Source organism: Gossypium arboreum, chromosome 10, assembly GCF_025698485.1.
Source record: "Gossypium arboreum isolate Shixiya-1 chromosome 10, ASM2569848v2, whole genome shotgun sequence".
In the NCBI taxonomy this organism is placed as follows: Eukaryota; Viridiplantae; Streptophyta; class Magnoliopsida; order Malvales; family Malvaceae; genus Gossypium; species Gossypium arboreum.
This window is the reverse complement of record NC_069079.1, coordinates 33,855,382-33,927,470: the sequence shown is the minus strand read 5'-3', so window position 1 is coordinate 33,927,470 and position 72,089 is coordinate 33,855,382. Positions and strand designations below refer to the sequence as shown.

At 33.8% G+C, this 72,089-nt stretch overlaps 1 protein-coding gene across 1 annotated transcript; it reads right to left on the bottom strand.

The window, feature by feature from the left end:
* Positions 1–37,957: 37,957 nt before the first annotated feature.
* Positions 37,958–39,423, bottom strand: LOC108487720 (uncharacterized). The gene is made up of 4 exons (XM_017792088.1): positions 39,264–39,423; positions 38,973–39,215; positions 38,361–38,472; positions 37,958–38,162 (listed from the first exon to the last, which is right to left on the bottom strand). The coding sequence occupies exons 1-4, from the start codon at positions 39,421–39,423 to the stop codon at positions 37,958–37,960; spliced, it is 720 nt and encodes a 239-aa protein (XP_017647577.1).
* Between the last annotated feature and the right edge of the window lie 32,666 nt (positions 39,424–72,089).

Genomic DNA, 72,089 nt, shown 5'->3' with positions numbered 1-72,089 from the left:
CATTACCTACATACTCACTTTAATGGCGAATATATATATATATATATATATATATATATATATATATGTACAATGTCAACTAACATCTTTTAATCACCTAATTTCATCTCATGAACATTTAATCAAATTTTCCCAATCTAGCATATATTTTCACATCCATTTGTAACATCATGTACAAACACATATACACATATATCAAAACACAAATTTTACCTATCATGCAACAAGCATAAATCGCACTTATGAGCATGCCATGGCGAATACATCCCACACCATCCCCTTTCAATTTTGGTCATGGTTAAACAAAGAAAACTCCATGTCTTACTCAAGAATGCTAAAAGAAATTTCAAGAGTAGTCAATCCATCATTACATGCATCATCAACAAGCTTCACATTTAGCATGCAATGGCTTTAACACAATATCAACCTTGGCCAAATACCATTTCCATGGCATAACAAGGATTTGAACCATGGGCTAACATGAACATCAAGTTAGCAACTAAAACATGCATGAATCTCATGACACAACCTCAAACATACCTTAATCTTGACACAAGTATGACCAAATCTCCTTCTAGTTCTCTTCTAAACCAAGCATGAAGCAAAAATCCTTCCTTTTCCCTTAGTATTTTCGGCCAAGATTTGAGAATGGATGAACAATTTTTTCCTTTCTTTTCCTCTACTCACGGCAACAAAAGGGGGGCATCCATGCTCATTTTTTTCATTTCTTTATTTTTTCTACATAATCCACTAACTAAACATGTTGGAAACATGTTCCCTTGCCTATATTCTTGTCATGGCCGGCCACTCTTCCCTTTTTTGGGCAAATTGACATGCAAAACCACTCTTTTGCATGCATGTACTATTAAAACATTGTAAGATTAGCCTATCACCTTTCAACAATGTTTCATACAAGTCCATTTTAATAAATTCACATAGAAATGATCAAATTAATGCATGAAACTTTCACACATGCATTTACTAACATCATAAACATAGAATATAACTTTTAATTACTTATAAGACTCGGTTTAGTGGTCCCGAAACCACTTTCCGACTAGGGTCAAATTAGGGATGTCACAACCTTGCTTATGTATTGAATATTAAAGTATTTAAGTTAAGGTTTAAATCAGTGGCAATAGTGCAAGAGAATTCTAATGTGTTTCCAGAAGAGTTGCCTGAACCACTGTTGATTGAAGAAGTTGAATGTGCTATAGATTTTGTAACTGAAATGATAGTGAAAAATATATTTGAAATCAGAGGTTTTCTAAAACTAGTCGGTTATTACAGAAAGATGTGGAATTGGAATGATCTAATAGACGTTAGCAAGGTTCTGATTAGTTGAAAGCTCAGTTAATTGAAGCACTAGTTCTGGTTCAGTCTGAAATCCGATAAAGAAACTTGTGATTTACAGGGATAGCAGTGTTTTGATGCAAAAAAGAAGAAGTGAAGTAATGGTTTATGTTATGAAATGTTAGAATCACATGGGAAGAATTATTTGATACCTGATTCGGAAGTGGTAGTTATTGTTCTTGCATTAAAAGATCAAGATATGATAATTAATTATCATCCGAAAAAGACAAATGAATGTATGTATATTCAAATTGAAAGCTTTGTTTTGTGTTATGAGCTATGAACATCTGATTGTTATCATTTGAAGATGGATCAATTTTGGTAGAGATAAAAAAAATTAAACCGACTTCTTTACAGCAGATCTGCGAAGCTCAGAAATGTAGTAATGAGTTATCGGTTAAATGGATATAGTATACAGATGATTTCTGATTAAACATTTCGGATTGGATATGATGGTTGTTTGCTATTTAGAAATAAAAGCTGAACAGAGGGATTCAGAACTTATATAGGAGAATTTGCATGAAATTATAGTAGTACTATATCTATGCATTCTGGAAGAATAAGATGTACAGTGATTTGAGACAGATGTATTGAAGGCTGGGAAAAGAAAAGCAATACTTTGAATTTGCATATAAATGTTTATATTAGGTACAGATATCTTCAGAACTGTTACAACCAGTGGTGATATCAAAATGGAAATGGGATATAATTTCTATGAGTTTGAATTGGAATTATCTCTATTTTTGAAAAAGAATATGCGGAGCTGTTTGATTCGTGAAATTGAAGAAAAGTGCAAGTAATTCAAAACAGATTGAAATCAACTTTTGATAGACAGAAATTGTATGTAGATTTAAAATGTCGGGATTTCGAGCATTCTGCCAGTGATGCAGTATTTCTTAAAGTTTCACATTGGAATAAAACTTTGAGATTGGGATGAAAAAGGGAAATTGAATTCTCGTTCTGTTGGGCCATGTAAAATTTCGAAAAAAAAAAGTTAGACTGGTAATATATTATTGGGTTTTACTTCCAAAATTACAAGAAATTTATGGGGATTATCAGGATTTGGTGCTCAAAAGATGTAAATCAGATCTTTTACATGTTATATCGACAAAGGATATTGAGATTTGACGCAATCTATTGTATGAGAAAGAGTCGGTTGAGATACTAGCCTGAGCGATAATGTCATAATATTGAGGAAGCAATACGGGAACTGAAAGAAACAGTGAGATCACTGAACCCCCACCTCTCTTTTAGGCAAATTTCGAGGACGAAATTTCTTAAGGGGGAGAGAATTGTAACGACCCGAATTTTACCGTTACCGAAAAAGTGTATTTTCGGGTCTCCATTTCTGAAAAACGGATTCGTAAATATTTATTAAAAATATTTACGAAGTAAAATGAGTGGTTAATTAGAGTTTAATTAAGTGAATTTAATTTAATTAAGAGTAATTAAGAAAAAGGACTAAATTGAATAAAGGATGAAAGTTAAATTGTAGATTAAAAGAAAATGAAGAGGACCAAAATGGCAATTATGCCATTTGTCCTAAGTGAGGCGGCATAAACATAAAAATTTGAGATTTTTATGTGTTAAAATATATATTAAATTATTATTAAAAGTAACGTAAATAAAAAGGAAATAAAGGAAAGAAACAAAAGAATAAAAAGAAGGAAGGAAACAGAATAGCAGGAAACGAAACAGAGAAGAAACAGGGGAGAAAGAAAGAAAGAAAAGAAAAAGGGAAAATAAGGTTTTAAAGGTTCCAAGTTAATTTGGTAAGTCAATTTAGCCCCTTTTCTTATGATTTTTGAGTTTTTTGGAATCCTAGAGATAAATAGTACTTGTTTTAAGTAGAAATTTTGAAAGTCATTGGATTTCTAAGTTTGGTTCATGTTGAATAAAATGATGGAATTGGGGGTTTATTTGATAGAAATTTTGATTGGAATTGAATAAAGGATTGAATCGTCAACTAAGCTATAAGTTTTGAGTTTTAGGATTAAATGGAAATAAATTTGAAATTATGAAAATATGCTGGAAATTTAATAGTTAAGTATGAGTTTGGACAAAATTTGAATAGAAATAAAGTATGAATTAAGATAGAAAAGTAAGAGAATTTAGTTAGGATTAAATTGAAATTAAAGTAAATCAACATTTTGCACTAAAACTGTTTTAGACAGCAGCAGTAGTCTAACTTTGAAAAATCATAAAAAATTATATAAATCGAATTAGAAGATGAATAAAATATGAAATTAAAGCTTATTGAGTCTAATTTCTTATAGAAGAAACTATATAAGCAATTGAATTTTAAATTATGAGATATAATGAATTTTGTGAGACAAGGTCAGAATGAATTCGGGTTCCCCTGTTCTGAATTTGGAAAATTACCAAAAATTGAAGAAAAATAATTAGAGGCTTAAAGTTATATTTTTAGAATTCCTAATGAGTCTATTTTCAGGAGAAATCAATGGGAATATTATACGAGTTCTGTACTGTGAGATAATTAATTTTTAGTGAAGAAGGGACGAAACTGTTAGACAGTAGAATAGGGGTGAATTTAAAGAATAAACTGTACTTAATGGCTAAACCAAAAATTCTAAAAATTTTATTGTAAGAAGATTTGTGAGTCTAGTTTCAGGAAAAATTAGTGGATCTTAATTTAGAATTCTGTAACTCAAGATATGAATTAGTAATGTATTAATAATTATGAATTGTATTAATTTCGTAGTCAATGTGGTACCGGAAATCTCGGCTAAGAAAGGACAAGACAAAGTCAACGGGAGTTAGCTCAAAAATTACGGTTTGTATTTCTATAATCCGAACTTAGTTATTATTTGTTATATTTATATACATATTGCAATTGTTAGTGTTAGAATTATGATGTTTTACAATTGGAATGGATTGATTTTGGTATGCGATGAATTTATTGAATTTATATTGATTGAAATTATTTTGATTGAATTTATATTGATTGAATTATATAATATATATGATTTATGTAGAAATTTGAATATTGAATGAATATTATATTGAAAAATATATTGATTAGAAATATGAGGAAATTGATATGAATATATGAGATTATGATATTTGAATATTTGATATTGAAAAGTGAATTGAATTGTATTGAATTATGAATTAATGTGAATAATTGAAATATATTGTTGAATTGAATGAAATTGTATGAATTGTGAAAATGGGTGAATATATGTGATTATTAGAAAGGTATATTGATGAAAGAATTATTAAATTGAGAAAGTGAATGAAATACCCTATTAACTAGTCGGGCTGAGTCGGATATAATTGGCATGCCATAGGATCTAGAAGTGTATGGGATTTGCGAGCTTTACTGATCAGGCACTTTATGTGTCGTATTTTAGGCACCTCGTGTGTCGTTTTAGGCACTTTATGTGTCGTATACTGATCAGGTACTATGTACCGTTTTAGGCACAATGTGCCGTACTAGTGTGTTTAGGTAGGAATCCGTGTATCCGTCAAAGTCCGGGTTTGTTAATAGGGGTAAATAAGTGAAAGATAAATCGAATAAATTTGATTGATCAAGCTATTGAAATGAAACGAGAAATTGAATTGAGAATTGAAAATTTATATGAAATTGAAAATATGAACCAAAGGTTCATGAAATAATTGGAGTTCGAATTGATGATATATGATGCCACTTGATGAATTGAAATGTGATTTGAGATATATGAATCGTATGTATATACTGAAAGCTATCTGGGATAGTAAGTTGATATGATATAAATGAAATTGACTGTTATTGAAATGAATTAAAATGGAATATGATTGATAAGTGTATAGTTGAATATAGTTTAATGATATTGAATTGTGAGTAAATTAAGGAAAGCTATACCGAATAGTAAGTGAAAGAACGGAGTAAATAGTAATGGATTTATTTAAAATTGAACAATTATGTTATTGTGTTTATTATATGAACTGTATAAAATTTATATGGTAAGTAGTTGAAATTTATCTATGAATAAATAATTGAATAATTGTAATTATTATTATGATATTAAGTATTTGTTATATTATTAATTGTTCGGATTATAGAAATACCATGAGTATACCATACTCATTGACGGCTTGTTTCGCATGCAGTTAAGTAAAGATAGTACGTTGAATCAGCATCCCAAGACGATCCCGAATTCATTAAGGTAAAATATGTTGAGTATTGATAATGGCATGTACCTAGGAGGTTTTATGACAGTCATTTAGGTTATAGAAGTATTGATGAAATGAGTAAATTATGGTTGGCAACGGTATGTAGTATGAATTTTGAAATTTACTAAGAATTAGTAGTGATTCTAAATTAGTCCCGAATTGAATTTATCGTTCATATTGGACCGCGAGGCCCATTAAAGGGACGGCATCTTAAAACTAGGATGTGTGTGAATATTTATTTTAATTAATGACCGAATTGGATCAGATCGATTGGTAATGTCTCGTAACCTGTTTGATGACGGTATAGGGTTAGGGGACGTTACAAATTTAGTGGTATCAGAGCTATTCAGGTTTAGCCGATTCTCGGACTAAATCGAGCTCGGAATTGAGTCTAGAGGTACATGCCATAATTGAGTCGAAATTGAGTCGGGATCGGATGTTGATATATTTGTTTGGTCTTGTTTATAGTGAAAATGTTAGAGGAAAATATCGATGGTCTTGATTATGAAATGTGTACTGAAGACGAATAGTCTCGTGAATTAGATGAAAACTGAATCAACAACACTGGGTATAAACTCAATGGGTAATTAATTACTGAATAATGACTGATGAAATAATAGAAAAAGAAATGATAAATAATTATTTAGAATTATAACTGATGTTCTTCAGTGAGTAGAAGAAATTGTATCTGCTACAGTATCTATCCCTCCTTTTCTTACTTCGGCCTCAAGTGCTTCAAGGTATAGAGCTTGTCTGAACGGGTAAGTTATCTGCTGTTAATGATCTGTACATGTATATATATATAGTGTGGATGAATTGAAAATTACAGTTGAGAATGATCTTGAAAGAACTGAAATCTGGTTAGAGAATATTATCGGGATTGTAAATGAATTGTTCTGTTCACCGATTAAATGTTAGAAGGGTATGATATTTCTGTTAAAAGATTTAGGTTATCAGTGGTAGAAAAATTGATTATGTTGTGATTAAGAAAGGGTTATTTGGAAATTTTTTGAAATGAGTTCTGAAAGAAATATATATATATATATATATATATATATATATATATATATCAGTCAGAGATTTCTTGATCAGAAACATACAGAATTCTTGAAGCTTAAACAGGATCATATAACTGCAACTATGTATGAAGGCAATTTGTTTGATTAAATAAATATATCAGAGGGTATATTCTGATAGAAACTGTATGATACAAATGGTTTGAAGATGGTTTAAATGAAGACAGAAGCTGAAGAATATAGAATAAGGAATGGAATATGTGTTAGACATGATTCTCCTGATTATTATCTTAGTGATTGCTTGAAGAAAATTGAAAAAAACATTATTCAGAGTTCAAGACCGAGTAATGTAGTTAACAGAGGTAGGTTACCCTGTAATCTCAGAAATACGAGTGAAAGCCGAAGTGTGACAAATGACTTCACTGTAAAATTTGGAGAATGAACATCAGCCAGGGTATATGTTAATGGTATATAAGAAGATATTTCTCTACTGGATGTCATTACAGGTACTTTCTTCTTTATCGACACTAATATGATTATTTTAAATTGATCTTGGTTTGACTATTCCTATGATTACATAAGTTCAGTATCTATTAAAGATTTTTCTGTTGAGTTTGCTGAAATTTTTGGATTGAAGCATTAAATTTTTCAGATTAGTATTTATGGGCTGATAAAATCTACAGGAACTGTTTGATAATGATACTACTGTTTTCTGATGGATTTGATGTTCTTACTGTTTGATATAATCTCAATAATGGAATGGTTAATTCTGCATGATATGGTGGTAAATTATAAGCAGAAGTATAATATGTTGCAAGATGAAGATGATGAAATGTTTTGTTGAATTAGAGAAGATTGAGCTAATTGTCTATTGTGATATTGAACATGCCAACACAGATATATGCCGGAAAGGGGTCATGGTATTTACCTTGTTTATGTATTGAATATTAAAGTATTTAAGTTAAGGTTTAAATCAGTGGCAATAGTGCAAGAGAATTTTAATGTGTTTCGTAAGAGTTGCGAACCAATCGTTGATTGAAGAAGTTGAATGTGCTATAGATTTTGTAACTGAAATGATAGTGAAAAATATATTTGAAATCAGAGGTTTTCTAAAACTAGTCGATTATTACAGAAAGATGTGGAATTGGAATGATCTAATAGACGTTAGCAAGGTTTTGATTAGTTGAAAGCTCGATTAAGCAAGCACTAGTTCGTTCGATCGAAATCCGATAAAGAAACTTGTGATTTGAGGGATAGCAGTGTTTTGATGCAAAAAGAAGAACTGAAGTAATGGTTTATGTTATGAAATGTTAGAATCACATGGGAAGAATTATTTGATACCGATTCGGAAGTGGTAGTTATTGTTCTTGCATTAAAAGATCAAGATATGATAATTAATTATCATCCAAAAAGACAAATGAATGTATGTATATTCAAATTGAAAGCTTTGTTTTGTGTTATGAGCTATGAACATCTGATTGTTATCATTTGAAGATGGATCAATTTTGGTAGAGATAAAAAAATTAAACCGACTTCTTTACAAACAGATCTGTGAAGCTCAGAAATGTAGTAATGAGTTATCGGTTAAATGGATATAGTATACAGATGATTTCTGATTAAACATTTCGGATTGGATATGATGGTTGTTTGCTATTTAGAAATAAAAGCTGAACAGAGGGATTCAGAACTTATACAGGAGAATTTGCATGAAATTATAGTAGTACTATGTCTATGCATTCTGGAAGAATAAGATGTACAATGATTTGAGACAGATGTATTAAAGACTGGGAAAAGAAAAGCAATACTTTGAATTTGCATATAAATGTTTATATTAGGTACAGATATCTTCAGAACTGTTACAACCAGTGGTGATATCAAAATGGAAATGGGATATAATTTCTATGAGTTTGAATTGGAATTATCTCTATTTTTGAAAAAGAATATGCGGAGCTGTTTGATTCGTGAAATTGAAGAAAAGTGCAAGTAATTCAAAACAGATTGAAATCAACTTTTGATAGACAGAAATTGTATGTAGATTTAAAATGTCGGGATTTCGAGCATTCTGCCAGTGATGCAGTATTTCTTAAAGTTTCACATTGGAAGAAAACTTTGAGATTGGGATGAAAAAGGGAAATTGAATTCTCGTTCTGTTGGGCCATGTAAAGTTTCGAAAAAAAAAAGTTAGACTGGTAATATATTATTGGGTTTTACTTCCAAAATTACAAGAAATTTATGGGGATTATCAGGATTTGGTGCTCAAAAGATGTAAATCAGATCTTTTACATGTTATATCGACAAAGGATATTGAGATTTGACGCAATCTATTGTATGAGAAAGAGCCGGTTGAGATACTAGCTCGAGCAATAATGTCATAATATTGAGGAAGCAATACGGAATCGAAAGAAACAAGTGAGATCATGAACCCCACCTCTCTTTTAGGCAAATTTCGAGGACGAAATTTCTTAAGGGGAGAGAATTGTAACGACCGAATTTTACCGCTATGAAAAAGTGTATTTTCGGTCTCCATTTTGAAAACGGATTCGTAAATATTTATTAAAAATATTTACGAAGTAAAATGAGTGGTTAATTAGAGTTTAATTAAGTGAATTTAATTTAATTAAGAGTAATTAAGAAAAGGACTAAATTGAATAAAGGATGAAAGTTAAATTGTAGATTAAAAGAAAATGAAGAGGACCAAAACGGCAATTATGCCATTTGTCCTAAGTGAGGCGGCATAAACATAAAAATCTGAGATTTTTATGTGTTAAAATATATATTAAATTATTATTAAAAGTAAAGTAAATAAAAAGGAAATAAAGGAAAGAAACAAAAGAATAAAAAGAAGGAAGGAAACAGAATAGCAGGAAACGAAACAGAGAAGAAACAGGGGAGAAAGAAAGAAAGAAAAGAAAAAGGGAAAATAAGGTTTAAAAGGTCCCAAGCTAATTTGGTAAGTCAATTTAGCCCCTTTTCTTATGATTTTTGAGTTTTTTGGAATCCTAGAGATAAATAGTACTTGTTTTAAGTAGAAATTTTGAAAGTCATTAGATTTCTAAGTTTGGTTCATGTTGAATAAAATGATGGAATTGGGGGTTTATTTGATAGAAATTTTGATTGGAATTGAATAAAGGATTGAATCGTCAACTAAGCTATAAGTTTTGAGTTTTAGGGATTAAATGGAAATAAATTTGAAATTATGAAAATATGCTGGAAATTTAATAGTTAAGTATGAGTTTGGACAAAATTTGAATAGAAATAAAGTATGAATTAAGATAGAAAAGTAAGAGAATTTAGTTAGGATTAAATTGAAATTAAAGTAAATCAACATTTTGCACTAAAACTGTTTTAGACAGCAGCAGTAGTCTAACTTTGAAAAATCATAAAAAATTATATAAATCGAATTAGAAGATGAATAAAATATGAAATTAAAGCTTATTGAGTCTAATTTCTTATAGAAGAAACTATATAAGCAATTGAATTTTAAATTATGAGATATAATGAATTTTGTGAGACAAGGTCAGAATGAATTCGGGTTCCCCTGTTCTGACTTTGGAAAATCACCAAAAATTGAAGAAAAATAATTAGAGGCTTAAAGTTATATTTTTAGAATTCCTAATGAGTCTATTTTCAGGAGAAATCAATGGGAATATTATACGAGTTCTGTACTGTGAGATAATTAATTTTAGTGAAGAAGGGACGAAACTGTCGACAGTAGAATAGGGTGAATTTAAAGAATAAACTGTACTTAATGGCTAAACCAAAATTCTAAAAATTTTATTGTAAGAAGATTTGTGAGTATAGTTTCAGGAAAAATTAGTGGATCTTAATTTAGAATTCTGTAACTCAAGATATGAATTAGTAATGTATTAATAATTATGAATTGTATTAATTTCAGTAGTCAATGTGGTACCGAAATCTCGCTAAGAAAGGACAAGACAAAGTCAACGGAGTTAGCTCGAAAATTACGGTTTGTATTTCTATAATCCGAACTTAGTTATTATTTGTTATATTTATATACATATTGCAATTGTTAGTGTTAGAATTATGATGTTTTACAATTGGAATGGATTGATTTTGGTATGCGATGAATTTATTGAATTTATATTGATTGAAATTATTTTGATTGAATTTATATTGATTGAATTATATAATATATATGATTTATGTAGAAATTTGAATATTGAATGAATATTATATTGAAAAATATATTGATTAGAAATATGAGGAAATTGATATGAATATATGAGATTATGATATTTGAATATTTGATATTGAAAAGTGAATTGAATTGTATTGAATTATGAATTAATGTGAATAATTGAAATATATTGTTGAATTGAATGAAATTGTATGAATTGTGAAAATGGGTGAATATATGTGATTATTAGAAAGGTATATTGATGAAAGAATTATTAAATTGAGAAAGTGAATGAAATACCCTATTAACTAGTCAATTTGAGTCGGATATAATTGGCATGCCATAGGATCTAGAAGTGTATGGGATTTGCCACTTTCTTGATCGGGCACTTTATGTGTCGTATTTCAGGCACCTCGTGTGTCGTATCAGGCACCTCGTGTGTCGTTTTAGGCACTTTATGTGTCGATATCGATCAGGTACTATGTATCGTTTTAGGCACAATGTGCCGTACTAGTGTGTTTAGGTTGAATCCGTGTATCCGCCAAAGTCCGGGTTTGTTAATAGGGGTAAATAAGTGAAAGATAAATCGAATAAATTTGATTGATCAAGCTATTGAAATGAAACGAGAAATTGAATTGAGAATTGAAAATTTATATGAAATTGAAAATATGAACCAAAGGTTCATGAAATGATTGAGTTCGAATTGATGATATATGATGCCACTTGATGAATTGAAATGTGATTTGAGATATATGAATCGTATGTATATCTTGAAAGCTATCTCGGGATAGTAAGTTGATATGATATAAATGAAATTGACTGTTATTGAAATGAATTAAAATGGAATATGATTGATAAGTGTATAGTTGAATATAGTTGAATGATATTGAATTGTGAGTAAATTAAGGAAAGCTATACCGAATAGTAAGTGAAAGAACGGAGTAAATAGTAATGGATTTATTTAAGAACCGAACAATTATGTTATTGTGTTTATTATATGAACTGTATAAAATTTATATGGTAAGTAGTTGAAATTTATCTATGAATAAATAATTGAATAATTGTAATTATTATTATGATATTAAGTATTTGTTATATTATTAATTGTTCAGATTATAGAAATGCCATTGAGTATACCATACTCTGCTGCACGGTTTGTTTCGCTTGCAGTTAAGTAAAGATAGTACGTTGAATCAGCATCCCAAGACGATCCCGAATTCATTAAGGTAAAGTATGTTGAGTATTGATAATGACATGTACCTAGGAGGTTTTATGAGAGTCATTTAGATTATAGAAGTATTGATGAAATGAGTAAATTATGGTTGGCAACGGTATGTAGTATGAATTTTGAAATTTACTAAGAATTCGTAGTGATTCTAAATTAGTCCCGAATTGAATTTACTGTTCATATTGGACCGCGAGGGCCCATTAAAGGGACGACATCTTAAAACTAGGATGTGTGTGAATATTTATTTTAATTAATGACTGGAATTGGACTGTACTGACTGGTAATGTCTCGTAACCCTGTTCCGGTGACTGTATAGGGTTAGGGGACGTTACATACATTGAAAGTAGAAGACGAAAATACTTACCCTCAATATTCTGACGACCTAACAACAGCACCGAATTGTTTCGAAATTCAAGAAAATCGAAGTATAAAAGAGCAAATAAAAAATAAAAAAAAAGAAAGAAAAATAATAAAAGTAATGTACAAGAAGAAAATAAAAACTTTCAGACTCTTAAAGCTTAACCACCCTCTTCCAGCAATAGCCAAAAATAATACCCTCTAACTTATACGATAGGATTCAAACTCGGTACGAGACAGAATACAAACAAATGCTTAACCAGTGAACCAGTAGGCTCATTCTTGTCACTAAAACACAACGAATTGAATTTAAGCGGCAAAGCTTGCTTATGGGTTGTTTGAAAACAATAAAACTTTGATAATGCGATTCGAGCCTTAGAATTTAAACTCAAAAGCAGAACACAGAACCATAGATACAGAAATTAATTAATACAGATTTTTCCAATTAAAACTTAAAATTTTGGGGCGTTACAACTCTCTCCCCCTAAAAGAAATTTCGGCCTAAAAAATTTACCTGAACCGAATAAATACGGATACTATTGTCGAACAGATTCTTTCGGTTCCCACGTGGCTTCCTCGGTACCATGGCTCTACCACAAGACTTTAACTAGAGGAATAACTTTCTTCCTCAACAACTTGACATCACAATCTAAAATTTGTACAGGTTCTTCTTCGAAGGTTAAATCAGGTCGCAGTTCAATCTCGTCGACAGTAACAAAATGCGACGGATCTGACCGATAACATCTCAATATTGAGACATGGAAACATTATGAATTCAATCCAACTCTAGCGGTAATTCTAGCTAATAGGCAACAGGTCCGACCCATTTTAGTATACGGTAAGGTCCAATGTATCTCGGACTTAACTTACCCTTATGTCCAAATCAGAGAACCTTCTTCCACGGTGACACCTTCAAGAAAACTTGTTCACCAAGAGAATACTCAATCTCTTTCCTTTTTAAATCTGCATAAGACTTTTGTCAATCAGAGACATCTTTCAATTGATCACGAATTATGTTGACAATATTCTCAATCTCAGACACCAATTCAGTACCTAATACTCGGTGTTTATTCAACTTCGTCTGACATGACGGGGTACAACACTTACGACCATATAAAGCTTCGTACGGTGCCATCGGTATACTGGCCTGGAAGCTATTGTTGTATGCAAATTCTACTAATGGTAAGTATTCTTCCTAGCTACCTTTGAAATCTATCACACAACCTCGAAGCATGTCTTCGAGAATATGAATAACACGCTCCGACTGACTGTCAGTCTGAGGATGATAAGCAATACTAAAATTGAGCTGGGTGCCTAGTGCTTCATGAAGTTTCTTCCAGAATCAGAAGGTAAACCTCAGATCTCTATTCAAAATAATTGATATCGAAATTTCTTGTAGTCTCATAATTTCGGCGATGTATAGTTTAGCCAATTTTTGTAAGGAGTAATCCGTCTGGACTTGAATGAAATGAATTGACTTTATCAATCGATCAATGATGACCCAAATTGAATTTTTATTAGTAGGGGTTAAAGGTAAACCCGTAACAAAATCCATAGTTATCCGCTCCCACTTCTACTATGGAATTTTAACTGGTTGTAGTAAACCAGAAGGTAATTGATGTTTGACTTTAACTTTTTGACACGTCAAACAGTGTAAAATGAAAGTGACCACCTATCGTTTTAGTCCAGGGCACTAATATAGTTTCCGCAGATCTTGATACATTTTATTCCCGCCTTGATGCATGACATAAGGAATACAATAAGCCTCTTACAAGATCGAGCGCCTCAATTCTTTATCATTAGGCATGCAAATCCGGCCTCTGAAACATAATACATTGTCACTGTTCAAACTATAATCAGAATTCTCGTTCGAGCCAACAAGTTGCATACGTTGAATTAAAAATTCATTGTTCAACTCTTTCGTCTGAATCTATTCTATCTAATCCAGTTTAAATTGAAGTTCAGCCAATAATACTCCATATTCCATTAAACTTAAATGAGAAAACTTCGCTCTCAGATCAACCATAGCTTTACGGCTAAAGGCTTCAGCTACCACATTAGCTTTTCCCGGGTGATACTCAATTGTGCAATCGTAATCCTTAAGTAATTCAACCCAGCGTCATTGCTGAAGATTTAGGTCCCTCTAAGTCAACAAATACTTGAGACTCTTATGATTGGTGTAAGTAATACACCTTTCACCGTATAAGTAGTGCCTCCATATCTTCAAAGCAAACACAACTGCGGCTAACTCAAGATCGTGCGTCGGGTAGTTAACTTCGTGCGTTTTTAGTTGTCGTGATGCATAAGAAATCACCTTTCCATCTTGCATTAGTATACAACCAAAACCAACATGTGAGGCATCATTGTATACCAAAAACTCTCAGCCCGATTCAGATTGCACTAATACCAGGGCCTGCGTCAGAACAGACTTCAATTTATCAAAATTAGATTGTTGAGCCTCAGACCACACAAATAGAATGTTCTTACGAAACAAATTTGTCAAAGGTGACGTAACCAGAGAAAATCTTTTGACAAACCTCCGATAATATCCAGCTAAGCCTAAAAAACTATGGAGTTTAGACACTTTTTTGGCTGTTTCCACTCGACAACCACTTTGATTTTCTTGGGGTCAACTCGGACCCCCTCAGCTGTCACCACATGACCCAAAAAGGTGACTTCCCGTAACAAAAATTCGCATTTACCAAACTTAGCGTATAACTATTTTTCTCGAAGTGTCTGAAGTATAATACAAAGATGATCATCATGCTCCGTTTTGGTCTTTGAGTAGATAAAGATGCCATCAATAAAGACTACTATAAACTGATCTAAATACGGTTGGAACACCCGATTCATCACATCCATAAATGCCACTGGGGCATTTGTTAGCCCAAAAGGCATAACCAAGAACTTGTAATGGCCATATCATGTTCTGAAAGCAGTTTTGTACACATCTATCTCTTTAACCTTAAGTTGATGATATCCGAAGTGTAAGTCAATCTTAGAAAAGACGGACGCTCCTCAAAACTGGTCAAATAGATCGTCAATTCTCGGTAACGGATCCTTGTTTTTGATTGTCAGTTTATTCAACTGTTTGTACTCAATACACATTCGCATCGACCTGTCCTTCTTCTTAACTAACAACACTGGTGCCCTCCATAGAGACACATTCGGTCGAATAAATCCTCGATCTAAAAGTTCTTGAATTTGGGCTTTTAATTCGGTCAACTCTTTTGGTGCCATGCGATAGGGCACAATAGACACAAAAGCCATACCAGGTAGTAGGTCAATTCCAAATTCCAGTTCTCTGACTGGAGGTACTCCAGGTAATTCCTTGGGAAATACGTCCAAGAACTCCTTAACCGTACATATATCTCTTACAGACAGCTTTTTGGGAGTAGAATTTGATATATAGGCAACAATGCTTTGTATTAGCTTCTTAGCTACAAGAGCAGAGACTACATTAGAAACGTAATCTCGTCGCTCACCTATCATGATCACCTATTTCGCCTCACACGCCATGTCTTGTACCCTTGTGAACCTGCACTATTTGACCGCACATGGCCTAGCCACACGTCCGTGTGCTAGCCCATGTGATCCTAATTCAACAAATGGTGAGTTACACGGCCGATTGCACTGCCTGTCACATGCTCGTGTGGCTCACACGGCCTGGCCACACGTCCGTGTGCCTGGCTGTATAGCGTTGACAACCACCATTTTTGGCGACCCGTAACTTGCGAAACTTGAGAATCTCATAACGCACCTGATTTCGCTTTGTCAAAAACTATTTCAGAGACTTTTCAGACGCTAATTAATCATTTCACACCAAATTTCACAATCAATTCGACATTTTCACCACACTAATCTAACATCAACTTGTCGAGAATTTCGATATTAACCTCTTCCAAATCAACCACTCACCTTGCTCGAGACGTAATATATCATACTAACACGGATGGTTAGCGTCTTTTGCGATATTATTGCCTAAACAAGACAATCAAATGATCAATTAACAACATTGCACCACTTGGTAAAACCTAGTTCGACTAAACCATTTCGACAACTTTTGTTGACGCCACAAACTTGCATTGAAAGTAGAAGACAAAAATACTTACCTTCAATATTCCGACGACCAAACAACAACACCGAATTGTTTCAAAATTTAAGAAAATCGAAGTACAAAAGAGCAAATAAAAAAAGAAAGAAAGAAAATAAAAGTAACGTACAAGAAGAAAATAAAAACTTTCAGACTCTTAAAGCTTAACCACCCTCTTCCGGCAATAGCCAAAAATAATACCGCCTAACTCATGCGATGGGATTCGAATTCGGTACCAGACATAATACAGACAGATGCTTAACCGGTGAACCAGCATGCTCATTCTTGTTACAAAAACACAACGAATTGAATTTAAGCGGCAAAGCTTACTTATGGGTTGTTTTAAAAACAATAAAACTTTGATAATGCGATTCGAACCTCAGACTTTAAACTCAGAAGTAGAACACAGAACCATAGATACAGAAATTAATTACTGCAGATTTTTCCAGTTAAAAAGTTAAAATTTTGGGGTATTACAGAAAATAAGAGATCTCGATAAGTTATGTCAATTCGAGAAAACGTGGAACCGAATAATAAAAGTGGTCGACAATGATTTTGCATGCAATATTATTATTGAAATAATAATAAAATGAGGATCTTGAATAGATCTATTGAGAAATATATATATGGAATAAATTGATCAAAATAGAAAGATGCAACTCAAGTACACTTAAATTCGTGGAGTTTTTAGACCAGTAGTCCAAATATCTAAAGGTATAAAGCCAATAAGGGTGCAAATGAAGTAGTTTTGCAAAAGCGGAATAAAAATATAAAGTTTTTTGCTAAGTACTTGTATTGATTATGAAAAGATATAATATTCTTTTGTAGCGGATCAATAACTTTTAGATATATTATTAAATTGACAATTCATAAAAAATTTAACTTGCATTTAATGGTTATATTACAACCTTTTTATGAACCATTATATAGTAAAGTTTATATTAAAATCCTCGAAGGATTTTGTAACGCCCCAATTTTCGGGAATCCTTTGACTGTTGGTATAGGTTTAATTATGTTAGTGGGCCTCTAGAAAGCCCAAGCTTAAGATAGAACCCGGCAATTTTAGTTAATTTTTGTTCCATAAGAAAAAGGGGGTGAAATTATGAAATAGAACCTATGTGAAAATATTTGAAAATGCTATAGGCTAAATTGAAGTGGCCAAATAAATAGGAGTGCAAAATAAGAGGATTTGCATGACAAACCTCCCATTTTACATGTAGTGGCTAATCATCATGTTGTTGTAGACAAAATGTACACTTGATATCCATAATTTATGGTACAAATTGATACAAATTGATAATGGGTTAGGTAAATGTTCCATGATAATGGATTAGGTAAATATTCCATGATAATGGGTTAGGTAAATGTTCCATGATAATGGTTTAGGTAAATGTTTCATGATAAGAAATTCATGTCTTTTGTATTAAAGAATTAAATGGATGAAATATGAAGTTTTATTAAAAGAAAAAGGGGTGAAAAGAACAAAGTTTTGTCCATCTTTGTTCATCCTAGCCTAAAGTTAGAGAAGAGAAAGGAGAGGAGAAAGCTCTTAAATGTTCGGTCACTTGGGGAAGAAAATTGAAGGTAAGTTCATGGTAGTTTGCTTCTATCTTGATGTTCATGAGTTCTTCTTGATTCTATCTTAACTCTTGAAGCATATTTTGATTTTTAGTTGTGTTGTGAGCATTTAGTCATGAATTAAAATGAAGGAAATGGTTGTTGTTTGATGTTCTTTTGATGAAAAATGGAAGATAGGTGAAGTTGAGCCAAACAAATGAGCATACATGTGCCTTAGATGCTAAAGGGAAAAATCGGCTAACATGTTGTGCTTTAAAATGATGAAATGGAGAGTATACTTAAGTAAAATCATAGATATGTGATGATTGATTGGTGATATACATGTTTAAATAACATGCATGCAAGATAGGTGTATGAAAGAGTGATTTGGTAATAAATCTGCTTGGGACAGCAGCAGTAACGTGACTTTGGAAAATCACCATAAATTGTGGGAGATGAATTAGAAGCTTAATAAATTATGTAATTAAAGCTTAATGAGTCTAGTTTCAAATGGAATAAACGAGAACATATTTTGAATTCTGTACAATGAGAAATTTGATTCGTAATGAAGAGTGGTCAGATTAGTCAAACAGTGAAACATGGGAAACTTTGAGAAAAATCTGGTATTGATTGGCTAAACCAAAAATTCTGAAAATTTTATGGATAGAAGATATATGAGTTTATTTTCAAGGAAAATTAACGGAACTTGATTTGGAGTTTCGTAGCTCCATTTATAAATGATTTAGTGACTGTTGCTCAGGAAGACAGCTTGCAGTGAAATTATGATTATGTGGTAAACATTGACAAAAATTTGTTAATGAGTTGCTTATTGTTTTCTTATAAGCTTACAACGATCTGTAGGTGTGGTTGGCCGAATATTGTAAGGGGTTAATACGTAGTTTGTATTTGAATAGTTAGATTAACGTGTTAGTAATCCAATTGTAGGCGGTTCGTGTGTGGATCTCATCAGCATATCGTCGCAAACAGGTGTGTAACTAACACCCTCTTTCTTAGTTTGGATCGGCAAAAGTCGAAAAGCCGAAATGCCGAAAACCGGTATTTTGTAGATTTGCGAGTGTGCGAATGCTCGTAAGGTAAATCGATTAATGTTTTTGGTAAGCTGCAAAATTTGGACTGCAAAGTGCATGATTTCTGTGCCCTCGATATTTTTGGGCTTAATGGGCCAAAATTGGAATGATGGGCCAACGGGCCCAATTCGGTAAGAACCCTCGGTACGTGAATCTGTTAGTACGTGAAAGGTAGGAATATGCATGAAAAACCCTAAAATAGATAAATTACTGAAATACCTTTAAAAGTGGAAAATTTACAGTTTTACCCTAGTAGATAAATTACCGAAATACCCCTAGGGTTAAATTGACCTAAATGCATGTTTGACTGTTGTTATTTATCGCATGCCATGTTCTTATTATCTAGTGCATGGATGGGATATTGACGGAGGAAGTACTGAAAGTGGCTTGTCCACGTCTTGGAGGCTTTGCCTCAATTTATCGATAATCGAGCAAAGGTCGCATCTGTGGAGTGTTGGTTGGGTGGGTTGAGCTATTCCCACATGGAGTGTATAGCTGGTACGGGTGGAGTGTAGTGGTTGGTGGGTTGAGTAGTCTCCCCAAATGGGCTTGCATATGTTTACTGATGTTGCATGTATTTTGAAATGGGCCTATGGGCCACACTGTTATCTGAATAAGGGGCTAAGGCCCAGTTTATTGTAATTTGAAAAGGGCTCTGTCCCAGTACCACTGTTGCCTGAATGGGCTTAGGCCCAATAGGCTTGAGCTGACTTGGGCTTTGAAGGGGTTTTCCTTACACACTGAGTTTCCCAAACTCACCCTTTTATTTTCATCCACGCAGAAATCCCCAACCATAGTGGGCTTGGAGTCTGTGAGGGAATTTGAGTGGCCACCCGCTCGAAAGTTTGATTTTCTTCCGTGAACTGGACATCCTTTTAATTACGTTTGAGGTTTTGGGCTTTTAAATGTAATAAGGCCGCTTATTTATTTTTGATGGTTTTAATATGTATTACTAAGATAGGTATTACTTATTTTAACTGTTGAAACCTGGATAGCTTTAGGCGCGTTTTCAAAAACAACAGTTGATTTCAAAATAACACGACAACAAGCAAAGCTTCCGCAATGAAAGTATTTTCCAAAATTAATCACTTTTCCTAAAAATGACTTAATCAAATCGGTTTCCTAGAAATATCCATGACGTTAAGGTGTGGCAATGGCGTATGCATGTCTAGGATTGGATCCGAAGGAGCTTGGTATTAAGCAATCCGATGGACTCACCACCTTTTTCCGCTTCCTACCGGTGCAGCTTCCATTCACTTTAACCCTTAATGAATTAATCTTTTGAACATTAAGTACGATTTTCTGGACTTAGAATGGATTTTTTTTTAACGTTTTTGATGTGGCATGCCGGATCCGTCCATAACTTCTGGGCCGGGTTTGGGGTGCTACAGATTTAGGATGCTAGAAGCATATTGAAATTCTCGAGAAATTGTTCATTTATATGAATTGAAATAATTTGAACATATATGGTAAATTTGAGTAGTTGAATAAGGATTATAAAATGATTCAAAATACCTATTTGTGTTTTTATATAAGAATCATGATTAAAGTTTGTTATGATTATTGTTGAATCTCCTGAAGAGATCAAAATATATTTCCCCAAATTTCCCCCACTCACGACTTTTAAAAGAATGGTAATATAAATGCTTAGCAAATACATTAAAATAATCATTTGAAAAACTAGTATTCAAGATTGAATACGTAGAATATGATAAAATATGTGATGTTTTCATGAAAGGGAGTATATACGAGTTGTACTCTTTTTCCCTTAACCGAGGTTTTGTCCCATTGGATTTTCCTTGTAAGGTTTTAATGACGCAGCATATTATGCGTATTATAGATTGTGCACTCTTTTTCCTTCATTAGGTTTTTATCCCACCGAGTTTTTCCTAATGAGGTTTTAATGAGGCACACTATCTACCAATAGATATCCAAGGGGGAGTGTTATGAATATCTTATTAAGTGGATGCCCATCATGATCAAGATAAAGTTTTTATGTACTTTAAATTCTAATAATTATTAGAATTAGATCTCTACTTCTTTTATACTTCTTATGCCTATAAATAGAGACTCTGATGAAGCATTGTAATCACCCCTTTTTGATCAATAAAGTACATTTTATATTGCTTTCATATTTTATTTGTTCTTTATTCTCCTCATCTCTTTATTTTTAACAATTCTTAATAAAAACAAAGAGAAAATCTTCTTGAAAATGCTAAATAATAAATTAATGTTTATTTAATATTTTACTTAACCTAATAATATTTTATAAGTAATATAATAAAATATATAAAAGAAAAGAAAAGATGAAGAGATTTTATCATTGTTCTTCTTCATATTGGTGCTTAGCAAGAAAAGAAGAAAAAAATTCTTTATCATTTTTCCTCCAAATTTGAAGTATAAGGTATGTCTTTCTTCAAACTTTTCATAGATTTTGAATATATGAAACTTGTTTTACATATATGTACCAATAATTTTTGTTTTATCAAGTATATTAAAAGTTGTCATTAAAGGATATTGATGGAACTTGGAAGCTTATAAAATTAAGTGAAATGTGTATGTTTTTTTGATGGAAAATGATTAAGAGATGGCTTCTAACTTGTTAGAAGTGAAAAAATAAAACAAAAATAGTTAGATAATGTTATAGTAAGTTTCGGCTAAAGTGAAGGGGAGGAAGAAAATATTGGTCACTTTGTTTAAAATTATGTCAAATGAGAGCTTGTGAAGCAGTGAGCATCTCTGTGAAAAACAGAATAAAAAATGGTTAACTGAGTCAAATGATGGCTATTTCATCTTAATTGTTCGAATACTGGTACTTTTGAATATATTTTTTTATATGTTTAAACCGATTATCATGTTAGAATACTGCTTCTTTTGAATAAATTTTTTATATGTTAAATCGACTAGGCCCCTCAAGATTAATATTCTGGCTCCGCCACTGTAAATAATAGTAAGTACAAATACAATTGATTTAAGTAATAAAGTATACATAATTTGATTAAAGTGTAAATATTATATTAAAATAAAATTTTAGTCCGTGGTAAAACTAATATGTTGGTTATGTAAAAACACAAGTTCAAACCCGACAATATGCAAATTTTTATTAGGTTTGTTAAAAATAAAAGATTAAAATATGTTGAAATAATATAATTTATTTTAATTACAAAAGGATATTTTGTAATTTTCCTAACCAAGTTGATGCCCAATCGATTATAACACCAACTCAATAAAGGGCTTAAATAATAAAATAATATAATATAAATTAAATATTTTATAATTAAAAGAGTAGATAAAACTTTTGAAACCAATTAAAGTAAAAATGAAAATAATGATAAATTTTGATTTCTTTTTTCTTTTTGATTGTTAGCTAGTAATTAAATGAAAAAATATATCTAATAAAAATTAAATGAAAAAATCTAAATATTGAATATTAATGCATCTATTTTTGTAGTGATAAATCGAATAATTAAAGCTAGAACGTGTATTTCAGCATAAACTAAAATTAACTTTAATAAAATATTTTTAATATTTAAGATTCAATAATAAAAATAAAAATATATTCAACTTGCTGTAAATACATTAAATGGATGTCTATAACCTTTAAACATTTATGAAAATAATGAGTTAAATCCTCCCAATTCATTATTAAAGATGCTTAATGTACGTGTTAATGAATCAGTTAAATAAGCTTCATTCATTTATGTTGCATTGAATATTAATGGTTTATATATAGCTCTTTTATAAATGAAAAGAGGAGACGAGAAAATTCTCTATTTACTTTAAGTGTTCTTTTATTTAATTATTTTATAACACGTTATCAGCACGAGCTTCTACGAGTTCATAGTGAAGTTCATGTTATTTCACTTTATATAATTTTCCCGTATAACTCCCGTTAAACTATATACGAATATGAATATTCAACAAAATTACGATGGACCCAAAATCAATGGAGACATGTGTCTTGCAGATAGTGCTACAACACACAAGATATTCATAGATAAAAAATATTTTTTTTCATTTGACAATGAGTAATGCCCATGTTAATACAATATCAGGTAGTTCAAAACTTATTGAAGGCTCTGGAAGAGCTATTATATTATTGCCTAAATATACAAAATTTATCATTGATAATGCTTTATATTCCACTAAGTCTCAAAGAAATTTAATGAGTTTTAAAGATATTCGTCTTAATGGATATCATATTGAGACTATGAATGAGAAAAATATTGAATATCTATATATTACAAATGTTGAACATGGAAAGAAATATGTTTTGGAAAGGCTACTTGTTTTTTCATCATGTTTATATTATACACATATTAGTGCAATTGAGTCACATGTTACTACAAACCAAAAGTTTGTAGAACCACATACTTTTAGTATTTGGCATAACCAATTAAGTCATCCCGAATCTATTATGATGCGAAGAATCATCGAGAATTCAATTGGACTCCAATTAAAGAACCAAAAGATTCTTAAATTCAAAAATTTATCTTGTGTTGCTTATTCTCAAGGAAAATTGATAATTAGACCATCACCAGCTAAAGTTGGGATTGAATCTCCTGCATTTCTAGAATGTATTCAAGGTGATATATTTGGGACCATTCATCCACCATGTAGGCCATTCAGATATTTTATGGTATTAATAGATACATCTAGTAGGTGGTCACATGTGTGTTTATTATCGACTCACAACTTGGCGTTTGTGAGACTACTTGCTCAGATAATTCGATTAAGAGCTCAATTTTCAAATTATGCAATCAAAACTATTCGTCTTGATAATGCTGGTGAGTTTACATCCCAAGCTTTTAATGATTATTGTATGTCAATTGGGATAAAAGTTGAACATCTTGTAGCTCATATTCATACACAAAACGGTTTAGCTGAATGGTTTATCAAACGCCTCCAACTAATAGCTCAGCCATTACTTATGAGAATAAAACTCCCTATTACAGCTATGGGATATGCTATTTTGCATGCAGCAGCACTTGTGCGCTTAAGACCAACAAATTATAATAAGTACTCCCTATTACAATTAGCTTTTGGTCAAGAGTCAAATATTTTCCATCTTGGAATTTTTAGATGTGAAGAATATGTTCCAATTGCTACGCACAAAGATGGGTTCTCAAAGGACGTTGGGAATATATTTTGGTTATGAATCTTCTTTTATAATTAAATATATTGAACCATTAACTGGAGATTTATTTACTGCACGATTTATTGATTGTCATTTTGATGAAAACATTCTTAACATTAGGGAGAGAAAATACAACTAGTAAAAGATAAAACAATCTTAATTTAATTAAGTAATTGTGTATTATTAGAAAGGTGTACCTATATAATGTTTAAAATATGGAGATAAGTGCAATTTTTTATTTTTCAATCTTAATTTTTAATATCTACAAAATTGATGTAAATAAATTAATTATGTTATCAATGTATTAAATAATAATGTTGCTTTCAGTAATAAAATAAATGTTTTATATTTGTTTGCCTCATAGTAACACCTCTTTTACCATATTTTGTTGTGTATGCCTCTTTTTGTGCTTTTATCGTCTAATAATAAAATTAATCACATTTTAAATAAAAATAATTTAAAATAATAAAATAATATTTATTGATTAAATTGAATAATTTAAATTATAATGAAAGCGTAATTGAAGATGAATTACTTTAACAAATTTAAATAAAGATAAAACAACAATTCTATATTGAAAATCTATGTAAATATCTTAAAATTAAATTCCCAAAAAAATAAAAAAATACTTTGATACTGATAATAGAGTTTGATTCAATTTGGATGTCAAACTAATAATAGAGAAAATTAATTATGATTTTAATGTATTAAAATTATTGAATTAATGTATTAAAATTATTGAATTAACTATTAAATATTAAATTTAATGATAAAACATTGAATTCAATTTTTAGTTTTAATATTAAAAACTATTTTAACCATTCATATTTAATATTTTTCTAATTTAAAACAAAATAAAAATTTATTAATTAAAAATAAATTCAAATTTTATCAAATATAACTAAATTAAAATTTATGAATCTTGTTCAACTTATTTAATTGAAATGAGATTATCATACAATTTTAATTTTATAATAGTTTATTTTAATAAGTGAAACAAATGCTGATATTATTAAATCATCTAGTTGTATTATAAAAAATGAAAAAAAACTTAAACTTCCTAAAAATAATTAAAATAAAAGTATATTTAGACAAATTAAAAAATTCAACTTCCCAAAAATTAAAATAAAATAAAATTTTAAAATAAATGCTAATAGGATTACAAATATATTTAAATCTTATTTTTTAATCTTCTTCATCAATCTATTGCTAGTGTCATCATTTTCGATCAACATTAGATTTATAATGTAATTAATTATTTTGTAATTACAAATTAACTAAACAATCCTAAAATTATGAAAATAAATAATAAAAAGATTATTGTTTTAAATCTAAAACTTTTATAAAATTATAATTATAAGTATAATAGTAATTAAAAATAACATAAAATAAAATTAAAATTCATAAGAATGTATAATTATAAAGTGAAACTTTCACATTAAACAACAGAGTGATAAGAGAAAGTGAATAATGGTAAGTTTAAAATAAACTTAGCGTAATATGTATTATAAACTAAATATGTGTGTGATGAAAGAATATCATAATTTTACCTCATCATCGATTAGAATGAACTTTCATCTTTCTCTAGTGACATTCTTATTCAAATATGACTTGAAATATCCTCTTCAAAAAATTATTACTTATGTTGATGAGTGGTAACTTGATATATGTTGTTAGCTTCGATGTCCCAAGATTTTGATATAACAACATTTAAGATAAATTTTATATATTACATTTTCTAGGTCATTTAATAAAAAAAATGGTTGAAAATTTTATCAAACATTTTCAAAACAATTTTAAGGCTTGAAAATTTTTTTTAAGGATTTTTAAAGTGTTTTTAGGCTAGGTACAACACCTTGGCCAATAGATATAGTACTTAGAAGCCAATGTGCAAAAAGGCACAAAGGTATAACACTTTTCCACCCAAGTATTGCTCCCTACTTAAGAGGTATTGCACCATTTTTCAAAATGTATCGGACCCTTCCAGCTGGGGTGCAATACCTATGGCTCAATGGTCAAATTTTGAAGAAAGGTATCGCACCTTAAAGACTAGGTACCGCACCCCAAAGCTCTACAAGTATTTTTAAGCACAAAATTAATACTTCCAATGGCTAGAATTCATCCCCACCGACCATAAATGTCCACAAACTCATTCCTTGGTATAAATACAAGTTAAAGACACATCAAGACATTAGAGATGAACATTCAATCATAGAAATCAAGAGAAAAATCTCCAATTCTTTATTTTTCTCATTTTCTCTTGTATACATCTCTCAGGTGCTTATTGTTTGATCTATTTATCAATCTCATTTGCTTTCTCTGAGAGAGAGCTAACACTTGTAAACACACATCTTTGAGAGCTTTCATTGTTTACATCCTTCATCTTTATTACAAAGATATATTTAAGGTTTTTGTGGTATAAAACCTTAGGTGAATTGTATAGGGTTTCTAGTTAAGCCATTATAGCGAGAGAGTTCTAGTTTAGTTATAAAAACTAGGGGGAAGGTTCTATCTTAGCCTTTGTAAAAGATAAAGATTGTAAAGGTCATAACTTTTCCTTGAAAGGTAAAAATTCTTATAATGAATTGTAAAACCCTTGCTTTAGGTATACCAAGGTAGTGGAGTTAGACAATTGAGCCCAAGTCATTATAAATCAAATTGTCCGAACTTTTCTTTCATTTTCTTATCATTTAAAAAAGTTTGCAAAGAATTTTAAAATACCAATTCACCCCTTCTTGGTATTTTTGGGCCTAACATATGTAAATATGATTCGTTCATGCTTACTTTAGTGTGTTTTCAAGTTAAATTGAGTCTTTTTAGGTACTCAATACTTTCTTGCATTAAATTTAGGTTTTGACATGTTTTTGTGTTTAATCTAATATTTTTAATGTTGTAATGCTTAATAAATGTTAAATGAGTATGCAAGTGAATCGAGAGGCCAAATTGAAATCAAGAGGTTGAATAGTGTGTCACGTTGTGATGATGAACTCTTTGTGGTCGCGACGTCGTGCAACATGACCATAGGAGAATAACTCGATAGCCAGTCACATTGCGTCATGGAAAGACTCAAATTTATGATGTTGGGTCACTAAGTCACCATGTGCTCATGATGAAGTTGCGATGTTGGAGAAAATCTTAGAAGAATTCATTCATCAACATCACAATGTCACAATAGTGGAGGTCGTGATTTCGACCCTGTAGATTCAGTTTTAAGACGGTTACTGACATGTCCCGATGAATCGACTTTAGCTCACATTCCTTTATTTCTCCAAACTGTCCTAGGCCTCAATGCCCAAATCACAACACAAGGGTGAGTACTTACAAATCCTATGGCATGCCAACTATATCCAATGGTTTCAAGAGATCATAAGGCCAAATTATCCACTAGTACACACATTTTCACCTATCATTTTAATGCATATCATCACCGCTCTTAATCCTGATGTACACAACACTAACACTTCCACATAGCATGCTTATCATGCTTCCCATTTGCACACTTACAAATGCTTACATAATGCTCGATAAGCTATATCCATATTAAATCACATATATATGCATAAAACCAAAAATTCCATATCACATACTAACAAAATCACACATTCTTGCTGCATTAACGCATCTTATTACTCAATAAAGAATGGGTCTCAACTTTTAAATCACCCAGAAATTTTTAGATTTATGGTTCTGGAAAATTTCGACATCCATGACTACTTTCAATGAAAAATCAATATAACCTTAAAATCCTTTAATGAAAGATTAAAATGAGTTTAGAAACCTTATAATCTCACTGAAACAAGTTGAAAAAAACCTAGAAACAATAGTTTCATTTAAGAATCTAAATTCTGCCATTAACGAGCCCAAATTTGGCTAACACCCAAAATTCTTGTTTCAACGGATTAAAACTTGATTTGAAAGGCTAGACTACATAAAAATATAATAGAAAAACAAAACCTTACCCTAATTGAAGAAAACAATGAATGGTTAATTGAAATTTGCAAAAAACTCACTCGGGAAGAATAATGAAATTGATGGTGTTCTTGATGTTCTTCTTTGATTTTGAAAAGAATTTGCTGTTTGAAAGACACAATGATTAAGCTTTTGGATATCAAAATTTATGAATGGTGTTTAGGGGTTTTCAATTAATGGTAATAGATGGGGAAAAGGGAAGTCGTGAGTCAAGTGTAAGGTGAAGGGAGAAAATAAGATGATTTGAAAACTTTGTCATATTTTCTTTTGAGCTACTCTCAACTTTAAACCTATTTACAAAACAATCCTATTTTAAAATTAAAAGCATTTTTTCATTTCTTTCATAAACCGATTTTATTTTCAAAAGCCTTTCAACGAAGATATTTTTCGGTTACCAAATTTTAATTTCCCAAACCAACTTATGGGCCATAATTTTTCGAAACTAAACCCGAGCCCAAATCGACAAATATCTTCGTTGAAAGGCTTTTGAGGATACGAGTGTATCGCCTTGCACCACACGGCTTCAGGCTATCACATGGCTTGGCCACACAGCCTTGTGACCCCTATTTTGCATTTATGCTTGTTAATTTATAAATGTTTCAGATTAGTCCCCATTTAGTTTTGATTTTGCTCAAAGGCTTTTGTAAGCCCGATTAAGACTTGGTTTTGATTGTAATGCATGTTTAACATGAAATTAGTTTGTCTTTATTGATTATTGAGTATTATTGAATAAATTGCTTGGGTTTACTATTGTAGCATCCTATAGCTTGGGTTCGACGACTAGACTGGGTATGGGCTGTTACAAGAACTCTTGGATCAAAACTGATTCTAAGAGAAAAAAAAAAGAGTTCAGAAAAGCTAAAAGAAACTAAATCTAATCCCACTCCTAAACTAGTAGGGTTTTTTATTGCATCTAAGATGACTTAGCTATATTAAATCCCTAAGGTCTTATTTATAGGAGTGTTGGCAACCCAAATTAGGTCTTTGGCACGTCCTAGGTCTTCATATAATGTTGATTGTGCAGATAAAAATAACCTTGATATACTTGGGTAGCAAGTCGACCTATGTCACCCCATAACCCTTACATGGCATGACACAACAGATGCTCCACACCTTGTGTAGTTTGTTTTATACTTTGATGGCTTGGGAAGCTTGTGCATCACTATTCTCTTACTTCTATGTTAATTAGGCTTATAAATCATCATTCAACACACTCAATTACACATATTAGAACTACCTAAGTCCAGTGTCAGCCTAATAGGTCACAACACTCATAAAATATGTTAAAAAAACACTTATTTTACTAATATTTAATCCTAACTACTAAATACTAAAAACATAATATTAAACATTAAGTTGCTTAGAAAATAAAATTATCGTTTTTAAGTTCAACGGGGTTGTATCGTGGCATGACCTTGGTACATTGTGACATGGCTTCGATTTGGCTCATTCAGGACTTGTAGAATGCCCTCATTTGCCCGTACTTGTATCCAACTACCATCTAGCTCCTTTGTTGTTCTCGAAAACCAGTTTCCTTCTAATACTAACATACAATAACAAATCTAATTCTTAATTCTAACAAATCAAAAAAAAATTACAAATTAATTGAAGTTTGATGATTTAAAATTTATGTCGCACTATTGGACTTTTTTGGCAATTCCTTAAACTTCACCATCGACCTCATTTATTGCTCTCGACCATCATTGGCCTTCTAATCAATTCTATTTTTGTCAGGATCTCACCATCTATTTTGTTCTCTTGTATTACAAGTACCTATACTTGCACAACTAGGAAAGTACATTTGATCAAGGACGTTAGGGATTAAATTGAATAGAACGTAGCCTTCCCCCCTAAGCAATCCCTCACTTTGGTAATCTTTACAATATTTGAACACTTCTATCTGGTCATAGATTTTTATAATAAGCTCGTTTCACTCGAGATCGATTGTCAATTTAGAAGTGGCTAGAAATGGCCTACCCAATAGAATAAGGATTTCTTGATCTTCCTCGAAGTATAGGACTATAGAATTAATGGGGATTATAAATCTTCATAGCTTGACCAATACATCCTTGAGTACACCTTTCAGGTGTACCAAAGATTTATTAGCTAGTTGTAGCATTATCGAGATATTTTTGAGATTCCTGAGTCTGAGTTTCCTATAGATTGATAGAGGCATCAAATTTATGCTGGCCCTTAAATTGCAAAGGGCCTTACTAAAGTGTTGATCCCTTATCTTTATTGGAATCATAAAGCTACTTGGATCTTTTAATTTCGGGGTTATCTTATTAGCTATTAAAGCGCTACACGAGGCATAAATGTCAATTCACTTGCCCTTTTTCATTTTGTTATGCCGTGCCATTATTTCTTGTAGGTACCTAACATATTTTGGAATTTTATCAACAAGTTCAAGGAGCAGTAAGTTAACATTGAGGGATTTGAATAGATTCAGAAAACTTACAAAATCAGTCTCGTCCATTTTTTTCTTGTCCTTTAGTTTTATTAAGAATGGTACTTTTTTTGTGCTTGGGTTTGATATTACCGGATCAGACACTAGTTCGACTACCTCTTTGATCGGTTCGTTGTGCTTGGCCCCTTCCTACATGGGTTCGCCGACCTCTTTGAGAATCTCCTCCTCTTCATGGATGGACATGTTTGACGGCTTCAATACTTTGCCCGATCACAATGCGATCGCCTTTATGTACTCCTTTCCATTTCTCTAAGGATTATTCTCTGTATTGCTGGGGAGACTTTGGCTATTTTATTTTGAAACATCGTCATTAACTAGCTCATTTGCTCGTAGAGGCTATCCATTCTAGATTTGAGTTGTCCATACGTAGCTTAGACTTGTTGAATATCTGTCTTCATTATTTGCATATTCCCTTTTAGTCGATCAAATCTCTAACCATATGTAGAATGGTCATTCCCCACAGTTCTTTGTTGTAATGGTGGAGGTTGATAGGAAGGATTTTGTCGGGTTTGATATTCATTTGTACCTCATTGGTTGGCTCCACATTTAAGATTTAGATGATCTATCCACTTAGGGTTCTAGGTATTTGAATAGGGATTTGCACCCCTAAAACTGATGTAGCTCACCTCCTACAGTTGGAATTTGTACACGAATTTATGGCCATGTTTTTTTATGATTTTATAAGCTCATTCATATGTATGGAACATGAGAGATCCTTCAGCCACTCTGTCTAGGCTGGATCTGATGTGTCTGTCAATACTATTATAGAAAATTTGAATTTTGAGCCACGCTTGCAATCCCATGGTGTAGGTATTTTTTTAATGTTATCTTGAAGCATTTCGATGGCTTGTACAGAGACTCACCTTCATATTGTTTGAAGTTGGCAATTTCTCGCCTAACCTAAATGGTTCTACTTATTAAGAAAAATTTATAGAGAAATTTTCCCACTAAACCATTCTATGTTGCAATGGAATTCTAATAAGTCTAACCAATCAGTCACATTGTCACACAATTAAGACAGGAATAACCTAAGACACATGACATCAATAGATACCTTGTTGTACTTGAACGTGTTGCAGAGTTGTAAAAACCACTTCAAGTGCTAGTTTGGGTCTTCCACCATGTTTCCCTTGAATTGCAGTGTATTTCAAATAATTTGAGGCTGTCTTTATCTCGGAATTATTGCCGTTAATTGTCGGCCTCTCAATGTTACTACGCACAACATCTAGTGTAGGTAAGGCATATTCACGTCTGTTGATCCATTGGGACTTCTTCCCGGTTATGTACTTATTAATGAATTTTCCCAGGGTAAATTAAATACCGTGGATGGATCGATATTCATTAATTGAGGAATGCGCCTAAGTAATTGCTCCGGATTTGGATATGGTTCAATTAAGGGGCTGGAGCTTTAAGTCATAAACAATTTGAAAAAAAATTAAAAAGAATGAAAACAAATAAAAATAAAAAAAATTGAAAATATTGTATATATAGGCTTTAATGTTGCTACTTATCTTATTGATTGTAAAAATATTTCTAGATTTAATGTCAAAATCTCCCTAGCAACAACGTCAACAACTTGACCGCCTATGAACAAGTAATCTTTTATAGTAAAATAGTACAAAAAATATATATATAATTAGAACGACGATGTTTGCAATCATACCGGTCAAATTGTAATATAGTATTGTGTACAATGGAACATAAGAAGTATTTCGAAGATCATATCCAAAGGAGGATGAAATAAATCTATCAAAATCTTTTTACAATAATAAATCTAAATAGTAATAATTAATTCCTATATTATGATAAACAATAAAATAGATTAATAAGAGAAATTAAATAACTAAAGTAAATAAACAAGAAAATAAACAAACGACTAAAATCATTAAACCAATTAGGAAGGTTAACTCGCTTTAGGGTTTGTAATTAACTTTGGATTAGGTTTTTAAGGTGGATTAACTATCGATTAACCAAGTATTACCTCCTAACCTTAAACTATTTAATCGATTGGTTGATACTCGATTATCTTTCAGTCTCACTTTCTTAACCAAGATAACTACTAACCGCCTTTGGACGTACCGATGTCTAGAGTGTGAATACTACAACTAAAGATATAGATTTGAGGCGGTGTTCGCAAGTATACGGGTCAGGTTGCAATATGGTTTGTTTACAACAAAACACTTGGTAAGGATTCTGAGGATCGTACCTAAGGGATTGCAGTTTAGGGAAAACTATTATCAAGCCAAATACGTGAAATAATTACTAATTTACTCGAATCACGAATTAGTAGTGTTAATCAAGAAGCAAGGTGAAAATAATAATAAGAAACTAAATAAATTTAACTAAACCTAACTCTACTCCTAGGTTCCTGTATCAACTTTTCTTATTCCTTATTTTGACTATGCGAGTTATTTTTAGCCTAGATCCAATTGTTTTACCTAATTAATTATTAATGTAGGGTTCCAATCAATCAACTAGTCGATACCCTAGCAGGATCTTATGATTTTTCACTAAAATAACAAGTCATCAAGGACAACTTATCCTCTGACCTCATAGTCTAGGCCAATTTAGGGTTAAGGTGTTAACGAATAACCCATACTAATTTTGGGTTAAATCCCACCTAAATGACTTCCTAGGGTTGTGGAGCCTAGGGTTTAAGTTCTTCCTCTCCCAAATAGTTGATTTTCTAAGAAACTCTATCATTCAATCAATTAATTAAGTTAAAGCAATTAAAACATATGTAGAAAGTTTAAATTAATTCTAATATTTACACAAACATTTATCTAACAACATTAAAGAAAGAAATATAAAGAAGAGAATAAGGAAAAGAGATGCTCATGGAATTTTCGATGAAAGCATGGTTTGAGAATAATCTCCAATTATGGAAGTCTCACTTCGAAATAGGATGTTCTAATTACAAGAACATAAAATAACCTAAGTGAAAACTAGGAATAAAAGAAAAACCTAAGAAGTAAAACCCTAAAAATTTTGTGTTTAATTTTATTACAATGGCCTTTATATAAGCTAAACTCGGAATATTAAAGTGCCTAAATTATCCTTGAAGTCCTTTGAGTTTGACTAAGACAAAGACACCTAATTTCCCTCCAAAACATAATTAAAACGTGCAAGAGTTTTTGGGCTGCGCAGGGGGTTGGTTGCAACACAAGCCTACAGTGTTAAAACATTAGAGTTTGATGTCGCGAGAATGAAGGTTGGTGTCGCGACATCGAAGGCAGTTTTGCTCCAAAACTTGTTTTTAGCTTTTGTCTTCGATGTTGAGACACAATATCTTGGTGTCGCAACATAACCATCAGTTTTGGCCTGAATAAGCATCTTTAGCTTCTGGCTTGACCTACAAGACCATGTAACCTTATTTAGATATATAAAATGTAATAAAAACTACTAGAAAGCATAAATTACTACTTTAAGTATGGCAACCTAAATATATACTAAAATGGTTTGATTTGCTATTAAACAAGCTATAATTATGTGTGAAAAAGGAATTTAAATAATAGTATGATTTATGGAAGATCAATTATGATTTACTTGGTTTGACTTATCTCTTGATCTTGTCTCACCTATGATTACTTCCTAAGGTTGTCAAGCCTATGGTTTAAGAACATGTAATCTATACCAACTAAACCTCTTGGGAAACCCTGAATCCTCCGTTAATCACATTCCCATCCACTTATTAATCTCCCTAAGGGATTTAGCCATTCATGTTATTCATAATCTTAATCTCAATTGAAATAAACATGTAAAGAACAAAAATAAATTGGTAGAGAAAAGATATTAGAATAATTCTAGATTGATGTCGAGTAGAGTACAAAGAAGTAAATCTCTCGATCGGAAAAATAAAATATGCCGCTTGCAAAGAAGAATCAAACTGAAATACTTTAATAATATAAAAGAACTCTTGGATTGAAACCGATTTCAAGAGGAAAAAAAAGGAGTTTAGAAAAGCCGAAAGAAACTAACTATAATCCTACTCCTAAACTAGTAGGGTTTTTTATTGCATCTAAGATGAGTTAGTTACATCAAACATCTAAGGTTTTATTTATAGGAGTGTTGGCAGCGCAAATTAGGTTTTCGATACGTCCTAGGTCTTCGTATAAAGTTGATTGTGATGATGAAAATAGCCCTGATATACTTGGGTAGCAAGTTGACCTATGTCGCACCATTGCCCTTGCATGGCATGACTCGACAGGTATTCCATGCCTTGTTTGGTTTGTTTTATGCTTTGATAGCTCGGGAGGCTTGTGTATCACTTGTCCCTTGCTTCTACATCAGTTGGGCCTATAAATCATCATCCTACACACTCAACTACAGATATTAGAACTACCTAAGGCCCATGTTGGCCTAATATGTCACAACACTCCTAAAATGTGTTAAAACTACTTATTTTACTTTACTAATATTTAATCCTAATTACTAATTACTAATTACTAATAACATAATATTAAATATTAAATTGCCTAGAAAACTAGCTCCTTAAGTGGGAAAATAGCTCAAATTAACTACTATATTTGACGGTAGATCAATAACATTGTAAATGAAGATCAAGCAAGCTTCATCCCTCAAATTGAATTCTTCTCCATAAATGAGCATTTCTAACTCTTTTTCTTATTCATCTTTTATTAGTTGAATGTTGGAATGGATGCTTTTACTTTGAACTTCATGTTGTTTTAAACTTTATTGATGGTTGATTGTGATGCTAATTGTTAATCTAGGTTTGATATACATGATCTTGATTATTTGCTTGTTCAATTGTATCAAATTGTTTAGTACACTTGAATATATTTTATATAATATTTTAAATACCAAATGTTTATTTTATGCTACAATAATTAAAAATTCAATTCAATTCACATAATTGTAGGTTTTATTATGAAATTAAAATCAAACCAAAATTTTTTAAGTATGGACTGAACTACAATGGAATCAAATTTAATTTATCTTAAATTCTTAATCGAATAAAAAAAAAACTATGATCTGAATTGGATTTAATTTTCTTAATTTTTGTTCTCAACCTTAAATGAGTTGGTCTTTTGATTTAGAGTTGAGAATTGAAAATAATCGTAAAATAAATAAATATTTTTAACTTTTTGATTTTTAGCAAAAAATAGACTTTTTGATTTTATTAATGACAGATTAAATGTCGAAAACATGTATAAAGAACATGATTTAACTATAAATAACAAAATACTACGTAACTATAAGGGGTCTAGTCGAAGTAATCTTGTGCTATTAAATTTGCCCAAGATTGAATCTGTAACACCCCAAACCCGACCTAGACGTTATGGTTGAATCTGAAGATGTCACAAAGAAGGGTTTTGAAAACAGAGTCATTTCGATAAATCATCCAAGTTTTATAAATCATATTCATTTATAATTAATACTGAAAACCTTTGTTTTAGTAAAAACCATGTTTTTAGCTAACCGTCGTATATATAGAGTTAAATCGAAAAGCCAAATCGAAAATCCAAATCCAAAATAAAACCAAACAGTCCGGAAGTCCCTTAATTACAAAACTCCCAAAAATAATATTTAATTAAATAAAAACCATTAATCAAAAACAGTTTACAAACTTGTGGTCACCGTGAGACTCCGCTGCACCGAACTGCCTAAGTCTGTGGATTACCTGAATAGAACAAACAAACAAAAGTGAGTTTTCATAAACTCAGTGTGTAATTCAAAAGAAATAGACATGCTATACATACAGAAATCACATATATAGTTGGATTCAGATTCAGACTTAAGTCCTTTATAGATACAGATAACAAAATTAGATAAGCAGAACAGATATACAGAATCCTACCCCTATCCTCTAATCACCAGCTCCGACTATCCCATCACACCATGTGGTGTTAAAAACACCTACCCATCCCTACAAACCATATAGTGTCGATACGACACATCGAAGATAATATGCAGTCGAGCTGCCAGTATATAGGCGAAAGGTCGCTGTACAGATCACTTCCTCCACATATACAATTCCCACCCTAAACATATATACAAAATACATATATAGATATATCATGCTTACATGCTCATATACAGATAACATATATATTTAACAAAATAGTCAAGCATGCATAATGGTGTCCTACTCAGAGCAAACTATCATAATATCAGATCACATAATTTAGGGTTTGGTTAACCCTTATCGACCCTACGATAGGCCCACAGTCGATCAGAACGACCCGTGTGATCCTAGAGAAAATTTTAGAATATTGGGCCTACATACTCGCGTGGCTTACTTATATTGGCCCATACGTCCAGATTGGCTTTACTCGTGTGGTATGCCTATGTGGGCCCACATGCCCGTGTGGCCTACATACCCAATATGGCCTAGCCTGTGTGGTCCACACGGCCACACTCACACCAGCACACATTCGTATCTCTCATACGGCCGCACCATAGTCAGACACATGACCGTGTGTCGCACACGGCCAACCACACTGCCAGGCACACTCGCATATGGCGTCGATAGAATACTTTTTCAGTTCTTGCCGAAACCCAATTTTCTATGTTTTGGGAACACACTTGATACGGTTTCGATGCAAAAACACTCCTGAGCCACGCAACACCTAAAATTGACCAATAAATCACCAAATTAGTCGTTTAAATCGATACTAAATCGAAACTACGTCGATACTAAACCAAAACTACGTCGAAACAGACTATAGCATTGGTTGGAAGCCTTCAACCCCTTGATCTTCTCGTAAGCAACAAAAACAAAACCCCATCAACCAAAGATTCACTAACAAAAAACAATAACCATACTTACCAAATCGAGAATTGGGTACCCAACACTGAAACACAATGAATTGCACTAAAACTTGATTACCAAATCAGTGAGGAAAAAGGAAGAAGACAGAACGTCAAACAGAAAAGTCTTTTAGGGGAAAAATAAAATAAAATAAAATCAAAATAAACTCCCCACTAAATCTTAAATTTCCACTAACAATTCAACCCCAGCTACCTCAGAATTTCAAGACCACTCAAACTCTCTCAGCCAACCGAAACAAAAATTAACACCATCGCTCCCACAGGGATTCGAACACAGGACCTCTAGCACAACTACCCCTTACCACTCGAACTCGCAGACTCATTCTGATATGAGTTTACTAAAGATAGAGATAACCCTATCCACCAAGGATAAGGCTAGAATTAGAAAAGTAACAAAAAATTTCAAATGTGGGACTTGAACCCAAGACCTCATACACACACCCAGAACACTTAACCACTGAAGCAGATATTCATTTATATCAGGTATTTACAGGAACAGAAATAAATTAAGCAGGGTGTTACAACTCCACCCTCTAAAAGAAATTCAACCTCGAAATTTACCTGATCCAGACAGATGAGGATACTGCTAATGCATCAAGTCCTCAGGTTCCAACGTGGCTTCCTCAATACCATGATTTTGCCACAGAACCTTAACCAACGGGATTGACTTCCTCCTCAGAACCTTAATATCACGATCCAAAATTTGAACGGGCTCCTCCTCAAAAGTCAAATCCAGTCTAACCTTGATCTCCTCAACAGAGACAATGTGAGATGGATCAGATTGATACCGCCTTAACATCGAAACGTGAAACATATCATGAATACGGTCCAACTATGGAGGTAGCTCCAACTGATAAGCGACCGGTCCTACACGGTTCAAAAATTGATATGGCTCAATGAACCTAGGGCATAACTTGCCCTTACTGCTAAACCTCAGAATTTTCTTCCACAGAGAAACCTTAAGAAAAATGAAATCACCCACAGAGTACTCGATATCTCTCCTTTTCAAATCTGCATAAGACTTCTGTCTATCAGAAGCCGCCTTCAGATGATCCTGAATCAGTCTAACCTTATCTTTAGTGTCAAAAACCAACTCAAGACCTAAAACCCAACGCTCACCCAACTTAGTTTAACATAGCGAAGTATGACACTTTACGACCATACAACGCCTCATAAGGTGCCATCTGGATGCTAGATTGGAAATTGTTACTGTAGGCGAACTCAGATAACAGCAAAAAATCCTCCTAACTACCTCGAAAATTTATCACACAACTCTAATCACCTTCTTAGATTGACCATCGGTCTGAGGATGGAACGTAGTCCTGAAGTTCAATCTCGAACCCAAACCCTCATGCAGTTTTTTCTAGAACTGAGAAGTGAAGTAAGGATCTGTATCAGAAATTATAGAAACTAAAACCCTATGCAGTCTTACAATCTAAAAAATGTAAAGCTTCGCTAACTTTTGCAGAGAGCAGTCTGCCTGAACTGGAATAAAATGAACGAACTTGGTCAATCGATCCATGATGACCAAACATAATCCTTTTTAGTAAGTGTTAAGGGTAACCCACTAACAAAATCTATCGTCACTCATTCTCATTTACCTAAAGGAATCTTAACAGGTTGTAGCAAACCCAAAGACAATTGGTGCTTAGCCTGAACTTGCTGGCACGTCAGATAACGAGTAACAAAATTTGTAACCTCACCTTTCAAACCCAGCCACCAGTACAGCTCACGAAGATCACGATACATTTTATTACCACAAGGATGTATAACATAAGGGCTACTATGCGCCTCCCTCAGAGTCGACTGTCTCAGATCAGAATTACTCGGTACATGAACTCGACCTCAAAAAAATAGAACCCCATCTTTATTCATCAAAAAATCAAAAGTACTGCCATTCTCAACCTGACGAAATCGCAAAACCAAAGACTCATCCCTTAACTGCTTTTCTCGAATATGTCCAATCCAAGTCAGTTTAACTTGTAACTCAGCTAACAGACTGCTATAATCGAATAGACTAAGACGAGCGAACATCACTCTTAACTCAGTCATCGTTCGACAATTGAGAGCATCGACCACCACATTGGCCTTACCAAGATGATACTCTATTATGTAGTCGTAATATTTGAGTAGCTCAATCCACCGACGTTGTCTGATTCAACTCCTTTTAAGTAAGGAGGTGTTTGAGGCTCTTGTAATCGGTATAGATGATACACCTCTTACCGTACAGATAGTGCCTCCAGATCTTTAACGTAAATACCACAGTAGTTAACTCGAGATCATGCATTTGGATAATTCCCCTCGTGCGACTTAAGCTGATAGAATGCATAAGCCACAACCTTACCATCTTGCATTAATACACAACCCAAACTGATGTGTGACACATCACTATACACTACAAACTCTTTACCAGATTCAGGATGTATCAGAACAGGAGCCAGTGTCAGAACAGACTTGAGCTTCTCGAAGCTCGATTGTTGTGCATTAGTCTAGACAAAAGGAACACCCTTGCGCAGAAGCTTAGTCAAATGAGCTTCAATCAGATAGAACCCCTCAACAAAACATTGATAATATCCTGTAATACCTAGAAAACTACGAATCTCTGATACGTTCTTAGGCTGTTTCCAACCAAGCATAGCCTCTATCTTTCTAGGATCAACTCGGATCCCCTCAGTAGAAACCATGTACCACAAAAAAGTTACCTCTAGCAACTAGAACTCACACTTGCTCAACTTAATGCAGAATTATAAAGTCTACTTGAATAGACTGCCCCAACGGACTCAGTATGATAATCTCACTAGAAGTACACTTAATAAAAACCCAAAGTTTTTTGAAACAGTACTAGCTACATAGGAATGTGTCTATTAGAGCAGTATAAGGAACATAAAAAATAAAAAGTGCACCCGTGATCACATCAAGGGCGTCTCTGTCCTCTCGATGTCGAGCAGAATAAACTAGTGCAGACTGTCTCACCTCAACCTGATTAGCACATCTGCTCGGTGCTCTCTACTCTCGGCCCATACCATTACCACCCCTAGCCGGTCCATGGCACCTAATTGGCTGCTGAACTGCCCTCTGAGGCTGTACTGGACTCAGTCTTGAAGCTTACATCTGATTAGTACACTTTGAACACTCTCTAATCTGATGCTCCAAAGACCTACACCTTAGAGAAGCCCCTAATCTCCTCCAACACTCACTTGGATGGTGCCTACATAATCACCACATAGCTGAATCCCAATAGGAGCAACAAGAACCCCTACTTTAACAAGCCCATCAGGTCTGGCCCATTTCTTAGGCCTCTGGAAGTAAATAGAGGGCTTTGAATCCCTTTTATTCTTACCTCTCTCTCGGTCCCTATTTTGGCGCTCTACGCGCTTAACCTCTCTATGATCTTCACCTTATCCACAATAATAACGAACTCACGCTCCCTTTGTAGAGCAATAAGAACCCTCAAACTGTCTCTCAAACCATCCTCAAAACAGACACATTTCTCATACTCAGACGCCACCATACTTCGAGCGGAGCGACTCAACCTTAAAAACTCGGCCTCATACTCGGCTACAGATCTATCACCTTACGTGAGATTCATGAAATCATGCCTACGAGCATCAACATAGCTCGCCCCCACATACTTCCCTGGAAAGTAGTCTTAAAATAATCTCAATTCAGACAATTCGGTTGAGTACCCTCCTCAATTTCAACCACCACTGATATGCCTCATCGCGAAGCAAAGAGACTGCACCCTTTAGTTTCTGCTTAGGAGTACAGTCGATATTGTTCATAATCCTCTCAGTAGCCTCCAACCAATACTTAGCCACAACGGGGGCGACTTTAGTGACACCCCTAAACAGCTCAGCTCCATTGGACCGGAGTTGTTCAGTTATCGACCCACAGTCCCCAGATCCAAAATAGGGTCTACCAACCCTCTCTAACACCCTCAACATGGCTTGGAACAATGCTTCGTCCCTAACCAAGTGGCTTTGAGACCCAGTTTTAGTAGCAGGTGAAACTGGTGTCTCACTCGTGTCTAAATTTGGTATATTTCCCAAAAAGAAAGACTCAGCTCAGGCCCCTCTACGACCCTACTACACCCACAAATGCCACGGCCGCGAGTTTCATGAGCGCTCATCGTATATTTCAAATTTATCTATATTATAAAATTTTATGTATCAGTTGCAGTGTTTCTTAGCAGATATTTTATGTGTAAATTATCAGGAGTTTAAAAGTATTTCAGAGATTTTAGTCTCTCACTAGCTTAGCATAGCTTCAGAAAGTGCTAACTACAGTATTTTTAGAATATTCTATCTAAGTTCAGAAATACTTACAGGATCGACGTCGGAGACTCAATGTACCACAAATTTACTTTGAGTGATCTAAATTATTTGAAAGCCAATTCTTTTTGAAACATAATTTCGGAACCCAAAATTCACAACCCGAGTTTTACAACCTGGCTCTAATACCACTAAATGTAACACCCTAACCCTGGCCTAAACATTATGGCTGAATTTAGAGATGTCACAAAGAAGGGTTTTGAAAACAGAATGATTTCGATAAATCATCCAAGTTTTATAACTCATATTCGTTTATAACTAATACTGAAAGCGTTGTTTAATTAATTCATTTGTCAAAAAATAATTTACAGTGGAAGTCTTAGAAATTGTTATATTTGAAAATCCCATTCGTATTTTCAGAAAAAAACCTTTGTTTTAGTAAAAACCATGTCTTTAGCCAACCGTCGTATATGAAGAGTTAAATAAAAAATCCAAGTCCAAAATAAAACCAAACAGTTCGAAGAGTCCCTTAATTACAAAACTCCCAGAAATAATCCTTAATTAAATAAAAACCATTAATCAAAAATAATTCACGAACTTATGGTCACCGTGAGAATCCACTACACCGAACTATTTAAGTCTGTGGATTACCTGAACAGAACAGACAAACATAAGTGAGTTTTTGTAAACTCAATGTGTTACCCAACAAAAATAGACATGCTATACATACAGAAATCACATATACAGTTGGATTCAGATTCAGACTTAAGTCCTTTACAGATACAGATAACAAAACTAGATAAGCAGAACAGATATACAGAATCCTACTCCCATCCTCTACACACCAGCTCTGACCATCCCATCACACCATATGGGGTTAAAAACACCCACCCATCCCTACACACCATAGAGTATCAATACGACACATTGAAGATAATATGTAATCGAGCTACCAGTATATAAGCGAAAGGTCACTGTACAAATCACTTCCTCCACATATGCGATTCCCACCCCAAATATATATATAGAATACATATACAAAAATATCATGCTTACATGCTCGTATACAAATAACCCATATATTTAACAGAATAGTCAAGCATGCATAACGGTGTCCTATTCAGAGCAGACTATCAAAATATCAGATAAATAATTTAGGGTTTAGTTAGCCTTTATCAACCCTACGGTAGGCCCATAGCTGATTAGAACGACCCGTGCGACCTTAGGGAAAATTTCAAAATTTGGGCCCAGACGCCTAGATTGGCCTTGCCCATGTGGCCCATATGGCCTGGCCCAAAACCCACACGCCGAGCATGTAGGCCGGCACAGCCAATATGGCCTAGCCCGTGTGACCTACATGGCCACATTCACACCATTGCACGATCATGTCTTGTGCACGGTCGCACCTTCGTCAGACACACGATTGTGTCTCGTAGACGGTCAACCATACGGCCGGGCACACACTCGTGTGGCGTCGATAGAATACTTTTTCGGCTCTAGCCGAAACTCAATTTTTTGCATTTTGGGAACACACCTGATACGATTTCGATGCGAAAACACTCCCGAGCCACGCAGCACCTAAAATTGATCAATAAATCATCGAATTAGTCACTTAAATTGATACTAAACCGAAACTACATCGGAACATACAATCTCTTATTTCACCAAAACCCTTACCTTCGAATGAGCAACGATGATTTCGCACAAGTATAGCACTTGTTGGAAGCCCTCAGTCCCTTGATCTTCTCCTAAGCAACAAAAACGAAACCCCATCAACCAAAGATTCACTAGCCAAAAACAATAAACACACTTACGAAACCGAGAATTAGGTACCTAACACCGAAACACAAAGAATTGCACTAAAACTTGATTACTGAATCAAAGAGGAAAAAGGAAAGAAAAAATTGGCAGAAGTCCAAAAAAGAGGAAGAAGACAGAATGTCAAACATAGAAGTTTTTTGGGGGAAAAAATAAAATAAAATAAAATCAAAATAAACTCCCCACTAAATCTCAATTTCCTACTAACAATTCAACCCCAACTACCTCAGAATTTCAAGACCAGTCAAACTCTCTCAGCCAACCGAAACAAAAATTAACACCATCAATTATGCAAATTTTTATAATTTTTTTATGAAAATTTATGCAATTTTTTATTTATTATTTTTTTGAAATTTTTATAATCATAAATTTTTTGAATTTATAGGACCGAGTTGATCGAAAATGTAAATATTGATGGAGAAAATTGTTAAAATTTTTAAAATTAGGATCAAATAGACATATTGCATAAAATGTTAATGGCTAGAATTGTTATTATAACAATCAAAATAAGGCCACTAAAACATGAAATTTAACTAATGGGAGTGACTAAAATTACAAAATTTTAAAATGGATGACCAAAATAGGAACATGGGTAAACTCGATTGACTATTTGAATAGTTTAACTTTACATTTTTTACTACTTATTTTTAACAATGATTATAATTTATTACTTATTGTTTACCTTTAACTGAAGTAAATATATTTACTTGACGGTAGAGGTATTCATAGGTCTACTTGAGCTTAGGCCTAATTCTAAAAAATTTCTAGACTAGCTTATCCGAAAAGCTCATTTCACTTATTAAATCATAATAAAAGTATTTTTATTTAAATTTAATTATAAATATTATAAATATTAATAAAAAATATTTTTATATATTTAAATTATTGTATGGTAAATCGGCTAGGCTTGAAGTCGAAAGTGTAAAACCCAAGCCTAATCCAGGCAAGTTACTTGGCACATCAACACCTTCACTTAGCATTTTAGGTTATTTTGTTCATTTTAAAATATTTTAATTTTTTACTATTTGATAGTTACCGATGGCTAATGTTTCACTATATTATTTTAAATATTATTTATCATTTAATATTGTTAGTTTTGATTTTTTAATGTTTTGATATAACAAATACTCTTTAAATTAAATTTGGTAAAAAAATTTTTAAGAATTATTTTCAAATCTTCTTTTAAATGAAAAATAAAATTTTCTAAATGAACCAAATCAAGTGTGATGCCCTGGCAAAAAATGGTACCTAAAAGTCACTAAGCACATTGACTAAAAAGAATTGAACTATTTTGGAAAATGGTGGAGTACCTAAGAATTAGTAAGCAAAATGGACACAAGGTACACCATCCCCTCAAAGGAACCGCACCCAAGCCTCCTTTTTTATGGTCTCGAAAAGCTCAAGTACTGGACCTCTACTTAAGAGGTACCGTACTCCTCGCAACTGAGGTGCAGTACTTATGGCCCAATGGTCACATTTTGGATGAAAGGAATCGCACTCCAAAGGCTTGGGTATTTGTTCCTCTAGCTCTGCAAGTGAATTTAATGCTAAAATTAAATACTTCAATGCTCAATTTGATCTCTATCAACACCAATCAACTATTTATCTATAAGAGGGTATAAATATAGAACAAGAACACTCTGAACAAGACAAGAAATAAGATTACAAAACTCAAGAGAAAAATCCAATCTTTTCTCTTTGTTATTTGTATTTTTACTTGTACACACGTGCGAGTTTATTTGTAATTTTTTCTTTCAAGTGTTGTCCTGTATTGTAAGACAATTAATTTGTTCTATATCTATCTTTTAGAGAAAAAAATTCTTTCTCAATTATTTTTCTAAAATTTGTGAGGATTTATTAAGATTTTTGAGTAAAAAACCTTAAGGAATGAGAAGTGACTCTATCTTGCCTTTTGAAAAGATAAATATTGTAAATGTTAAACCTCATCTTTGCTTAGTTATGGTAAGCTAATGTAGTGAAGGTAGGTAATTGAAATTGAATCACCTGTAAATTCTTTAGTCTGTCATCTTTACTTTAAATTTTTAAAACACCAATTCATCCCTCTTGATGTATATTGAGTTTAACAATATGAACTAAAAAATTTTATTTCATTCCCAAATTAATAATTATTTTTAGGGAATTAATCATTGTTTTACATTCAAGCATATGAAGGAAAAAACCAATTTATATGTTCTTTAATTTTATACACTATATCTTACTCGTGCATTGCACATATATACAAAATAGTTTAACAATAAAATATATTTCAAAACTCGTGAACAAGGTAAAAGATAACACAGCTTATTTCCTAGTTGATGGGTGAAAAAATAATTTAAAAATCAAGTTTTGAGAAAATGAAATATGTATGTGTAGATCCCTTCATTGGGATATCATTGGTGTGGCAATTCTTCAAATTTTCAACATTGATAAGCTTCCTAAGTTGTGAAATCTACTTGAGTAGCTCTTGTTCTTAAAAGCAGAGTCATGGAGGATTTTGGGCTCATATATTGTCACATCTTTTAGAAATGCACAGCAAAGTTGTTTGCCAATAGAACCTAAAGTGCATTTCTTCATGGCAGAAATGTTGAGAATGTGATGCCGGCACAAGAAATGGTGAAGGGGTTATCACACTTCCAGAATGAGCAAAAAAATTGATTTAAGGAAGACATTTGATTCTATTCACTGGACGTTTCTTTTCAATTACCACAAGCATTGAGATTTTGTAGTAGAACAAGCTACAACCTAGGGAAACCACCTTGTGACACGATTCCCTTCCTGTATTTTTAACAAATTGATAACATACAACCACCACAAATTTAGGAACCGATGAAAACCCTAATTTCTAACTTTTTAGAGCAGGTCAAGACTAAATCTTATTTGTTTTCTAAGATAAAAATTGACACTGTAAATAGTTGTAATCGTAGGAAATGGGGCATAAACCAAGAATGCAAGTTTTTTTGGTACCTTTTCTTTTTAGAAATCCTTTGTTTCTTTTTAGTACTCAAACAAACATATAAATTCCACATTAAAGGGAAGCGGTTGAGTTTGCACACATTATTCCAACCCTCGACAAAGTGCCAACAAGCAAGAGGCTGGCATTAAGTTAGTGACATGTGAGAAAATAAGTGGATATTTTTTAATATTTAAATAAAAAAGAGAAAATATCAACTGAATTGGTGTGTATGGTTGAAAAACTTTGAGTGTTTTGTCTAAGTCCAAATTAAACTGGGCTAGGGTGATCTTATAACCCATTTCATTGCTCAAAAAATTATTTTATATTTTATAAATTAAAATTATTAATTAATAAATAAAATAATCGGTATCCAATTCAAATTTAAAGATATATTTTCTTAAAATCCAATCAATTGTAGGAAATCAAATAGTTGAAACCCTCCTAAGGTTTTTTTGGATGGGCAATGTGTTTACTTATTATTAGTATAAAAATAGTAGTGACGTTGATATTAGATATTATAGCATAAGATAAAAAAAAAAAAACTAAACACGCTGCACTAAAAGTAAACACCTATCCAAAAAAATCTTATATCATACAAGACATTATTTTTTTGAAAATTGAGTTTTAGGGGAGGATGGGTCAAGTTTTTCATTGAAAAATTTCGAGGTGGACTTTAACTAAATTTCACCATGCCTCGACTATTTTTATTTTAAATTGTATATTTTAAATTTTATAAATTCTATATTATATATTTAATGCTATAAATATCATATATGTTAATTACAAATTTTATATTTTTATAAATATATTTATTAATTTTATAAAAAATAAAATAGAATAATTTTTTGTAAAATTTGAAATCCAATTACAATATAATCATATAATTTATAATTAAAAATTGAGTCTAAATTATGTAAGCATGTTTGATTTTTTTGTATATGAATATCTGGTTATGCTATTGTTGCATATGCATTGGAGTGAAATAATTATGTGACGGAGGAAGTGTTGACAGTTTAATGATCTGCCTTATTTGATGGTTTAACCACATATCTATTCTGGTAATTTGACTTCAATTCTGGTGGCTTGACCACACTTATCTGATTCTGGCAGATTGCCACATTATTCTTAGCAGCTTTGACTGCACTTTTCTTTATAGTGACATATGCCCACTTATTGGTGTATAGGGTTGGATGAGTATTTATTACCCTATTGGTGTGTAGGGATGGATGGAGATGGTGTGTAGCAGATGGGGGTAGGATCTACATTTGTTTTGTATTAAGTGTTGCATCGTATGATATTGTAACACCCCGTACCCGAGTCCGTTACCGGAATCGAATACAAGGTGCACACAGACTTAACTATTTTCACAGTCCATTTAGAAATTTCCAGACAAGCTGGTTACTGCATCACTGTCGCCTTAAAAATCATATCTTGAGTTTCAGAGCTCGAAAATTTGTTTCGTAATTTTTCCCTAAAACTAGACTCAAATTTCCATCTACAGATTTTTTTCTAGAATTTTTGGTCGAGCCAATTGGTACAGTTTATTAGTTAAAGTCTCCCCTGTTGCAGGGATCGACTACACTGACCTTCGTGCGTTACGAAATGGATATCTCCCTGTACAGGGCTTCAATACTGATGCCGTTTGTTTCTATAGAAACTAGACTCAGAGAGGAATCTATATATATATGGCATGACTCCTAATTATCTCTGGTTAATTTAAAATAAATTTCTAAAGTCGGAACAGGGGATCCAGAAACCGTTCTGGCCCTGTTTCACAAGAACTTTAATATCTCTTAACATGTAACTCCTATGACCGTTTTGTTTCTTCCATATGAAAGTAGACTCATCAAGGTTCATTTACATAATTTATTCACTATTTAATACCATTCTTACTATTTTTAGTGATTTTTCACATCCACATCACTGCTGCAGTCAGCATCTGCCTTTAAGGTAGGCTTTACCTATTTCATGATTTCCATGATTCAATTGGCCCTTTTTGCATACATAGCACAAAGTGTGATCATGATTAACCATTCCAATGGCTAATCGTTTCAAAACAATTCCATACCTCATAATGATCAACATACAAACGATTATAGTATTATACTAAAAACGTATATAAGCCATTTTCGCATGGCTATCCAAGTTTACACAAACCGAAAGGTACATGACCTACAACAAAAGGGTAGTCCTATACATTAACCATGATATCCTCTCACTACTAGTCTATTCTATACATGCCATAAGATATTCCAAAACATAGCAGTACCAAAGCAGTGGATAGTGATAGTGTGACTAGTTCTTGACGATCCCCGAGAACTGTAGCTTCCAAATGAGATCTATAAAGCAGAGGAAACAAAGTACGGAGTAAGCATTACAATGCTTAGTAAGTTTCAAGCAGTGTCAACAGATAACAATCAAGTTATAACATAGTTGTTCGTATTTTTATTTCACTCTTCCTTCGGGCATACCACCCCTTTATCCAAATATGCACATCTCATCATAATCATGGGAATAGCCTCATAGATTTCTCTCGTATACATCACATAACTACCTTATGGTTTAGTTTAAATCAAGCTCACATGTAAACTTGGAGTACATACCTGTTAACCTTTCGCATTGCGTATATTTATAAGCAATTCTTATTACGAAGTCTTACCCGGACATAATCTCCACACGTAGTCATCGGGTCGTACCCGGACATAATCTCCACACGTAGTCATCGGGTCTCACCCGGAACATATTTCCAAGTTTCATGTACACTTAATCACATGTTACAACATTTACATTAGCCATTCGGCTTTACCACATATATATACACTTTCACATTCATCACATCGGCCATTAGGCCTCATCACATATATATATACATTTTCACATTCATCACATCGGCCATTAGGCCTCATCACATATATATACATTTTCACGAATCTTGATATCAGAGATCCATCTAACACTCATGTATCATTTTACAATATCACACTTTAGAATTCAATATGGGATCAATCAATAGTTTATGAGCAACTAAAACAAAATCACATATTCGCTACGAGCTGTTTTCCTGAGAAATGGTCACTAAATTATTTATACCTGGAGCTACAAGACTCCAAATCACTTGCCGTTAATTTTCTCAGAATATAGACTCACATATCTTCCATCCATGAAATTTTCAGAATTTTTGGTTTGGCCAATCAATACCAGATTTTTCTTAAAGTTTCCCCTGTTTCACTGTTTGACTAATCTGACCACTCTTCGCTACGAATCAAATTTTTCATTGTACAGAATTCATAATGTGTTCTATTTGATTTCATTTGAAACTAGACTCATTAAGGAGTCTCAGCATATAAATCTTATCTTATAACCATTTTTGTACAAATTATAATGATTTTCCAAAAACAAAACAGGGAATTTCGGAGTCAATCCGACACTGTCTCACAAAACTTTAAATATACTTTTATAGGAAATTCCTTTGCTTACATAGTTTCTTTTATAAGACACTAGACTCAATAAGCTTCATTTCCATATTTTATTCAACTTCGAATTCGCCTTCTACAATTTTTGGTGTAATTTCAAAGTTACAATACTGCAGTAACTCAAATCTGTCAAGACTAGTTCGGCACTTTAACTATATAAATTCATCCTTCTCGCTACTAAGTTTATACGATCTTTAAGTATACTAAAGTAAAGTTCAAACACTTGAGAACTTACCTCGGATACTGTTGAACAATTTCAAAACGGCTATTCAATTACATTCGCCTTCCCGCTATACAAGATTGATTCCTTGAGCTCGTGAACTAAATCAACCAATTTAACAACTCAATTTACATTCGGCAATGTCATCACATACATAACAAAATTAGATTCATTTCTTAAACCATCCCGCAAATCACCTTCCAAGAACCTTGATTTACTTTAAGCTAAACCACTTCATGGTATACATATACACATTCGGCTAATATAAACAAGGTTAGCACTTAGCCGGAATAATTTCTTTAACATTTTAAATTTCATTCGGTCTAATCTCCATATCAACTACTAATTCACAATAAGAACCAAATCCAAAATCAGCTACTATAATATATATCTAAATGCCATGTAGCTACTTAGTTGATTATCAATTATCACTTAATTCACATATTAACACACAACAATCTCACATTAGCAATTCATTTGTATTATTCGAATACAAGCTCAACATGCAACCTCATCCCTTTAGTTATCCATTCAATGATCGAACACAAAGATCACATGTCTAACTCACTATCCAATCTTGATTTCTAACACAAATACTCCCCCTTAACCGAATGTCCATAACCCATTTACAAAACATTTTCACTTCAAACTAAAATAATACCTTATAATCAACTTATAATCGGCAATTACAATCTAATCATCTCTAATTTCTAACACCTTAACCACATTTTCATATAAATTTCCCAAATTCTAATTACTATCTTAAGCTCAATTTAGCACTCATTTAGCACTTCAACATAGCCGATTGTCATAAGCAATTAAGCCACATCTATTCAATTTTTACCAAGCTCAACTTATCTATAATCAACCTTCAATACACTAAAGCATCAAAAACAACATCAAAAAAAATACAAACATCCATGACCGAATGTCATCTTCATAAATTTACAAAAACATTTGCCATGAGCTAGCTTCTATACTTGATGACCACTCCAAATATACAAAGATTTTCAATGAAAGAGCATTAACATACCTTAATCCCCCTTTTTAGCCTTTTACTTGAAAATTTCAACTTAGAAGCAAACAAGTTTCATGGTTTTCCACTACATGCAGCCGGCCTCTCCTCTCTAGCTTCCTTTGCAAGAGACAAGGAAGCAAGATAGAAAAAAAAATGTTGAAGTCTTTCTTTTCTTCCTTTCACGGCAATGGGGGGGGGAGACAACTTTGGTTTCTCCTCCCACTCCCTTCCTTTTTTATTATTCTTCCCACACATTTTAGCATAATATGTCTACAATATGCCTTACCCCATAGCATGGCCGGCCACCATTTAGATCTTTGGCTAATTTGACATGCAAGTCCCTCATGTCAACAATTCATGCATTATTTGGCCACTTTAAATTTCACCTATCACATTTTCAAGTCCTATCACATGGGTCCTTTCTTATAAATTAGCACCTAATTGATAAAATCAAGGCACGTAATATTCACACATACAAATCCCACATATAATAAGCACAAAATATAACATCTAATTATTTTTATGACTCAATTTTGTGGTCCCGAAACCACTTTCCGACTAGGGTCACATTAGGGGTGTCACAGATATGCCATGCCATCTGTATTTGCTCTGATCATTATGTTGCATTGCATAGTGCACCATGCTGTGTATTCAGTTCAATTTATGACTTTTGTGTGATTATGCTATCTGTTCTATTTGTATGGGTTGAGTTACACACGAGCTTTTAAGGTCACCCAATTATTTTCCTTCTCAGATAATCAACAAACTTAGGATCAGATGATGTGCGAGAACTCAAATTGATTTTCTAGATAATAATATAAAACAATTTATGTTTAATTAATTTATGGACTTTTGAATTGTAAATATGTTTTTGGACTTTGCTTTATGGTTTTTGTTCATTTTGTCAGATTTTGGTATATTTAAAATAAAACTGCAAAATCGTATGAATTATCAAATTAGAAATCAATTTTCAAAACTAAAACTTTGAAAATTTCAACTGCTATACTAAGCAAGTGATTAAGTGATTTTACTATAAAATAAATGTTTTCAAGTATGCGATTTTCTAAAAATGCTAAAAGGTTAGCTAAAATTAATATTTTTAGATCACACGGTTAGCTAAAATTAATATTTTTAGATCACACGATTTCCAAAGTTAGACTTTAATTTGGGTTTTCAATCGTGAAGCATAATACCTCAAAATCTAGCCATAACGTCTAGGCAGGGTGTAAGGTGTTACATTTGGTGGTATTAGAGCCTAGGTTCAAAACTTGGGCTGTGATTTTTATTTTAAAATTGCAAATGTAATTTTCAATTTCTAATTTAAAAGAAATTTTTGGAAATTATGATATTAGTAAATTTACATAAAATGTACTAAGATTTTGGAAATGTAAATTAGAGACTTTGATGCCTATCCAAGGAAGTTACTTGTACTTTAGTCACTTATACTTTAGCTACTTTTGTCAACTGGTAAATTGTAAAGACTGTAGAATAAAACCTTTCTATTTTAGGAAAAAGGACTATGTTACTTTTGCTAAACTTTAGGCTTAGTAATTTAAAAATAGCCTTAACTAATCTATAGAAATTCTAAATTGTAGTTAGATATAGGAGTACTTGTGGTACACGAGAGTGTGGTGGAAGTCGTCGAATGGCTCAAGTTGAGTCCTCTCCTCTGGGAAACATGCCCAATCTAGAAACAAGTGGGACAGTTGAGACTGGTAATCAGGGCGTTGGGGACGATGCTATGTCCCAGGCTATGCCTAGTGTAACAGCCTATTTTTAGTCAAATTGGAACAGTGGTTTTGGGACCACAAATATGAGGTTGAAATTATTATTTTATTATTATTTTAGTATTTAAAGCATGATAATATGTTTGTGTGAAAGTTTCGTTAAGAAATTTTATCGTTTAATTAGTCAATTTGATAAAAAGGACTAAATCACGTAAAGTGTAAATGTTGCGTTCTATTAGTTAAAAGTGCCTAATAGCTATAGAACCTCATAGTTAAGGTCCTTAAATGGTAATTAGACCATTTTAATTGTGAGTTGACAAAGATGAACAGGGTTAGGTAATTTTAATTGTTATATATTAAGGTTATTTATGTAATTTAGTAATAAATGTTAATAAATTAAAGAAAAACAAAGTATTATGTTAATTGTCATCTTCTTCACGGAATTTAGAAGAAATAAAAAGCCATTGCTAGGGCTTGGAAGTTCGGCTATCATCTATTGCTTGCATGGTACAAATTTTATCCCGTTTTTATTGATTTCTATATTTTTGGAGTCGTTGTAACTTAATCTAGCTAGCCCAGAGACTAATTTACAAAACTGTTAAAGATTTGGAAAGTTCCATTGATGAAAAAGCATGTGTTTTGATGTTTAATGATAGATTATGAATGTTTGATGATAGTTATACAAGTTTTGTTAAGTGATTTTTAGTGAAAATGCAAATTAGGGATGAAATTGTGAAATGTGGAAACTTTGTGGTTAGAATGTGAAATAATAAAAAATATGGGCTGCTAGGGACTAATTGGAAATTCGTAACATGGGTTAATATTGAGTTACATGAATTTGTGTTTTTGTGAAACAATGACTAAATTGTAAAAGATGTGAAACATCAGGGGCAATTGTGTAAAAATGACTTAAAGTGAGTTTTGGATTAAATTGAATAGAGAGATGATTAAATACACTAAATTTGATATTATATAGATCAAGAAAAGTGAAATCCGAATCTAGAACGGGGGAAAAACAAAGTACTTGATTGATCAATACATTTCGTCGTTTTTACATCCAAGGTAAGTTCGTATGTGATAAATTTCATTATAAATGTATTTTAAATGCTTTGATATTTCATAAAATGTGATTACGAGACTACGAACATGTTCAAAAAAGATTCGACGATGATTCGGCATTTGAAATCCCGGTTGAACCTTAGGAATAGACTTGGATACTAGTGACATGCTATTAGGGATTATTGTGATTATATGATCCAGTTGCTGGTTCTGTATGTCCTACTGGTGGCCGATTATACCGGCATGAGTTACGGTTACTTGACAGCTTGTGTGAGTAGCACCATGTAGCTACGTCTTAACTAACAACTTGTGTGAGCAGGCTTGTTGATAGCTCTAGTGTGAGCAGTATATGTGATATGAGATTGAGATAGCTTCGGATATATTTATGGCACTTCGAGTGTGAGATGCATTGAGTTGGCTTCGGGCCATGATATTGACACTTAGTGTGCAAGATTCTCGAGTATCCTATAGTATTCTGAATGGTTCAACATGTAAATGAAAGATGTGGTTGAGTATGAGATGGATATGTAATGGTACAGGTATGTACATGAATCGTATGAGCTTTAAATCGAAGAATTTGTGAAATTCATATATAATCTTGTGATCGAAAATGTGAAAGGTTTTTTAGTTCATATAAGCTACATGTTGATATATTCAATTTGTTGAATTGTGTAATTATGGTTAAATTGAGCTACATGTTTAAATTGAGTCTATTTATACGAGCTTACTAAGCTATAAAGCTTACTTTGATTAATTTTCCATGTTTTATAGTGACTTTAAAGCTAGCTCAGACTCGGGGATTGTCGGAGAAATCGTCACACTATCCAACTATCAAATTGGTACTTTTGAGCTTGTGTTTTGGTCATATGGCATGTATAGGGACTTTGGTCACTTTGATATGTATTTTGGTAGTGAATCTTGCCATTTAAGTTGGCTTGTGAATTGTTATGTTTTGGTTTGTGTATATATAGCCATGTAAGTTGGTTTTTATGGATGATTTTAATGATGTATATATATTTGTGCAAATGGTCTTTGATGTGTGGTTTATAATTGCTTTGTGAATGGCTCATAGAGAATTAGTATTGAAGGTAGTAATGGATTGATTTTTGAAGATATATTAGCATGTTATGTGTAGGCATAATATTGCATATAGTAAGTAGTTTATTTAAATGACTTTGGTTGTAACTTTGGCATGTATTTCAAAATGGTCAATTGGTGTTTATAAGCTTTGTGGTTGATAATAATGAAATAGTATCATTTTGGAATTGTATATGGTTAGAATTGAAATGGTATAAATGATGCTTGGTTGAGGTTGATTTAATGCCTATTGATGCTATGTATTAGTGCTTTTGAGTTGATATAGGTGAGTATAAGTTTGGGTGGCAAAATGGCTTGGTATATAGCCTATTTTTGTCCATACGGGTAGAGACACGGGCGTGTGTCTCAGCCATGTGTGACACATGGTTTTTTTACGTGGCCGTGTGTCCTCTGGTGTTGAAATTAAAAACAAGTCAGTATGCTCCACACGGCCTCACACACGGGTGTGTGACTTGGCCGTGTGGTATAAGTCGGTATAGCCTATAGGTTTGGCACAGCTTAGCACATGGTCTGGCACATGAGCATTTTTGGCCATTTTAGGGCATACGGGCATGTGTGTTGGCTGTGTGACCTAAGTCATAGAATTACATGGGGTTAGACACGGGCTGGGACACTACCATGTGCTCCTATTTCGAATATCCACACGGCCTGTGACACCGGCGTGTTTGTAGCCATGTGACACACACGGTCGGGCCACACGGGTGTGTGTCTCCTGTTTTTGAAAAAATTTTCTAAGTGTTCTATAAGTTTTCAAAGTTATTAGTTTAGCCCTGAACCACTCCCAATGCATGTTTCGGGCCTCGTATGCTCGTATTAGGGACATATTGATTGAGACTAAATGATAACCGTATGAAATGTGAAAATGCATGCAAAGTGAATGTTTAATTTTTTATAAGTTCGGTAATGCTCTATAACCCTATTCCGACGTTGAATATGGGTGAGGGGTGTTACATTTATTGGTATCAGAGCTACGGTTTAATCGATTCTCGGACTAATGTTGCGTGTGTAAAAGTTTAGCTATACATGCCATATATAAACTGTGATAGTGTGATGACTCCTAACAATTTAAAATGTGTTTTCGTATAGTAAATGGATCCCGGTCGAGCTGTAGCTTCCAATGTTGAGAGTAATGTGCCAGCTCTCGCTCAAAGGGCAGCGTCATCTGAATTTAAAAATGTATCGAGTAGTCACGGGGGAGAGCTAAAGAAGCCTTTTTCTAAATAATGAACGAATGGTTCACGCAATATGTCTGGACAAATCTGGCTGATCAACAAACTCCACCTTCACCTAATCCCTAACCTATTCCCGTAGCTCCTCAAGTTATAGAACTTCAATGACTAAATAAACCGCCAGTAGATAAAATTCAAAAACACGGGGTTGAATAGTTCAGAGCTACTGTTGATGATGATCCCGAGCGAGCAGAATTTTGGCTTGAAAACACTATTCAGGTATTTGATGAACTGTCATGTACTCCAGCCGAGTGTTTAAAATATGCCATAACGTTATTGAGGGACACTATGTACCAATTGTGGAATACTCTAGTATCAATGGTACCGAGACAAAGAGTGACCTAGGAATTCTTTTAGACTGAATTCAGAAAGAAATATATAAGTCAGAGATTCCTTGATCAAAAGAATAAAGAGTTTCTAGAATTGAAACAAGGCTGAATGACTGTGACTGAGTACGAAAGAGAATTTGTACGGTTGAGCAAGTATGCTCGGGACTATGTTTTCACTGAAGAAATCATGTGTAAGCAGTTCGTTGATGGGTTGAACGAGGATATTAAATTTCTAGTTGGAATTCTAGAATTGAAAGAATTTGTTGTTTTGGTTGATAGAGCTTGCAAAGTCGAGGAGCTTAGCAAAGAAAAGAGAAAATCAGATTTAGAGGTTAGAGACTCGAGAAAAAGATCAATGAATAAGCCATATCAGTCTTCATCAAAGAAATTCAGAGATTTGTTCATTCGTCGAAATGTTTCAATCTGGCATTCGAGCAGAGATCGTGGAAAATAATTTTCAAGTCCTAAAGCTCAAGCTACATCAGTATAAAGTGTTGGCAGTGTGAAAAATTATAGACCTGAATGTCAACAATGTGGAAGACGACATCCTGGTGAATGTAGAATGAATAACTAGGCTTGTTTTAAATGTGGTTCACAAGATCATTTCATACAAGATTGCCCAGAACTAGTAGAGAAAGATAATATACAAAATGCAAGATCGGGTAACACAGCCACTAGAGGGAGGCCATCAAAAAATGTGAGAAATGCGAGTGGTAATCGTGGTACTACGAGAGATTCTACAGTAAAATCCGAGGCCAGGGCACCTGTTAGAGCTTACACTATTTGCGCTCGCAAAGAGTTGTCGTCACCTGATGTTATCACTGGTACATTTTCTCTTTACGACATTAATGTGATTGTATTGATTGATCCTGGATCGACTCATTTATATATTTGTACAAATTTAGTGTTTAGTAAGAATTTGTCTGTTGAGTTTTCTGAGTTTGTGATTAAAGTATCAAACCCTTTAGGCAAGTATGTACTAGTTGATAAAGTTTGCAAGAACTATCCTTTAATGACTCGGGGTTATTGTTTTTTGGATGATTTAATGCTACTATCTTTTTATGAATTCGATATAATTCTAGGTATAGATTGGTTGATGTTGCATGATGTTGTTGTGAATTGTAGATGAAAAGCTATTGAATTGAAATTTCAGAACAATGAAATTCTTCGAATTGAATCAGATGAATCAAGTGATTTTCCTGTAGTGACTTCATTGATGTCAGCTCAAAAATGTGTGAGGAAAGGTTGCGAAGCTTACCTTGCGCATGTGCTAGATACAAAAGTGTTTGAATCGAAAATTGAATCAATGCCGATAGTTTGTGAGTTTCCAGATGTGTTTCCAGAAGAATTATTGGGATTGCCACTATTCAGAGAGGTTCAATTTGCTATTGAGTTAGTACCGGGAACTTCACAGATATCGATAGCTCTGTACAGAATGTCTCCAACAAAATTGAAAGAATTGAAATCTTAGTTGCAAGAGTTAACAGACAGAGGATTCGCTCGATCTAGTTTTTCGCCCTGGGTGCGCCAGTATTGTTTGTAAAGAAGAAAGATAGGTAAATGAGAATGTGTATTGATTATCGATAGCTCAACAAGGTTACAATAAAGAACAAGTATCTATTGCTGAGAATAGATGATTTATTTGATCAGTTAAAAGGCGAAACAGTGTTTTCAAAGATTAATTTGCGGTCTGGTTATTATCAGTTGCGAGTGAAAGATTCAGATGTGCCAAAGACTGCGTTCAGAATGAGGTACAGACATTATGAATTTCTTGTTATGCCTTTCAGATAACTAATGCTCCTGCAGTCTTTATGAATTTGATAAATTGAATTTTTAGACCGTATTTAGACAGATTCGTTGTTGTTTTCATTGACGACATTCTGATTTATTCACGTGATGAGTCTAAGCATGCCAAGTATTTAAGAATTGTGCTACAAGCTTTGAGAGATAAGCAACTATTCGCTAAATTTAGCAAATGTGAATTTGGCTCCGAAAAGTCAGATTTTTAAGGCACATTGTTTCTGTGAAAGGTATAAGAGTTGATCCGAGCAAGATTTCAGCAGTTGTTGATTGGAAACCACCGAGAAATCTATCCAAAGTTAGAAGCTTTCTGGGGTTACCTAGTTATTGTAGATGTTTTGTAAAAGGATTCTCGATGATTGCTATACCGATGACTAGATTGTTATAAAAAATGTGAAATTCGAGTGGTCTGGAAAATGTCAACAGAGTATCAATTAGTTGAAAGCATTATTAACTGAAGCACCAGTGTTGGTTCAACCTGAGTTGGGTAAAGAATTTATGATTTTTAGCGATGCGTCATTGAATGGTTTGGGTTGCGTGTTGATGCAAGAAGGAAAAGTCATAACTTATGCCGCCAGACAATTGAAGTCATATGAAAAGAACCATCCGACGCACGATTTAGAGTTGGCTGCTGTTGTGTTTGCATTGAAAATTTGGCATCATCATTTGTATGGTGAAAAATGCCATATCTTTACTGATCATAAGAGCTTGAAATATATAATGACTCAGAAAAATTTGAATTTGCAGCAACGGAGATGGCTCGAGCTGTTGAAAGATTATAAGTTGGTGATTGATTATCATCCAGGGAAAGCAAATGTAGTCGAAGATGCACTGAGTAGAAAATCTCTATTTGCTTTGAGAGCGATGAATACTCACCTAACTTTGTTCAATGATGTTCGATTCTAGCAGGATTAAAAGCTAAACCGGTTTTTCTACAGGAAATTTGTGAAACTCAAAAGTGTGATACTGAATTACAAGCTAAAAGAATACAATGTGAGTCGGCTAGTGATTCTGACTATCAAATCGGATCCGATGATTGCGTAACGTTTCAAGAAAGAATCTGTGTACCAAAGAATTCTATGCTCATTCAAAAAATTTTGCATGAAGCACATAGTGGTTGTTTATATGTTCACCCGATAAGTACCAAAATGTACAATGATGTGAAACAATTGTATTGGTGGTTAGGTATTTCAGAGTTTGTATTGATATGTTTAGTGTGTCAGCAAGTTAAAGCTAAACATCAAGTGCCTTCAAGCTTACTTCAACCTATGATGATACTAGAATGGAAATGGGATAGAGAAACGATGGATTTTGTATCGAGTTTACCTCTGTCTCCGAAGAAGAAAGATGCTATCTAGGTTGTTGTAGATCGATTATCGAAGCTTGCGCATTTCATTCCAGTACGTATAGACTATTCGCTTGATAAATTGGCTGAATTATACATGTCTGAGATTGTTAGATTGTACGGGGTGCCAGTTTCGATTATTTTGGATAGCGATCCGAGGTTTACATCGTGGTTTTAGAAGAAACTACAAGAAGCTCTTGGTAAGAGGTTGAATTTTAGTACAGCTTTTCATCCGCAAACCGACGGTCAGTCTGAGAGAGTAATACAAATTTTTGAAGATATGCTTCGTTGTTGTGTGTTAGAGTTCGAAGGTAACTAAGAGAGATTTTTTCCATTGGTTGAATTTGTGTATAACAATAACTTTCAATCGAGTATAAAAATGGCACCATATGAAGCTTTGTATGGTCGCAAATGTCGGACTCCATTATATTGGACTGAACTAAGTGAGAAAAAGATTCACGGGGTTGATTTGATACGAGAGACTAAAGAAAAAGTGAAAGTAATTCGTGACTGTCTAAAAGCAGCTTCAGATCAACAGAAATCATACGCGGATTTGAAACGAAAAGGCATTGAATTTTAGATCGGTGATAAAGTGTTTCTGAAAGTATCTCTGTGGAAGAAAATACTTCGATTTGGTCGCAAAGGAAAATTGAGTCTGCTTTTCATCGGGCAATACGAGATCATTGAAAGAATAGGGCTAGTGGCATATCGGTTAACATTACCGTCAGAATTAGAAAATATGCATAATGTATTTCATGTGTTGATGTTGCGTCAATATTGATCGGATCCATCACATGTAATTTCTTCGGCAGAGATTGAAATTCAACCTGATATGACGTACAAAGAAGAACCGATCAGAATTTTAGCTTGAGAAGTTAAACATTTGAGAAATAAAAGCATAGCTTTAGTAAAAGTCTTGTGGCAATGTCATAGGATTGAAGAGGCTAAGTAGGAGCCTGAGGAAGCTATGAGAAAATAGTACCCTAACATATTCACTAGTAAGATTTTCAGGGACGAAAGTCCTTAAGGGGGAGAGTTGTAACAGCTTCTTTTTAGTCAAATCGGAATAGTGGTTTTGAGACCAAAAATTTGAGGTCAAAATTATTATTTTATTATTATTTAATATTTACAGCATGATAATATGTTTGTGTGAAAGTTTCGATAAAAAATTTTATCGTTTAATTAGTCAATTTGATAGAAAGGGGTAAATCGAGTAAAGTGTAAATGTTGCATTCTATTAGTTAAAAGTTCCTAATAGCTATAGAACCTCATAGTTAAGGTACTTAAGTGGTAATTAGACCATTTTAATTGTGAGTTGACAAAGATGGACATGGTTAGGTAATTTTAATTGTTATATATTAAGGTTATTTATGTAATTTAGTAATAAATGTTATTAAATTAAAGAAAAAACAAAGTATTATGTTAATTGTCATCTTCTTCATCGAATTTGGAAGAAAGAAAAAGCCATTGCTAGGGCTTGGAAGGTCGGCTACAATGTTTATCCTGTTTTTATTCATTTCTATGTTTTTGGAGTCGTTGTAGCTTAATCTAGCTAGCCCAAGGACAAATTTGTAAAACTGTTAAAGGTTTAGAAAGTTTCCATTGATGAATAAGCATGTGTTTTGATGTTTAATGATAGATTATGAATGTTTGATGATAGTTATACAAGTTTTGTTAAGTGATTTTTAGTGAAAATGCAAATTAGGGATTAAATTGTTAAATGTAGAAACGTTGTGGTTAGAATGTGAAATTAATGAAAAATATGGGCTACGAGGGACTAATTGGAAATTCGGCTAGCATGGGTTGCATGAATTTGTGTTTTTATGAAATAATGACTAAATTGTAAAAGATGTGAAACATTAGGGGCAATTGTGTAAAATGCCTTAAAGTGAATTTTGGACTAAATTAAATAGAGAGATGATTAAATATGCTAAATTTGATATTATATAGATCATGAAAAATAAAATCTGAATCTAGAACGGGGGAAAAGAAAGTACTCGATTGATCGACACGTTTCGTCGTTTTTACATCCAAGGTAAGTTTTTATGTGATAAATTTCATTATAAATGTATTTTAAATGCTTTGATATTACATAAAATTTGATAGTAATGGATTGATTTTTGAAGGTATATTAGCATGTTATGTGTAGGCATAATTTTGCATATAGTAAGTAGTTTATTTAAATGACTTTGGTTGTAATTTTGGCATGTATTTCAAAATGGTCAATTGGTATTTATAAGCTTTATGATTGATGATAATGAAATAGTATGATTTTGGAATTGTATGTGGTTAGAATTGAAATGGTATGTATTGGTGCCTTTGAGTTGATGTAGGTGAGCATAAGTTTGGGTGGCAAAATGGCTTGGTAAATAGCCTATTTTTGTCCACACGGACAGAGACACGAGCGTATGTCTCAGCTGTGTGTGACACACGATTTTGTTACATGGCCGTGTGTCCCTTGGTGTTGAAATTAAAAACAAGTCAGTGTGCTCCACACGACCTCACACACAGGCGTGTGACTTGGCCGGGTGGCATAAGTTAGTATACCCTACAGGTTCACACAGTCTGGCACACGGGTGTGTATGGCCATTTCTAGGGCACACGGGCGTGTGTGTTGGCTGTGTGACCCAAGTCAGAGAGTTACATGGGGTCGGACACGGGCTGGGATATGGCCATGTGCTCCTATTTCGAATGTCCATACAGCCTGTGACACGGGTGTGTGTCCCCTATTTTTGAGAAAATTTTCTAAGTGTTCTATAAGTTTTCAAAGTTATCAGTTTAGTCTCGAACCACTCCTAATGCATGTTTCATGCCTCATAGGCTCGTATTTGGGACATATTGATTGAGATTTAGTGATAACCATATGCAATGTGAAAATGTATGCAAAGTGAAAGTTTAATTGTTTTATAAGTTCACTAATGCTCCGTAACCCTATTCTAGTATTGAATACGGGTGAGGGATGTTACACCTAGGGTCTTGCAGAGGGTCACTGTGGCCCAATCTGGACCTATGGACCGAGGGTCAGTGACTTAGCAACTCCGGTCAAATGAGACCAAGATAGTGAAAGTAAGTAATTTCTTGGAAAATGAAAAAAAAGAAAAGGAATAGAGTACAAAATAAGAGGGGTTTTTGTTCTACTTGCTTGAACCCGTGACCTTGGAAGCAAGTCAGAATACACAAACCTTAGCTGGTTATACTCGTTGTGGGTATGGATAGGGCTCTGATTTGTATTTTCTGTGGTAGGCTCTATCCCGGTGAGTGTTGGAGGAAAATGGGGTCATGTTTTAGATGTAGATCCGTTGAGCATCGTGTTAGGTATTGCTCGCGTCATTTTCTTAGTTAGATGCAAGCTTCGGCTAAAAAATAGAAGTAAGGACTAGTTTACGCAACTAGGCGTCAAGGGGATCGATACGTAACTGGCGTCAATACTTTTGTGATCCATTCTAATTGTACCTTACAATCATAGAGAATTGGTTTTACTCAAATGTTTGTTGCTAGTAGTGTTTCTAATAATTTTGGGTAGAGGAAATCGTTAGTGATCATTCTGTAGATAATCCCACGAGGCAATCTATGATAATGAATAGTTTGTTTGTTAGAGGTTTAAGGTCATGTATTCTTTGACTTGCATTAAAATCAAAGATGCGCAATGGAAGCATGGTGGTCAGTTTGGACTAAAGGGTTACGAATTTTGTGGTTAAGTGAATGGAGTGGCAACATGAATTTCGAGGACGAAATTCTTTTTAAGGAAGGGAGAGTTGTCACATCCCAAAATTTGGGTTAGTAGAAATTGGGTTAGTGAATCGAGAGAGTGTGCATGCCCTCTTTTTAAACAAATGTTGTAGGATTTGTGTCATGTGAATTGATCTGTTGTAGTGGTTAAGTGTTGTGTTTGTGTGTGAGAGGTCTTGTGTTCAAATCCCTTCTCTTTAATTTTTTTTTATTCCAACCTTAGACTTAAAACATCTGAAAAATCTTTAAATTCTAGGTAATTGTTGGTAAGAATGAGCCTATTGGTTCAGTGGTAAGGCTTTAGCTTACTTAGAGGTTCTGTGTTCAAATCCTGTATGTGTAGAGTGAAAATATTTTTGCTTTGTCCTTTGCCGTATTTGGATTGGATTCAAATTCTGGTTAGTTGATAAGTTAGCAGAAACCTGGTAGTTTAGGATTTTGGTTTTTTTTTTTTAAATTTTTTTGAGAAAATCACTCCCCAAAGTTCTCTAAAATTACTTACCCACACACTCTCTCGTCAGTCCCTCTTCTTCACTCTCCATTCTTTTAGTTTTTTTCTTTTCTTTTCTTTCTTCCAAGTTTTTGCTCTCTATTTTTCTCACATTTCCAATTCCCTACATTATTGTTTATCATTTTGTTTTCTCACCGTTTCTATACTTCCCTGCTCTTTTGTTACTGAATTACTTTGTGACAATATCTGTTACGAGTTTCATTGTCTTTTCGTGTGTGGTAAGGGGAAATATAGTTGTTAGTTGTGCTTCTTATCTATAACTTTTGTGTATTCGTTCACTTCTTGAGAATGTTAGTATCTTATTTGATTTAGTATGGGGCATTTACTTAGTTTGTTGTACAATTTGTCTAGGTGAGAATCAAGAGGCACACTCACCATCGGTCTCGTGAGAGCATTAAAACATAGTCGCTTGGGGTAAGTGTTCTATTGCCTAAGGTTAGAGATTTAATGTGTTAGTTCAGTTGTTGAGGATGATCCTCGTTTTGTTGCTACACCTTTAATTTGGTTGTCAATTTTAGGTGTTCGTATTGTTGTTATTCTTGTCTTGGCATCAACAAAACGATCAGGTGTTTACCTTTTATCCCAAAAAATAGGGAACAACGCGAATTCGAAAAACATTCTGTTGACGCCACACGACCGTGTACCAGACCGTGTGAATCACATGGCCATGTTTCAGGCCGTGAGGGCAACACGAGCTAGATCAAGTAAGCTATGTGGGCCATACGGGCTTGTGACCCTATTTTCTATAAAATTTAGTTAAGGTTGTGTTCCAAAATGCATTTCAAGGTCAACAATATTATAGGGTTTGCTAAGTGATACTCATGTTTCTGGTATATGAATCTATGGTTTTTCCTTTGTAGGAGTACTTTATGAAAGCATGTTAATTGAAGTAAATCTGTATTTGATCTGAAAATTCTGAATATGTCATTAGTATGATTATAGATATGTAAGCATGTAACACCCCGTACCCGAGTCCGTTACCGGAATCGAACACAAGGTGCACACAGACTTAACTATTTTCACAGTCCATTTAGAAATTTCCAGACAAGCTGGTTACTGCGTCACTGTCGCCTTAAAAATCATATCTTGAGTTTCAAAGCTCGAAAATTAGTTTTGTAATTTTTCCCTGAAACTAGACTCATATGTACATCTACATATTTTTTTCTAGAATTTTTGGTCGAGCCAATTAGTACAGTTTATTAGTTAAAGTCTCCCCTATTCCAGGGTTCGACTACACTGACCTTCGTGCGTTACAAATTGAATATCTCCTTGTACAGGGCTTTAATACTGATGTCATTTGTTTCTATAGAAACTAGACTCAGAGAGGAATCTATAAATATATGACATGACTCCTAATTATCTCTGGTTAATTTAAAATGAATTTCCAAAGTCGGAATAGGGAATCCAGAAACCGTTCTGGCCCTGTTTCACAAGAACTTTAATATCTCTTAACATATAACTCATATGACCGTTTCGTTTCTTCCATATGAAAGTAGATTCATCAAGGTTCATTTACATAATTTATTCACTATTTAATTCCATTCCTACAAATTTTAATGATTTTTCAAATCCACACCACTGCTGCTGCCAGCATCTGTTTTCAAGGTAAACTTACCTATCTCGCGGTTTCCATGGACCAGCTAGAGTTTTGTCATACATAGGTCCACATATAATCATATTTAGCCATTCCAATGGCTGATCATTTGCCCAACACTTCCATTCAGTCCATAATCACATCATGAAACCATACATATAAATACATAAACACAAATGGTCTAATGCCATACTCCACTTTTACGAGCCATTTTCGCATGGTCGTATACACATACATCACAAAACGTACTTGAAAAAAAACAGCAAAGGGTAGTCCTATACATGCCATATCCAGAGTTCAACTAAAGAGTACCAAAGGGGTTTTGATAGTGTGGATGACTTCGACTTGATGATCCCGAATCCGATAGCTAACGAGCAAAATCTATAAAACAGAAACAGAGAAACGGAGTAAGCAATTTATGCTTAGTAAGTTTGAGCAAGGAATTCCAGCACAACAAAAGCATGGCATTCATATAGCTAAACGGATAATTTCATATGCACACAACCTCAATATCATACTTACTTCACATTACCACCCTTATATTCATACACAAAAGATCAACTTAGCCAAAGGCCGCTAGCTCGTCTATCGACTGAGCGAATTCTTACTTGTAAGGGCTCACTAATTCACGCACATATGAACATACCTCATTGCTGGAATTTTTGCAAGCGCATCAACTGAAATTTTTGCAGCAAGATTGCTCATTTCCGAATCACGTACCTTCGGAATCTAACCAGATATAACCACAAGCCCAATTGCCTTCGGGTCTTAACCCGGATTTGGTAACTTGCACAAATGCCTTCGGGTCTTAGCCCGGGTATAACAACTCGCACGAATGCCTTCGGGTCTTAGCCTGGATTTAACAACTCACACGAATGCCTTCGGGTCTTAGCCCGGATATAATCACTAGCATAAATGCCTTCGGGACTTAGCCCGGGTTTCATTCAATTGCTCATGTACACATATATCAATAATCACGACACATCCATATTTCATTTTCGTTACTAAGGCTCAAACACAAAATATTTATCAAACCTTTACAATTTCGGCTCAATAGCCACACACAAGGAGCATGATTTCAATATAATTCAAGTAGGGTCATTACTCGAAGACTTACCTCGGACGTGGTCGAGCGATTTCGACGGCTACTCGACTACTTTTTCCTTTCCTTTATCGCATTTAGCTCCTCTTTGCTCTTGAGCTTAATTCACACAAATTTAACTTATTAAAGTCTTATTATGATAGTTTATGGCCGAATATGACAAGGAGTTTAAATGGTCATATGGCCATCCTTTAGCTCAAATACACAATGGTCATGCACATTTTTAATCGCAACAAGCAATTCAATACAATTCATTCAAACATCAAAGTGAAGCTCAAGGTACTTAGCCCTTATAAACATTAGACATTAGAGTCACATGTGTACGAAATCACGAATCGAATTCAACACATTAGTTAGTACTCTCCTTAGCGAATTTTCCAAGCCAAGAATAGGCATCAATATGCTTGCCTCTAACCGAATGCATGCACACCAACTCCCCTCATGTGGCCGAATATGCATGTCCATGTTGAGGCCAATTATACACTTAATACCACACAAAAACAGCATACATTTTACTAACTAACGCATTACATATTGTAGCTCAATACACATCTCTCATTTACTTCATAACCGAAACATCATCATAAGCAAATATACACCTTGAAATAGTATATATGTCATACCAATACATCATGTGCAAACATATATTCATGTAGGTGCAAGGGCGGATCTCAAGTTGCTTATATCCAAATATAAACACATATCCAAAGCTCAAATCTTACCTACCATGCAACATGCATGAATCATACTTATGGATATACCATGGCGAATACACCACAACACCATACCGTTTCAATTTGGTCATGGTTAAACAAAGAACTTAGTATCTCATTCAAAATGCTAAAAGAAAAATCTAAGAGTCCTCAATCCCCATCACATGTATCATTATCAAGCTTGATATTTAGCATGCAATGGCATTAACACCACATCCACTTTGGCCGAATATCATTCCCATGACATAGCAAAGATTTGAACCATGGGCTAATAAGAACATCAAGCTAGCAACTAAAAACATGCATGAATCTCATGGCACAACCTCAAACATACCTTAATCTTGATGCAAGTATAGCCAAGCCTCCTCCTAATCCTCTCCCAAACCAAGCATGAAGCAAACTTCCTTTCTTCTTCATTAGCATTTTCGGCCAAAAAGAGAGTGAAATGGATGAACAAATTTTTTTGTTTTTCCTTCTTACCTACACGGCAATGGGGAGGGGGAGAAGCCTTCCCACACACATTTTTTTTTCTCCATACTCCTTATTTTATTTATTCCAACATAACCCACTTACCAAACATGTTTCATGACATGTTTTGCCCATAATTCCTTGTCATGGCCGGCCACTAGCTATTGGGGGGGGAAATTTGACATGCAAGTCCATTGTTTTGCATGCATGCTTTAATTAGTTGTGACAGCCCAAAATTGACCCTAGTCGGAAGGTGGTCTCGGGACCACAAAACCGAGGCATAAAAATAATTAAAAATTTATTTTGATGCCTATAATATGTGTGTGCTCATGTATGACATTTTATGATGATTGATTTAGTGTTATAAGGGTGAATTCCACAAGAAAGGACTTAGTAATGAACTTTGAAAGTATGATAGGAAATGTGTGATGACTAATTAAAGCATGCATGCAAAATAATGGACTTGCATGTCAAATTCCCCTTTATAGGTGGTGGCGGCCATGACAAGGAGGATGGGCTAAACATGTCATGAAACATGTTTTGTTGGTGCATTAGGGTGAAATAATAAACAAAGATGTATGGGTGATAAAAAATGAAAAAAATGTGTGTGAGTGTGGTAATCCCCCCATTGCCGTGAGTTGTAGAGAAGGAAAGAAAAAATTTTGTTCATCCTTTCTTTGAGCCAAAACTAAGGAAGAAGGAGGATTTTTGCTTCATGCTTGGTTTGGAAGAGATCTAGAAGGAGATTTGGCTAAGTTTGCATCAAGATTAAGGTATGTATGAGGTTGTGTTAGGAGTTTCATGCATGTTTTGGTTGCTAACTTGATGTGCATGTTAGCCATGGCTCAAATCTTTGTTAAGCCATGGAAATGGTATTTGGCCAAAGTTGTTATGGTGATAAAGCCATTGCATGCTAAGTGTGAAGCTTGATGATGATGCATGCAATGATGGATTGTCTACTCTTGAGTAAGATTTTGAGCTTTCTTTTGTTTTATCATGATTGAAGTTGAAAAGGAGCATGATTGTCATATTCGCCATGATGCATTCATGAGCATGGTTCATGCTTCTTGCATGTTAGTTAAAATTTGTGTTTTGGATGGCTATGGACACCTTGAAATTCGCCATGCTCATATATGTATATATATGTTTGCACATGATGTTTTGGTTATGAAGGAAGTGATGAATAAGTTTGTTTAAAGAAGAAGATGTTGAAGAATAATTGTGAAATTGTAAGCACATTGGCCTAGCACACATATGAGTGCTTGATGCTATATTGTAAGTTTTGAGCTACAATATGCAAAGCATTAACTAGTAAAATGCATGCTGTTTTGTGTGGTATTAAGTGCATAATTGGCCTCAACATGGACAAGTATATTCGGCCTTGGGTAGCCTATTGAAGGCCTTAGCTTTTCCTTGATGCTCGAATAAATTGTATTGAATTGCTTGATGTAGTATAAAATGTGCATGACCATTGTGTATTCAAGCTAAAGGGTGGCCATATGACCATTTAAATTTCTTGTCATATTCGCCATAAGCTAGCACAATGAGGTTTTGATAAATTGAATTTGTTTGAATTAGCTCAAGAGCTAAGAGGGCCACAATTGGACAAGGGGAAGGAAAAAGTAATCGAATAGTCGTAAAAGCCGTTCGACAACATCCGAGGTAAGTCCTCAAGAAGTGACCTTACTTGAATTATGTGGAATGAAATATGGATGTATTGATTATTGATTTATGTGTGTATGAGTATTGAATGATACCCGGGCTAAGTCCCAAGGCGATTATGTTAGTGATTATAATTGTGTTTGAGCCTTAGTAACGAAAATAAATATGTATGTCCAATGATTATTGATGTATGTGTGCATGAGAAATTGAATGATATCTGGGCTAAGCCTCAAGACAATTATGCTGGAAATTATAACCGGGTTAAGACCGAAGGCAATTGTGCTAGTGGCTACATCCGGGCTAAGACCAAGGCATTCGTGCGAGTCATTCTATCCGGCTAAGACCAAGGCATTTGTGCAAATCGTGATATCCGGGTTAAGTCCGTGAGGCCTTGGTGCGGGTTACCATAACCGGGCTATGTCCCAAGGCGATTGATCGAGTAGCGACATCCGTTAAACTCGAAGGTATGTGATTTGAAAATTATAAGCTTGCTGGAAAATTTCAGCTAATGCACTTGTGAAATTTCCCAATGACAAGGTAAGTGCGGTGTGTGCTTTGGCGCTAGGAGTAGAGCGTGTGAATATCCGCTCCTATGATGGAACGAGTTATCGGCCTTAATGAAGCCGTTATTTGTGTATGAACATAAGAGTTGGGATGGTGAAGTAAGTATGATTATGTGAATGTGCATTAATGAAATGATGCATTTAACTATGTGAATGTATTGCTGTAATTAGAGTTGATTATATTCCTTGAGACTTACTAAGCATAAAAATGCTTACTCCACCGCTTTGGCTCTCGGTTTTCTAGATTTCGCTCGATAGCAATCGGATTCGGGATCGTTGAAGTCGAAGTCATCCACACTATCAAGCCCCCATTTTGGTATAAATTCTTGGTTGAACTTGAAATGGCATGTATAGGACTACCCTTGTTGGTTTAAATATGTTATGATGTATATGTATGCGGCCATGCGAAAATGGCTCGTAATAGTGAAGTATCAACTTAAACTATTTGCGGTTTGTATATATATATATGGTGTCATGATGTGACTATGAATTGGAAATGGGAATGTTGGTCACATGATCAGCCATTGGCATGGTTAAAATGATCATATGTGGACCTATGTAAGGCAAGACTAGTTGGTTCATGGAGACTACAAAATAGGTAAGACCTACCTTAAAACAGATGCTGCCAGCTGCAGTAACGTGAATGTGAAAAATCACCAAAATTTGTAGGAATGGTATTAAATAGTGAATCAGCTATGTAAATGAACATTGATGAGTCTATTTTCATATGGAAGAAACGAAATGGTCATAGGAGTTACATGTTAAGAGATATTAAAGCTATTGTGAGACAGGGCCAGAACGGTTTCTGGGTTCCCTGTCGCAACTTTAAAAATTTACTATAAATTATCCAGAAATAATTAGGAGACATACCTTATATGTACAGATTCCATTTTGAGTCTAGTTTCATTAGAAACAAACGGCACCAGCATTAAAGCCCTGTACAGAGAGATATTCAAGTTATACCGCGCGAAGGTCAGAGCAGTCGATCCCTGTAACATGGGTGACTTTAACTAATAAACTGTACCAATTGGCCCAACCAAAAATTCTAGAAATAAATCCATGGATGGATATATGAGTCTAAATTCAGGGAAAATTTACAAAACCAGTTTCCGAGTTTTTAAACTCGAGATATGATTTTTAAGACGACAGTGACGCAGTTTTTCCAGCCTGACTGGAAATGTCCAATGGATGGGCAAAACAAGTGAACTTGGCTTGCTAACCCCTCGTGTCCGACACGGCGATGGTCTCGGGTTCGGGTGTTACAATTTTATTGGTATCGAGCCACGGTTTAGTCGATTCTAGGACTACCGTGAGGTGTTTGGGGTCTAGCTATACATGCCATTAAATGATGAATCGATAGTGTGGTGATTTCGACAATTTGACTTTGAGTTTGTTTATAGCAATGGATCCCGATCCCAACCGAGCAATAGCTGATGATGTGGAGAGTGTGGCGCCTGCTCCCGACAAGGGACAGCAGCCGGCGGACTCTCAACCTATGGCCAGCAATCCGAATGATGAGGCTAGGCAAGCCTTTTATAGTGTGATGAACGAATGGTTTAATCAATACATTCGAACTAACACGGCTGTCCCACAACCTCCATTCCCGACAAATGCAACCCCGACCTACAATACCTCCGAATCGACCAAATAAGGTCAAGTAAGCCCCGATCGATAGGATTGAAAACATGGGGCCACTGAATTTAAAGCTACGGATGATGATGATGCGAACGAGCTGAATTTTGGTTGGACAACACTATCCGGTGCTCGATGAGCTATCTTGTACACCGATGAGTGCTTAAAGTGTACCATCTCCTTGCTACGCGAGTCCGCCTACTATTGGTGGAGTACTCGACTGTGGTACCTAGAGAGCAAGTGACTTGGGAATTCTTTCAAACCAAGTTAGAAAAAAAAAAAAAGTATATCATCGAGATTCATCGACCAAAAGCGAAGGGAATTTCTTGATCTTAAGCAAGGTTCTATGTTTGCCATCGACTATGAACGAAAATTTGTGAGGCTTAGCCGATACACGCGAGAAT

What these genes read in the sequence shown, in the direction of transcription:
- LOC108487720 (XM_017792088.1), bottom strand. Translation starts at nt 39,423, where the DNA reads ATGACTGAGTTAAGAGTGATGTTCGCTCGTCTTAGTCTATTCGATTAT. An exon ending in TCGTCAGGTTGAGAATGGCA is followed by an intron (nt 39,216 to 39,263) that starts GTACTTTTGATT and finishes TATTTTTTTGAG; the next exon opens with GTCGAGTTCATGTACCGAGT. An exon ending in ACCTGTTAAGATTCCTTTAG is followed by an intron (nt 38,473 to 38,972) that starts GTAAATGAGAAT and finishes GTTGGGTTTTAG; the next exon opens with GTCTTGAGTTGGTTTTTGAC.